The sequence below is a fragment of the Bidens hawaiensis genome, unplaced genomic scaffold (genome assembly GCF_021521415.1).
Source record: "Bidens hawaiensis isolate Kalapana, Puna unplaced genomic scaffold, B.hawaiensis_p1.1 tig00065086_1, whole genome shotgun sequence".
Taxonomy (NCBI): domain Eukaryota; kingdom Viridiplantae; phylum Streptophyta; class Magnoliopsida; order Asterales; family Asteraceae; genus Bidens; species Bidens hawaiensis.
The window spans coordinates 1-64,613 of NW_027506567.1; the positions used below are offsets into that span (position 1 = coordinate 1).

Consider the following 64,613-nt stretch of genomic DNA (forward strand, 5'->3'; position numbering starts at 1 on the left):
AACATAACAATCAAACTACAACTAGTTGATCAACTTAACGAACACCTATGAACATGATCTTTAAGTATGATATACGGGACATACCTAGGAAGATTATGGTGTAAAAACCCACTTCAAACAGCCCCGACAAAAACACAATAGAACATCCACCGGTTAAGCCTTAAACGAACTTATCGATCAATAACGAGTAAAACGTGCAGATTTTAGTATGCGAAGATGGATTTAATTATATAGGATAACCTTTGAAATAAATTATTAAATTTTTACCAGACTTTAGTAAATGTCTTAGGTTTATAAAAATATTTTTATTATATTTTTCTAGTGGACAAAAAATTCATAAAAATTCCTCCAACACAGAAAGGTATGTGCAGCTATTTCAGTGCGCAACAAAATGGTTTTATTTTTATAAAAATCATTACCCAGTCAAATTAAATGATTCCAATTAGGTTTGGTTCTTAACTCAAAATACTAACTTCCAGAAGTGGAACCAACCAATTTGGACCTGTCGAAAAAGGGTTATGACGTCGGGAAGACAGACCAGAATCCGTCATTCCGCATCAGCTTGACACTCGATTTTATAAATTCATAAAAACCATTCAAATCTCGTCCAAAAATTACGTATTATACCTTTCTGGAAACTAGACTCAAAGTAGAACATCATGGAATCAAGAATCGATCAAAAACAATGGATTATCATCATGTTACAGACCCTACAATAAACGTATACGAATCTGTCCGCAAACTGTTATCATCAAAACTCAACCTTAACGACCAATAAGCGCGTTAATATGATCAATTAAGGTGTAAAAGACATGGGGAATCATAAAACCGACCTTGAATTGAAGTTTTATGGCTTAAACCTGGCTGGAAAGAAGAAAAATCGAAGGGAATGAGGCTGCCAAAGCTCCGAACGGCTGAGTAGAGAGGCTAGGGTTTAGGTTTTATTTTTGTTTTATATAAATAAACATGTTACACTCTAGCCCTTCTAATTTAAGAGATATGGCAACTTGGAAGGAAAGATTAGATAACTTAACGTACCGGGAAGATGATAGGGTCAACGAAATATGCCGGATAACTCCAGCGAAGTATACATACTTTACATGATTTAAATCCTTAAACCGGAAATTAACGGGCGTTTCAAATCGAGTCACTGTTAACTCAGAATCATACACAAGAATCAAAGAAAAATGTTTGATAGATTTTCTTACCTTTCTCACGGGTTTTTGCATAATAGTTTAGATGAAGACATGAAAGGATGGGCACAACATGGTTAGATGGTATTTATTTCGAAAATCTTGGAAGATTTACGAAGATGAAGGTTCTTGAGTGTTTGTGAGTTTCAAGAGTGACTAATGATGTGTAATGAGTGCCTTTTAAACTTTCAAGAAACATCAATCTGTACCGAGAACACATACTAACCGAGAGCATATATGGACCCGAAACAGCTACTTGAGCCGAGAACTCACATTAGTGGAGTCCGTTGGGCCAAACAGACTGGCCCACTTATCAAAACCAGCAGTTGAAAAAGTTTCATGATCAAAAACAATCCCGATTTATGGTAAAATGATTTCTTAAAGACATTTGTTTCGACACAAGTAAATATGAGATAAAAGATAAAATTAAAAATAAAATAAAATTAGAGTGAAAACTAAACTAAAACAAAATTAATTTACCTATCTAGCCTTCAGAAGATTTAACATATTTTGGTATCAAATTTCAGTTTTTTTAAAAGCAAGCAACCCCTCTTTCAGAAAAGATAAGAACATGAAATCATATTGATTAACATACTTTCACAATAATCCATTTTCAATGTTATTGTGACATAGTGAAAAGGTTGATGGTAGGTAATTATCATGATTTTCATTGCGCCAGTGATACGATTAGAGTCAGTTAGGCATAAATATTATATGGACATCACTTATAGTCTTATGATGCCCCTCATCTCTTCTCAAAGCTTATTTGGCTTTCCCTAGAACACCCCGATTTGACTCCAACCCACTAGTGCTTGATCAAAGAATTTTCTCTATACAAAATAAATTTTTAAGCTTTAAGGTTGAGCGTTGGTGTTTAGTATTTACTTGTATGCCCCATCCCTGTAGTTCCCAGGTGCCCTTTTAAGCCTTCATGAAATAATTGAATGACAAAAAAAATTTTATTTTTAAGTCTTTTTTTTATGAGGTATATAATATTTTTGGCGATCAAGAAACTAACAGGCTCGTGTATGACTGGGTAATCACTTTTTTGCCTATCATTCAGAGGAGATGTATCTAGGGACATGCAAACATCTTCAAAATGACTCTCCATAATACGTTTAGCAAATTTAGTTTATATCACTTCAAACTTTTACTTATCATTGAAAGCTACCATATACATCAATGATTAATCAAAAGTCATTTTAGCCTAATAACTTCACACGTTAGGAACACAAACTCAATTTATCTATCAATTTTCAAAGGTTGGATCAATTCTCATTTGAAAATATTTTAAACTTTTTAAAAAACTTTAGCTGAATAATAATATCACTTCCCAGATGATAACTTAGAAGACAATTTTAGATTCAATCACCCCAGTCACTTTCAGTTTTCAGGTGAATGGCTATTCCATATGTCTACATGTAGACGATAGGACCAAACACATAATAATATATGTCCCTCAAACTTAGGTAGCCGACATAATTTTCAGTGAAAGAACTTAAAAACAAATAGTTAAATAAAAAACAATTTATATAATTTTTTTATATTGGGTCGCCCCAGTCACTTTCAGTCCTTAGGTTAATAGCTATCCCGCCCGTCAAAGATTGACAACGAGACCAAACATAGAAATTATGTCCCTTGAACTTGAGTAACCCACATAATTTTAAGCGACAGAACAAAACAGATTTTTTTTTTAATTTTTTAATTAGAACACACACACTCTTTTTGTATTTTTCTTTTTTCTCCCCCTAAATTTGCACATAAATTATAACAAGCGAAAAACAAAATTTATGTACAAATTTTAAACCTCAAAAAAATACTCAGACTTCAAAGCGTAACATCTTAAGAAACCCAAGCACATTGAATCTGGCTGTTCCGAACGGTTTCGTAAATAGGTCCGCCACATTATTATCAGTGTGGACCTGTTCAACATGAATTACCTTCCGGTCGTAATAGTCATGAATAAAATGAATTTTGACATCGATGTGCTTGGTTTTAGAGTGCTGAACTGGGTTTTTAACAATAGCAATTGCAGCATCATTATCACAGAAAATAGGAGTATCAAGAAATTCCAAAACATAGTCCAGCAATTGATGTTGCATGCATGTGACCTGAGAACAACAGGCAGCAGCAGCAACATATTCAGCCTCAGCAGTGCTTGTGGACACCGTTTGTTGTTTCTTGTATTGCCACGAGATGAGCCGGTCCCCCAAAAATTGACATCCAGCAGATGTTGATTTCCTGTCAATGTCATCACCTCCATAATTGCTATTAGCAAAATCATACAGATCAAATTCTGAATTCTTGGGATAACAAAGACCGAGCTTCGGTTGCCCTTTCAAATATCTAAAGATACGTTTAACAGCAATTAAATGAGAGAGTTTACGATTAGCCTAGAAACGAGCACATTGACAGACTGCGAACATGATGTCAGGGTGACTGGTGGTAATATAGATTAAGGACCCGATCATCGACCGATAGTACGTTTGATCTACTTGTTTCCCTTCAGAATCTGTTGAAAGAAGAGGTCTTTCAGGCATAGGAGTCCCACTCTTGGAATCCTGAAACTCAAATTTTGCCAACATATCCTCGACGTATTTCCCTTGATGTAGCAGAATGCCTGTCGAGCTTTGACAAACTAGCAAACCCAGAAATGTAGTCATCTCCCCCAACGAGCACATCTCAAACCTGTTCTTCATCACTTTCTCAAACTCAGAATAGAGAGCGGTGCAATTACGAAGATGATGTCATCCACATAAATCTAAACCAAGATCAGATCCTTCCAACAATCTTTATGAACAGTGTCTGATCAATGGTTCCAGGCTTATACCCGTGCTCCAAAAGATGAGCTGTCAACGTCGCATACCATGCTAGAGGAGCCTAATGAAGGCCTAGAGAGCCTTATCCAACTTATAGACATGCGACGGATGCTTAGAATCCACAAAACCCGGTAGCTGATCCACATAAATTTCCTTCTTCATTTCACCATATAGGAACGCTGTCTTGACATCCATCTGATAGACTGTGAATCCTATGTACGATGCATATGCCAAGAAGATCCGAATGGCCTCAAGACGAGCCACTAGATCGTACACCTTAGTATAGTCCAAACCCTCAACCTGAAGAAAACCATGAACCACAAGGCTTGCCTTGTTTCTAACAATGACCCCAGTATCATCCTGCTTGTTGCGAAAAACCAATCTTGTATCCAGCGAGTTCTTCACAGCGGGTAGCTCGACTAACCTCCAAACCTTGAGTTTTTCAAACTGATTGAGCTCCTCATGCATGGCGTCAACCCAGCTTAGTTCTTGCAGAGCCATGTCAACCGTCTTGGGTTCAATTTGTGAAATGAAGTAAGAACACAAGCAGTTGTTAATTGTTCCAGTCTGACTTTTGGTTGAGAAGCCAGCTTCAAGGGGACCAATAATACTGTCAATGAGGTGATCCGGTTGAATTCTTGATGGAATAGAGTGATCAGGAATAGAACAGTTGCTGGTAAATTGGTTGGATCTTCGAGGGCTTCAGTGAGAGGGTTCCTCCTTCCCGATGCTGCTCTACTGTGCGAGTACGAGGTACTGGCAGCATACTCGTTTGGAATGGCATCAGGGAATAGAGTACTACCGAATATCTGACGAATGAAACTCTCCCCCTCAACTGGTGAAATCTCTACTGTAGAGGGCTCTTTGGGGATACTGTCTCGGTGACAGTCTCTTCCAGATTCTCTGATGAAGGCTGAGTAGTGTCTAAATATTCAGACGGGTCCACACTCAGCATAGGAGACTCTTGAGGGTCAACAGGGACATCTTCTTCATCATCAACAACAGTAAAAATTCCTCACTTTGAGTTATCTGAATCGACTACTGGAAACACATTGAATGGCATGAACAATTTGTCATAGTCAAATAATCAGCAAGGCGCCACACGAGCATCTGTCTCATTTTCTTCTAGCCAGCGCACATTATATGATTCGATGATCTGTTTTGATGCCTTGTTGTAGACTCTGTAGGCAGTTCGACTAGCATAACTAACAAAGTAACAATCATCTGCCTTGGCTTCAAACTTCGGAGTCGACTCAAGATTTAATAAGGTGCACGAACAACCGAAGGCTCGAAAATGTGCGACTGTGGGCTTGTGACCATAAACAATTTCATAGGAAGTCTTCATCTGAGATTTGTTGATCAACACCCGATTTTGAACGTAACAAGCTATGTTGACCGCTTCTGTCTAGAAGAATAACGGTAACTTTGAATCACATAACATCGTTCTTGCAGCTTCGATCAAAGTACGGTATCGTCTTTCAGCAACACCATTTTTCTGCGGAGTACGAGCTGAGTTGTATTGACGAATAATTCCCTTGTCGGCACAAATATGATTCAATGTAGAGTTCTTAAACTCCGTGCCATTTTCACAATGAATCCCCTTGGGCTTCAAGTTCAATAGATTTTCCATAATCACCACAAACTTCTTAATCAATTCTGCAGTCTCACTTTTATTCGACAAAAAGAACACCCAAGTGAAGCGAGAGTAGTCGTCGGCGATGACCAAACAACGATTATTACGAGAGAGACTCAAGACATGACTAGACCAAACAAGTCCATGTGTAGCAACTGAAAGACGCTAGAAATTGTATTAATCAGCTTCGGCTTGTGTGCTTTTCGATGATGCTTGCCTAACGCACAAGCCACACACTTTTCGATAGTCACAAAATCTTTAACTGGTAAGCCACATACAATACTGTTTTTCGCAAGATGGTTTAAGGTTTTGATATTGGCATGACCAAGGCGACGATGCCTATGCATGGCATTATGTTCTGCCACTTTAGAAAACAAACATGTAATTTCATCAGGAACGTTATTGTTCATGTCGATCATGTAGGCATTATCTTTTCTATGAGATCTGACCATAACCCACTCCTCTTGTATGATGATACCAAGTTTCAGAATCCAACATTCCTTGTTGGTAAAGTGAGTAGAAAAACCCTTATCACAAATCTGTGACACGCTAAGTAGACTGTGCTTCAATTCCGGAACCTAGTTAACATTTTCGAACTTTAGAACCCCATTACTCATGGTACCCTTTTGAGTAATCTTCCCTTTCTCTCCTCCCGTAAAGGAAACATATCCACCGTTAAAGATTTGAATATCACTCAGCTGGGAAATGTCCCACGTCATGTGCCTGGAACAGCAACTATCAACAAACCAAGGTCTGATAATATTCCTCCGTAGTTGTTCCTGCACGATGTGCGAGATCAGTTAGTTTTGGGTACCTAGTCCATTGTACTTCTGAGTAAGCCTGACTTGGTCAACCGTGTTACGGGTTGCAATGACATATCGTCATGATTATCAAAAATCGAATCAGAAGACGTTAAGGACTTTTTTACCGGAGACTTGGGCAACCATTTGTATTTTGGTTTGAAAGTTTTGTGATTTACACAAGTGGTTGACTTAGTCTCTGGTTTGCGGATAGAAAACTCGGTAAGCATTGACCTTTTAAATGTTTTTGGTTCTGAGGCCCACTCCGGTCTTGGAACCGAAATCGAGTTTCCATTCCGCCTTCGAGTCACAATGGGCTTGGTCTGATGAGAACTTGACCTGTCAACCTTGTTTCTTCTCCAATTGCTGTCAAAGAGCCTTGCTTCATAATTCCTTGTTTTATAAGGTTCAAAGTTTTTGTAGGCATTCTGAGGCATGGTCCTCTGATGGCGTCTATAATAAGGAATATACGGGAGACGAGAGCAATTTCTAGCAATGGGACCAGGAATGCCACAGTTGAAACAAGTTTGCATTTTAACGTAAAAATTGTTGTGGCCGATTCCTGGTCTTGCTCTGTTGTGTGAGCTTGTTTTTCCCTCTTTGGACATAGCATTTGAGCTACCCCATTTATCATTGCAAAAACCTGTTTCTCTTACAAATTTAGGCGACAAATGTTTATTACGACTTTTAAGCTCATCAGATTTATTAAGTGACAGATCACTGCCTTTTGAAGTTTTAAAAGAAGTAGCAAAACAATTGTCTTTGCCCATAGTAACAGAGCCCACACACACATTAGTAACATCATTATTTAAAATAGGCAAAACAAGAAAATAAAAAGAAACAACAGAATCAAAGGGTGAGTCATCATCCTCATCGGCCCAATCCTTAACTATTACTTCATCTGCAAATGAGGTAGACAGACATAATAGAATCATTCAGATGCCGAGTCTGAACCAGCTGTACCCTTTTCGGTTGCAAGTGACTTACCATATTGTATATACTTTTCCTTTTCTTCTTCTTCCATGGTGAGAGGAAGACTAGTATAATTATCGTTATATGGAGGGGGAACCATGTTATATCCAATACTCACACCCTTATTTTCTTTCCATTTCAATTGATTTTCTATCATTGACTCAACAACAGCACTAGACACATCAAACTTTTTAAAGTTGAATTCAGCATTTTCGAATTTATTGGTTAGTTTTGCTCTTTCCAACTTCAATGCATCTAACTCAGCGGTTAGTTCAGCAATTTTCTTTCTAGCATCTAGATGGTGACAGCACTTTATGCTAAAATGCGATTGAAGTTTAGAAAAATCTTGTTGTTGTGCCTCTATTTTGTCTTTTAAAGCCTTTTCAATTTTCTTAAGTGTGAAATTTTCATACTTAACACCGTCCATTTCTCTAATTAGGTTGCTATTGTGAATTTTATACATACCTACTTTATCAATGCATGATTGAGAACATAATACAAAACTTACCTCAGAAGATTTGGTGGAGGAGAAGACCATGAAAGCATGCTAAAGATCGCTGACCTGCTCCTCAGCTTCGTTCTCCTCTTCTTCAGCATCCACCTCAGTAAATTTTGCAACTTGATCACTTATGTTCAGGGCTGCCATCTGATCCTCCCAGGAGAAGTTTTGAACCACCAAACCACGCTCACCCACACTCGAACTAGCCACATTCTCTCCTCTTCCACCATTCACTGGAACCATCGCCCTTTCTCTATTCCCTTCCTTAGCCGGATTGGTACACTCACGAGCAAAATAACCCGGCTCATGACAGTTGTAGCACCTCAAAGAACTCTTGTTGAATACCACCTTTTGGTTAGCAGGTACATTCCAATTGTTTCTACCTGTCCTTTTAGTGAACTTTTTGGCTCTGAAAACAGCCATGGCTATTTACCAAGAAATGTCCATCTCTTCCACATCATCAGGATGTATTTGATCTAGCTCAGCAGCCACAACGGGTTGCACCAGGTCTCCAGAAAGAAAGGCATTATAGCAGTTCATAAAACCTGCCATTAAAACTATGTTCTCCAGTGTCTCCTTAGAAATGACAGGAATCTGAATGGGAGACTGGCTGGAGGTAGTCATAGGAGTTTGTGATTTCGGTGCAAGAGCCGGTTGTGGAAAGAAAACAGGAGCAGCCGGTGTAGGTTGTGGAGTAGGCTGACTCTGTGGTGTCTTCAACATGGAGAAGGTCTGTTGACACTGCTGCGATTGAACTGGATGACTTTGAGACGTCTTGACCAATGAGAAACTGTCTTGTGAAACTAGAGCATTGTTGGAGGCAATGCCATAACCACTAGTATTGTAAGTATTCGCATGATTGATTGCACGCTGCTTGTTTTCCATATCACAAGCCTTGATAATTGCCATCACCTCGGGGAGCGTCAGTCTGGCCAGATCCTTGGTCTTCTTAACTGCTGCCACATTCAGATCCTAGTTCTGTGGCAGTGAGTTTACTAACTTGTCGTTAATCTCAGCAGAAGTAAGGCTTATATTAGCGGATCTCATCTCAGTGACCAATGAGATGAATCGGTGCAACTGCTTCAAGAGATTCTCCCAAGACATAGTTAAACATGTTGAACTGCTGTCTTAGGAGATCCTGCCTACTTCTCCTCATGTCTTGATTTCCTTCAAACACCTCAATAAGATCCTCCCAAAGTGCATTAGTAGAATCCAACTCTCTAAAGCACAAGGCAATTTCAGGCTAGAGTGCTATGGTTAAAGTAGCCAAAGCCTTCTCATCCTGCTCAACTATGTCAAAATCAGCATCTGTATACGACTCAACGGGCTTCGTCTCCACTTCATCAGACCCTTCTCTCTGATACGTAATAACCTGAGGACTTCTAATAATGCTCCTCCATAATTTTGCATCCCTTGCCTTCACATATTTCTCAAACCTGAACTTCCACTCAGGAAACCCTTCCGAAGTCAGTAGACGGGGTACGCGAGTGGTAGTCCCCATGATGGAGTCAAGTTCTTGATGAAGAGTGGCATTTGAGGGTATACAACCAGCAGATTGATCTATAATATTCTTAACTGAGAACTTGAGAACTGAAAACCGCAAGTGTCTTCTGAAAACACAGAAAGTTGACCGAAAACGTCGAAATCAACCCCAGAACTTAAAAATCTCCCGAAAACCTTGAAATTTTCCCAAAAGCCATAAAATCTTCCCGAAAACCCTGAAGTTTAACCGAGACCCTTGAGATCTTCCCTAAAGCCGTGAAATCAACCCGAAAACTGAAACAGATTTACCGAGAACTAAAAATAGTTCAAGATATGGTAATCTTAGAATGTTTAACTAAATCCCTAGAAAGATGGGATTCAAATCAAACACGAGATTTACCAAAATCTATTCCAAATAAAACTCCTCACCGGCCGAAGAGCACGAACAACAGTTCTTCAAGATCCAGAAAACTTCAACCAAACACACACCCGTAAATTACCGGTAGAATCCTTGATATCACCAAAATAACCGAGCCTAGAAAAGGTCTATAGGCTCTGATACCAATTGTTAATCCCGGGAAAGGATCTTTCAATGTGATATCAAATAACTCAATGATTAGGCGAAAACTAATCACCAAGCCGATTCTATGAAACCAAAACAAACACAAACAAACGCAAAGAATAAGCTTCAAAACACACGTATATTGATATGTCGGGTGCTTAAGCCCTTAACAAACTTACACGGGTGAAAGATGAACTTTAACGAACAACCCTACAATAGTAAATACATGTCCTATATATAGACTACCAACTAGGCCCAAAAACAAGCTAAAGCCCACCGAGATCAAATGATCTCGGTTTACATACGAAAGCCCAACTAAGCCCAATTTCACAAAGCATAAACAAGAAAATACGACCCAACATCAAGTATGTTTTAGTTAAAAGATTTAGTAACTGATGTTGATTTTCTATAGAGATTAATAGGATGACAAATTGGACCTCAATAAGTAGTAAAAACGCCAACCTTGCTGTAAATGAGTGTTCGGGTATAAACGGGTTTAAAAGGATAAGATAGACCCATGAAAAGGATGTATTGTGAAGTCGGGTTCGCACGACACTCTTCTGGAAAATAAAATGGGTTATAAAGAACCAGAAGGTAACAACAATGGTTTAAAGAAACGACAAAAACAAGAAACAAGCTTAATGCAAATCGTATCGAGATGAATGCGATTGCGATCCGTGGACCCATGTGATTGTGATTCCTAGACCCATGCGATTGTGATTTGTGGACCCATGTGATTGTGATCAATGGACCCATGCGATTGTGATCCGGTGGACCCATGCAATTGCGATGCGGGGGACCCATGCAATTGTGATCCGGGGGACCTATGCGATTGCGATCCTAGGTGGGTCTCGTGCGATTGTGAATCGGGTTACATGAGAATGCAATTATGAAAAACTTAAACCCGATTACTAAGTTAAACTAGTTCACTAAATTGGGTAGTGTGGATTAAATAAAAAGGTAGTCAATTAGTTCATAAAGCAACAGGATCTAGATGAGTTTCTAGCACCTTTCTCTGTTTTTGTTTTCAAGGTTGTGTACATACTCGATTTGATAAGTGTATGCTATATGAATGCTATATGATTATAGAAATGTTAAGGATATGATACTGGATATATTTGTATATGTATATATAAGGAAATGTATGTATGGTTGTATGGTTACGAAGGGTAGCAGACCCAATAAATATGTGAAAGGAGGGTGGCAGACTCTAAGGTAGTGTGGTAGTGTTCCGTATGCAGTAATGATAGGGGGAATGGAATTATACATTGCGTAGGAATGAAAAAAGTGGTGTTTAGTTGCTCAATGAATGGAATCATCCACTACGCATGGAATCTCATTCCATCAAAACCATTCATTCTCATCCCCCTTCTTTTTTTCATTCCATTCCCCCTTCACCCTACTTTCTCAACAACACCACCACTACCATCGCCACCACCAACACCGCCTCCGCCACCGCCGTCGCTGCCACCGCCGTCGCTGCCACCACCACTAGCGCCATCGCCGCCACTGCCGCCATCACCACCATCGTTGCCATAACCACCGCAACCATTGTCACCGTCTCCGTCTGGCATCATCGACACCACCACTCACGCTGCCTGAACACCACCACTGTTCACGCCACCCTACCATCGCCATAACAACCTATGCTACCACCTCTTGACCACTGCCACTGCCACCACCACAACCATCGGCAATGTCGCCTGACAGCCACCACCACCACCACTGTCACCATTGAATATTTTTTTTATTTTGGTAAAAAAAAACATTATTTTAAGATAGGTGTGTTTTTATTATTCCTATTTCATACATATAATTTTTTTGGATGCCAAACATCATAAAGTAATAATTCATTTCATTCCTATATGTTAACCAAACAAGACAAAGGAATGGCAATTATCCATTTCATTCCCTTTTCCATTCCATTACTTCTCTTATTCCATTCCCCCTTCATTTCATTACCTCCAACCAAACATATCCTAATAATATCAGTGAAAGGAGGGTAGCAGATACTAAAAATATCTGCGTAAGGAGGGTGGCAGACCCTAATAGTATCTGTGTTATAAAGGGGGTAGACCTTAATAATATCTGTGAGGTTATGGGAGGGGGGGGAAAGGCTCTTCAAAATGTAAAATTAATTATGTAATGTGAGTAAATAAAAGAAAGTATGAACAAATAAAAGTAAGAAAGTATGAATGTATGTATGTATGTATGTATATATGTATGTATGTATGTATGTATGTATGTATGTATGTATGTATGTATGTATGTATGTATGTATGTATGTATGTATGTATGTATGTATGTATGTGTGTGTGTGTATGTACGTATGTATGTACGTATGTACGTATGTATGTATGTACATATGTATGTATGTAAGTGCGTATGTGTGTATGTACGTACGTATGTATGTACATACGTATGTTTGTTCGTACGTATGTATGTATGTATGTATGCATGTATGTATGTATGTATGTTTGTATGCATGCATGCATGCATGTATGTATGTATGTATGTATGTATGTATGTATGTGTTTTGGTTAAAAATTAACAAAGGCAATTTCGTAATCAAATTAGTGAGTAAGGCGTGGTGCTTGGTTGAAATGAATGTAAAAATGAGGTGACACCAGGATTTATTGCGAGGAAAAAAACCCGTTATCCTGAGGATACCAAGAAAAAAACCCTTGGCGGTGAAAAGTATCACCACTAGTTTATTAATAATCAAAATCGGTTACCAATGGTGGGGCTAACTGGATTGTGATTACAATGTGCGAGTACTGCTAAGTCTCGAATGTTAAGAGTGTGTGAAATGATCCAAGTGTAGCTCTATTTATACACAAGAGTAGTTAACTAGAACTCCTAATTATCCGGGAATAGAGGACTTCTTCCAATTAGTCGTTATACTCCACGACCTTAATTGAGCATGTGGTGGTTGAAGTGGTTGAGGAGTAATCCGAGTCTTCAGCGAATCATGGGAACGTTATAAGACCTGGTAAACAACAGAAAATAGTAATCGACCTGTTAGTTATACAATATATTATGGATACCTTCTTCTTGATAGGATATTGTATCCTTGAGTTATCCTATACATATCGCATGCTGAGGATACTGAAAATCAGAGCCCTAACAATTGTCCCCAAAATTAATGGCTGTTAAAGTGGATTACTGCTGTTAATTTTTGAATTTTGAATATCGCCGCTTTGGTAGATCAGGCGCATATGTCAATCATCTGTAACCTTGTCAAGCCCTTGGTTATCTCTATATTTATCCAGGATAAATAATTTAAATCTCCATACGATCATTTTTACAGGCAATCTTTTTGCTTTCTTTATTCTTCATCGTCTATAATCATGAGTGTAAAACTCCGATCCTCCAGAATCGAAGATTTCGTTTCACAAAACCTTCTTGCAAGCTCCGTAAACGAAATATGTACTTTCAATAATACAGGTATCATGAACCTGCAAGCCAAAGGTGTTTCCCTACAGGAACAGTCTTCAGACCTTTCGACCCTTCAATTTTATCTGACCTTGTTTCCAAGACTTAGATCTGCTTCCCATATTAGCCTTTCAAAATCGGCTTCACTTACCCATTCCCGGCTTATACCACCTAGTACTTTAACAAGACCGGTCTTAGTTTTATCCAAATCATGCCCATGGTTTGGAGAATCTTATTCGTGCTAGAGAGGTTGATCACCGACCACGCCATAGATTTTACCCTTTCCGAGTTGGCCTTCGTTTATGATCTTCGAAGCCACGGCTCTTCTCGATACCTCCTAAAGACCAAGTCTGAACGAACCCCTCATGTTTTGAGGAACACTCAAAACAACGATCAATGGAATAAACAATTCTTTTTCGTCTGGAGGGATTCTCTTCCTCATTCTGAAAATCTTCCATATCTTTGGGTTACCAAAAGTAGGATACGTTATCCTATGGCAGTATGCTGACATGTCTTGAACTAATATATCTTGTCTTGTTTCTTTGCAGCTCTGAAGTTTTTTGAGATCGCTCCCCCCAGCCTACAGACCAAGGATAAAGTTGAATCCCTTTACCTCATAGACGAGGAATAAAGGACTTTCCACTTTCAGTTAAACTTTCAAGAACCAGCCCCCTCGGAGGAATCTGACATGTCTTTAATTCAATAGGTAAGTGTGCTGCCGCTTTTGGTTTTGAAGATATTGAGAATATGGTGTCAACCGTAGCTCCATCAAAAAAGAGGTCGCTTCCAGTTTCTTGCCTCGACCTGAGAGTAGCCGAGCAAAAAGCTCAAAGAAAGGAAGAACCATGAGACCACTGACTCCACTCCCATGCACGACATTGACTTTCACAAAGCCATGAACAAGACACAATAGGTATACTTCCCTCTTTTATGTATCCCTATATCCTGAGGATAATACATGCTGAAAATTTCTTATCTTGGTAGGGTCATGAGTTTCTCTCCTCCAGGTTTGCTTCCATGAGCCTAGAGCTCCATGAATCCCATACCCGGATTGCTAAATTGGTCAAGATTGGGACTTCTAAGACCAACCTTCTCGATTAGAAGACCAAAGAGCTTGAGGATACGAAGCATGAGCTCGTTCTAGCAAGAAAGGAACAGGTTCATCAGGAGGCGGATTGCATGGTGAGGATCCAAGAGGTCAAGGAAGGGGCGAACAGGTCGGTGGCTATCTCCATTTTTCAATCCCGGCTAAGAGTGGCTAAGGAGGCCAAAGATGCTGATAGTGATACCCCTTTCTAGGATGTAGCAGCATGGGAGAAGGTGCTAGCGGAGCTAAATGGAGAAAGTGTGGAGGAGCCTGGACCAAGTGTAGCAGAGAAGGTGGCTGAGGAGGCTGTGGAGTTCGCTTTTGGTGATGCTGTGAAGGTGGCTGGCGACGGTGAGCAATTGGGCAATGAAGGTAATAAAGACAAAGCCTGAGCCCAATTTTTAGAGCTTGTTTGTTTGTGTTTATAGTGGTTTGTTGATGGTTTGTGGTATGCTGAACAATTTGAACTTGTGTTTTGAAAAATTTATGCTTAGGCTAATAGAAAAGCAAGGGTGGAGGGATCTTGGTTTCAAGACGAAGCCCATGTTTTCTAGTACTTTGACAATTTCAATAATGCCTGGGTGGAAGGGTCTTCCATTTGTTGAGAATGATGCCCGGGTTTTATCTTTTTATTTTCCTGCAGTTATCGTTAGTAATAACATTATCCTTTGGCTTTTACATTGTGTGTTATTTGCCTGATTTTTTAGAAAAATTACCTTGATATATTTCAATCGTAACAACTCTAAAATGGTTTTAAATTTATCTATTCTTGTCTATCCACGGGTATACAACAACGTATGGTCCTGAATACGCGGGACCTTTGGGAATTCTTCAAGCTCTAGCAGATGGTACCAAATTACTTTTCAAAGAGAATCTTCTTCCATCTAGAGGAGATACTCGTTTATTTAGTATTGGACCATCTATAGTAGTCATATCAATTTTATTAAGTTATTTAGTAATTCCTTTTGGTTATCACCTTGTTCTAGCCGATCTCAGTATTGGTGTTTTTTTATGGATTGCTATTTCAAGTATTGCTCCTGTCAGCCTTCTTATGTCAGGATATGGCTCAAATAATAAATATTCTTTTTAGGTGGTCTTTGGGCTGCTGCTCAATCAATTAGTTATGAAATACCATTAACTCTATGTGTGTTATCAATATCTCTACGTGTGATTCGTTAAGACAAAAATCCCCCTATTTCTTTTCTTTCTAGGAAGGAAGTGTTATGAGTTGAATATATCTTTTCGTTTTTTTATTCATTATTCAAGGGTTGTTGAAGGAAACCAGATAGTTATATGAGTGAAAGAAACGACTTATAAATTTGCACATGATATATCTTAAGGATAATGTATCCAAAAAATACGTTTTCATATTTAAAAGTACAATATCTTAGGACAATGTATATGGAAAACATATCATAAAATTGATTGTATGTAGCAAAATATCCTAAGTATAACATATCCAGAAAATATATGTTTAGAATTTCTATAAGTGAGACTTAACACAATTAAGCCGAAAGACCATATTTCAAATAAAATGCAAAGGGAAAGTTAGGTATAAAAGTATTCCTTTGCAGCTGATATTAAGTTAACAAACTTACACACGATGTCCCCAAATGTTGATCTTTTTATGCACCATGCTTTTGGAATTTGCTAAGTTAAAAACAACTTACTAACATCTCTACACTTAGCGACCTGGCCGATCTCCGATCTCTCAAAACAAAGTTAGATAATTCTGGCGATACAGCCCATTTACTGGGGATAAAGCCTTTTTACTGGCGACAAGGCCTTTATTTGAGAGACATGAAAATGTCTAAACCTTAGATAAAACTGGGGAAAGTCCCAAATGTGAGCGACATGAAAATGTCGAAACCTTAGATAACATGAAAATGTTATAAACCTTAGTAACATATGTGTGGCACGTCTGCCACTTATCTTGAGGATCCGATCTATAGCCAACAACAACCGGATTATCAGCTAGTCTGGTCCGGCTGCCTCAAACTATAGTTGAACATCATGCACTCCAGACGGGGTGTTACCCAATTCGTTAGAAAGGTGAAGACCTTTAAACCTTAGAAGATATCAGGGATATCTTATTCATGTGGGAGGTGATCAGCCTCTAACTGTTGTCAAGATAACGTATACTTAGGATACATGCAAAATACTAAGCTCTTGATAAGGAGTGGGTGTTTGCCTGGCTAACACCCTCCGATGCTTAAGTCAATAAACTTGATAAAGAGATAATAAAGTTCAAATATGTAAGAATTTATAGATAGGTTAGGGAACATACCTTTATCCAAAAATGTTAAGGATACGAGCGTACCGGTTGAGGATACTAACAAAAATATGCCTTAAGATGGATAGTGTTCCAAGCTCTCGGTAAAGGAACACCTTCCATAGTGACCAATTTGTAGGCCCCTTTGTGTGCTTCTGCATCGATCAATTAAGGACCTTCTCACTTTGGAGCTTGCTTTCCATCTGCTGGGTTAGTGGTATTTTGGAATGCCTTTCTTAATACCATATCTCCCACTTGGAATCTTTGACTTCAAATGTTCTTGTTGTAGGACTTGGCTATTCTTTGTTGATAGGCTGCCATTCTGATTTTGGCAAGGTCTCTGAGTTCATCAAAAGTGTCTAGGTCTTCAGTAAGGCTTTGGTTGTTGGACTAAGTATCTTGGATGCTGGTTCTTGCTGTGGGATCACCATCTCTGTGGGGATAACAGCTTCCGCCCCAAACACCAAAGAGAAAGGTGTCTGACCCGTTTCATTTTTTGAAGCGGTCCTATCAACCCAAAGTACAAATGGCAGTTCTTCAGCTCACTTTCCCTTCTTGGACCCCAACTTTTTCTTCAAATTGTTGATGATGATCTTATTACTTGACTCTGCTTGACCGTTGGCTTGAGGGTGTACTGGTGTTGAAGTTACCATCTTGATTCCCCAACTTTCACAAAAGTTGGTTGTCATACTGACGATGAACTGTGAACCATTATCACAAATGATCTCCGCCAGGATACCAAATCTTGTCAGGATATTGTGCTTGATAAATGAGATCACATCCTTCTCCTTAACTTGGACAAACGCTTCGGCCTCAATCCACTTGGAGAAGTAACCCGTCATGGCCAGCATGAAGACTTTTCCACCAGGAGCCTTGAGCAGCTTTCCCACATTATTCATTCCCCATTTCATAAATGGCCATGGGGAAATGATAGGATGAAGTGGTTCAGCTGGCTGATGCAAGATGTTGTTGTGTCTTTGACAAGCATCACACTTTCTGGAGAAGTTTATTGCATCCTTCTTCATTGTTGGCCAGAAGTAACGTGTTCTAAGTATCTTGGATACTAAGGCTTTGCCCCCAGTATGGTTTCCGCAATCACTTTCATGTATGTCCTTGAGGACTTCTTGTACTTCATGATGTTCCAAGCACCTCAAGTATGGACCTGCAAGTGACTTTCTATACAAAATATTGTTTAGAATAATATACTGGGTTACCTTCATTCAAAAAGCTCTGGCATTTTCTCCTTCTGGGATCTCCTTATCCTAAAGATACCGTATTATGGGACGGGTCAAGGATACTAGATGGTCTTCAGGTTTTAAAGTCTCCATGACTTCATGGTTCTCTTTTGTTGCTGGAGTCAAGATATGCACGATAGGTATCCTGATCTCATTTGGTATCTTGAGAGCTGATGCTAAATTTGCTAACGCATCTACTTCAGCATTCTCTTCTCTTAGTACCTGTACTATGTCAAAAACGTCACGAAACACATAGCTAATTGCTTAACTATTTCTAAATATTTTGCTAAGTTTTCTGCATTTACTGCATAAGAGCCATTAAAATGGTTAGCTAATAATAAGGAATCAACATAAACCTGAAAATACCTGACCTTCATATCTTTAGCTAATTGTAAGCCTGCTATCAACGCTTCATACTCAGCCTCATTATTAGTGGCCTGAAATTCACAAGATATAGATAGAGGTATAATGTCCCCCTGTGACGATTTTAGCAGGATACCTAGACCTGTTCCTCTTATGTTAGAGGCTCCATCTGTATGCAAGGTCCAATTCTTCTTGATGTCTAATTTTTGAACCTCTTTTTCTACTTCTTTAAGGATATCCTGGCTAAAATCAGCCACAAAGTCGGCAAGTGTCTGAGATTTGATGGATGTCCTTAATTCATACAAAATATCGTATGCACTAAGTTTTACAGGCCACTTTGCCATCCTACCTTACATTTCAGGTTTTCTCAAAACAACCTTAATAGGATAGTTAGTTTTTACATGAATAGCATGAGTCTCAAAGTAATGTCTTAATTTGAAGCCATTATAAGTGCTAAAATTAACTTTTCAAGATAAGAATACCTGGATTCAGCATCTAGTAGACTTTTACTTACATAATATATTGGATGTTGTTGACCTTCATGATCTTTTACTAGGACAGCACTTATTGCACTCCCCGAAACAGCTAAGTACAAAGATAATGGTTCACCACCAACTGGTTTCATCAAAAGTGGTGCTGAGAATAAGTATTCCTTCAAGGACGCCAATGCCCTTTCTTGCTTCTCTCCCCATTCAAACTTCTGATTCTTCCTCAGGATATCATAGAAGTCTTTACACTTCTCTGAAGATCTTAAGATGAATCTGTTGAGAGATGCAATTCTTCCGTCCACCTTTGGACATCTTTGACATTTCTTAGCGATTTAATATCTAGGATGGCTTTGATCTGCTCATGGATGGCTTCTATTCCTCTTTTGGTGACCATCACCCTAGGAATTTTCCTGCTTTGACTCCAAAGTGACACTTGACAGGATTCAATTTCATGTTGTATTCATCCAGGATACCAAATGTTGTCGCCAAGTCTTTGAGATGATTCTCAGATCTTCTTGACTTTACCACCATGTCGTCTATGTAGGCTTCCATCGTGTCTCCCAGTTGGTCTTTAAACATCATGTTGACTAGCCTTTGGTATGTTGCACCTGTATTTTTTAGTCCAAAAGGCATTGCAATATAATAGTACATACCTGTGGGAGTCATGAAGGCTGTGTCTTCTTGATCTGAAGGCTCCATTTGAATTTGTTGAAATCTCGAGGATGCATCCATGAAGATTAGTATTTTGTGGCCAGCAGTTGCATCAACCATTGAATCAATGTGTGGGAGTGGAAATGGGTCTTTTGGACAGGCCTTATTCAGGTCTCTGAAGTCCACACACACTCTCCATTTCCCATTCTTCTTCTGGACTACAACTAGATTGGCCAACCATCTAGGATAGTGGACCTCTCTTATCATTTTGGTTTTGAGTAGCTTCTGCACTTCTTCTTTTAGGATAATGTTTCTTTCAGGAGCAAACTTCATTCGCTTTTGATGCACCGGCCTGAAAGATTTATCTATACCAAGTTTATGAGTAATTATAGATTTAAAGATACATGTCATATCCTCATGTTTCCAGGCGAAGGTAGAAGCTCGTTTTCTTTAGGAAGGATATCATTCCTTGTTCGATATCCTCAGGCATACCTGATCCTAACAATACTTTGATCTTGGTATCCTGAGGATCCAAGGATACTTCCTTCACATCCTGATCCCTGGCTTGCAGAACCTACCCTGGTTGCTTCTGTAATTGCTATGCTTGAGTAGGCTTTGTATTCCACTTCATTGATGATGCATAACAATCTTTTGCGTCTTGCTGATCGTTTTCAATCTTGATAACCCTCCAAGGACTTGGAAGTTTCACACATTGATGATAAGTTGAAGGTACTGCCTTCATGTCATGGATCCAGGGCCTGCCTAATATTACATTACAACAAGGTAATAAGTCACTAACATAAAATTTTTGTAGGGAGTTTATTCCCTCTATGTACACTGGAAGTTTGATTTCTCCAAACGTGTCCATGGTCTTGCCACTGAACCCTACGAGGACTAAGAATTTCGGGATAATATCAGTTTCAGGGATATCCATTTTCTTCAATGCATCCAGTTGGATGGTGTTCACAAAGCTACCTCCATCAACGAGTATCCTGCGCACAAAACAGTTAGCTATACATAAAGTATTTACCAAACCGTCATGGTTGGGATCCACAAGATCACATCAATCCTCCTCATCGAAGGATATGACTCTTTGGGTTGTCAACATGGAAGTACGGAGAGGTCTTTCCCTGTTGTCCATCTTTGTTTTCTTGGAACGCTTCTTGGCCGCTGATCCTCTCGAGATAAAGGAAACGACCTTGGCTACGGATGGTGGAGAAAGCGCCCTTTCAGGTATCTTGATAGGATCCTGACTGTGGTTCTTGTTTCTTCCAAATAGTTCCTTCAGGTATCCTTTGCTGAGAAGGTATCCTATTTCCTTCCGAAGTGCTATACAATCGTCAGTGCGATGTCCAAAGTCTTCATGGAATGCACACCACTTGGACTTATCTTTGCTAGATCCGGACTTTTCATTTTTCTTGGGCCATCTAGCCTTGTCACCTAAATCCTGCATGGCACATATCACACCACCAATATCAATGTTAAAACAATATTCGGAGATTTTAGGATACTCCTCATCGTCTTCGTCTTCGTTTTCTTCCACCGCGTTAATTATGGGACTATCTTGATTGGAATAAGGCTTTGGCCTGGAGAACTTCTATGGAGAATCCTGCATGACACATATCACACCACCAATACAATGTGGAGAACTTCTGTCGTGTGATGCTGGATCTCACGCCAGCATTGGCCGGTCGGGCCCGGTCCGCAACTGTCCTCCTCGGTGGTGGAATGTCGGCCATGATCCTATCCCTATCATCAGGGTCAACGGATGAAGAAGTGGACGAGGGTGAAATGGGACGATGTCTCTCACGAAACTCTCTCTCTGGCTCGGGAAATGCTTCAGTGTCGGGTGGTCCACGAGATCGAGTCTGTCGCATAAAAACTATAATGAGAAATAAGATTATCTAAACTATTCTAACAAATAAGTCAAATAAAACAAATATAATTACAAGTAGCACAAAAGGTAAGTCCTAACTCGGATTGCTCTCAAAACGCCTAAAACCGTGTCCCCGGCAACGGCGCCAAAAACTTGATGTGTGTCTAATAACCCTATAATAATGACCCTCACAACTAAGATTTAATATTAAAACGAAAATCCTAAAACCACACACAACCGGCAAGTGTACCGATCGCAAGTAGTATAGAACTAGGAAGTCCGAGTATCGAACACGTGGACACGTAAGACGCTAACGATTACTAACCCTAGACAAGACCTACCTTAGAATAATATTTAATTGATTTTTTATTTCTTTTAACTTAACTGAACTAACTAAACTGACTGGCAAAACTTACCAAAAATAGAAAACTTAATGACAAACTAACAGTGTTAACTTAGGATGGAGAAAAATGTCTACCTAGGTCTGAATCAAATTGTAGGCCTAACAAGCTAATGGATTGAATGACTTCAAGACACCGGTCCCTAAAGATGACACAACTAAGGATCGCTCGGGCTCACTAGATCACCTCTCGGTCTCACTCAACAAGCCTAAACTACTCAAAATCGCCTAAAACGACCAAACCGGGAAACAATTGCTAACGTGTTCTAATGAAGGATCACCTCTCGGTCTCACCAACACTAAACCCTAATGGAAATGAATACTACACAACCAAGGATAGAGGAACAATTCAACTTAAACTAAAATAGATCAACCCCTAGTCACTCAAAACACCTAAACCTGACTAGAAACGAACTCGCTCTCGCGCAATCCTTATTCTAGCATATAAAGGCAATGAGATGACCCTAACTTCCTATCACCTCTCGGTCTCAAAGAAGGTGTCTAACCGCTGTACTTATTCCAATAAATCAAGCAACAAAACCCTACAGTTGTTCCTACCGCAAACAAACCCTAAAAACCAAGTCTAGAATCAAACAATGCACCGATCAATCAATACAAAACTAATCAATCAACACACGGGGTTTATGCAATGAATCACCAAAATTTCCAGCCCTTAAACACAACCTATTTCATGTCTAAATCAAAGTTTACAATAACAATTCAAGTCTATCAATCAAACAATCCATAAAACCTATCAAACACTAACAAGAATCATCATTCCTAGGTAGAACTAGCAAGTTTAGCCAATAATCATCTTTGGACAGCAGCAAACACTCAATGAAATCACCATAAAACTCATCTCAAATATCAATTCAAACATTCAATGGTCAACAAATATCATAAACAAGTCAATATCTCAAGTAATTGCAAAACTACTAATCAATTAAACAAGTATATTCAAGTGTATGATCAATGAAAAATAGGTAAGGATATGGATGATTCCGGGGCTGCTCTTGGCTGTAACTACTGCTGTATAACCTTCCCGAGGCTTGCACTTGCTTCCTTCTTCCTTCCCTAGCCGCCACAAGTCCCAACTCCAAGCCAAAAAACGATTTTTTGTTCCTCCCTTGCTGCTGCCTACTGCTACGGTCGCTACCACTGTAGCAGCCCTAGGGTTTTTTTGTTTTTTTTATATTATAATAGTATTTGGGCCTCCATGATGCATACGGCCGGGCCTTGAGCTTTGTCTTGAACTTGTATGCGTAAAAGGCTCGTAGAATGCTCGAAAAGCTCGGTTTTTTCTTCTTTCTTTCACCTAAAACCTACAAGGTTATTAAACTTATGTAAAACCAATATAAAACGAGTTAAAACACATAAAATACAATAAATTACGTAGATAAAAGGTGCGGAAAATACGTGTGTTTTACAACACATCAGGGTAACTTCAGGATAAGGTGATGTCTGCATAGGGATATCATGCCCGACATGCACTTCAGAGGACACCATCGGAGATCCTAAAAAAAATATGCCGGCTAGCATGGTTGAACGAGGCTGCATGTTGATGGAGTTTGGCCTCGTTGGTCTGGGTAACTCCGAGGATACCAGAGGGTAAATTCCCTAGTATCCTGACTGCTGCTGAGACAGAGTCCTTGTTGGTTGTGCCCCCAAGGATCCGGGATTCTAAAGGATAGATGATCCTGGAGAATCAAAATCAAGGACCCTGGGCATGATTAGAGTAGCCTCCTACCCTGGTTTCTTCTTGATCCCTTCAATCTCCTTGAACAACCTTGAGTTGGTCTTTTCTTGCTACACCATGTGAGTTTTGACTTGTTTCATCAAAGCAAAAATGTCACTGTTAGAGATAACCGGATCTACCCGTGTAGAGGATCTCGGGTATGGTGGAAGTTCTTCTTTGGGTTGAGTGTTTTTCTTCGGGACTGGTGGATGACCAAGGTTGACACTTGAAACAGTGGTGACCACCGGAACAGAAACGGAACTGGTTTTTGGTTGTGAGGCCATAATGAAGGGATGAAAATGATTGAAAATGAAATAAATGGTTTTGAAGTATTGAAGCACCAATTGCCCCACGGTAGGCGCCAAATTTTTTTGGTAAAAAATTAACAAAGGCAATTTCATAACCAAATTAGTGAGTGAGGCGTGGTGCTTGGTTGAAATGAATGTAAAAATGAGGTGACACAAGGATTTGTTGCGAGGAAAAAACCCGTTATCCTGAGGATAACAAGAAAAAAAACCCTGGGCGGTGAAAACTATCACCACCAGTTTATTAATAATCAAAATCGGTTACAAATGGTGGAGCTAAATGGATCGTGAATACAATGTGCGAGTACTGCTAAGTCTCGAGTGTTAAGAGTGTGTGAAATGATCCGAGTGTAGCTCTATTTATGCACAAGAGTAGCTAACTAGAACTCCTAATTATCCGGGAATAGAGGACTTCTTCCAATTAGCCGTTATACTCCACAACCTTCATTGAGCACATGGTAGTTGAAGTGGTTAAGGAGTAATCTGAGTCTTCAGCGAATCATGGGACTTAATAAGACCTAGTAAACAACAGAAAATAGCAAACGACCCATTAGTTATACAATATATTAAGGATACATGTTTCTTGGAAGGATACTGTATCCTTGAGTTATCCTATATATATCGCATGCTGAAGATACCGAAAGTCTGAGCCCTAACAGTATGTATGTATGTATGTATGTATGTACGTACGTACGTATGTATGTGTGTGTGTGTGTATGTACGTATGTACATATGTGTGTGTATGTATGTATGTGTGTATGTATGTATGTTTGTGTGTATGTGTATGTTTGTGTGTGTGTATGTATGTGTGTGTGTATGTATGTATGTGTGTGTATGTATGTATGTGTGTATGTATGTATGAAAGGAAGGTAAACAAGTTAAGTATGTAATGTATCTCTAGATACGTATGTGTAAGTATGTAAATGCATGGTATATTGTTTGTTAAACTAGTACTCACTCAGCGTAGCTGACTTTTAATATGCACGCAGTCAAATAGAATGAGGTAGCTCGCTTGAGGAGCACACATGGCATTGAAGAGTAAAGGCTGGCATCGGAAGAAGAAGAAGAAGAAGGAGATTTATCATGTTTTATTATGTTTGAATTTGAAGACGTGTTTGAATTTTTTTTAAGTTGAGATTGTTTAATGAATGGTTGAAGTTTTATTGTTCCGCAAAAAATTTTAATTCACTCTTATATTTAGAAATGTGTTTATGAGTAAATACAGCGTCAAAGTAGGACACCTGGGTCCAAGGCCTTACAACATCTCGTTTGGAGAGGAGAATGAAGCATGTAACATCTTGGATCTAGCGTATCAATAAAATCATGAATTTAATTGTAATTAATTGTTTTTAATTTAGGTTATAATTTTATAACTTTCATTTTTGCTAAATAGCCCTTAAAAACTCTTAAAATCGCTTGAAATGGCTTCAAATGCATTTTGGGAACTACAAGGACTAAAATGTCAAAAATCAAAATCTGGTAAAAGACCCCCCTTCACGCGGCACGAAAGAGAAGTCTCTGATCCTACACGCGGCGCGTACGCCTAGTTCAGCCAATTTGGTTTTGATTCATGTTTAATGCTAAATCCTTCCCTAAACGACCCCAAATCTCAAAAATTGAGCTACAAATTATTTAATCTGCTATTGAAAAGTGTCTAGATTCATTCTTTGTGATTTGATCGATATATAAAGATCACAAGACCCGATTTTGTCATCAATATGTTATTAGTTTACCGAAACGAGTCGATTTCTTTTTCTACAAGTTGATATATAGACTATATAAACAAACCACACCTCCAAAGCCTAGAATGTTACATAATATTACTCTCTCAGCCATGACATCCATTAAACCAACGTTTACACCCTCGTTTTTGCTATATTACTCGAGGTTCACAAGTTGCAGTTTGACTTTGACAATTTTCTGACCTTTGACTTTGATTTTCCATCAATTCAAGCATTATCCGGATAAGTTGTTAAGTGATGAATTTTTCACTATTTCTCACTTGTCAATAACCCTCAATCAATTTCTGAGATTGAGGGGTATTGACGGGTCAATTCGATTCAAACTCGTTTAAGGGCACATTGGTCAATAACTTTGACCAATCAATTAGTCACACTTCTGGTGGGACCCGACTTTCGATCCAGAAGACTTTTATTTTTTTTTTTTTGGAGATTTTATGGCTACTGACAAAAACCCGACTTCGACTCGTTGTTCGGATTCTGGCCAGTACCAGCTCGATTAAACGTTAAATATCTCATAATCGGAGTTCTAGACACCCGTTTGGATCGATTCCAGTGACTATGTTCTATGTTTTAATCATAGTTTATTATCTTTAAGTTTTAGGTCTGTTCGGTTTATATCAGTCATCACGTTAAAGGACGGTTCGTTCGTTTAATCATGTTTTTATTCTTATTTCTTGCACACTCGCCGCCTAAGCAATAAGGTGAGATATCATTCCCCTTTTATTTTACTGTTTTCAAATGTTTAGGGGACATATGCGTATCTAATTCATATTTTTTATATCATATATATACACAAACTCGCAAACGTAAATATTATATGTATTTCAATTAAATGCTAATTGTTACTTGTTTAAGTGTTTATTTTATCGTATTCGAAGAGGTCCATCATAATATCACAGTAAGTATAATCATACGTCGTCTTAATAACCAAAGCCCGCTCACATGGCGATGGTCAACCGACAATCACATTTATATGCTAGTCTTAGTAGCCAAAGCTTATTCGCATGGTAATGGTCAACCGACAATCACATTTGTATGCTAGTCATAGTAGCCAATGCCCAATTCGCAAGGCAACGGTCAAGTGACACATTATTTGCTCACATTATTTTGTTTGTGCATTTAGCATTTATCATTTATTATATATATTAATATTAGTGTCAAAACTTGTGATTACCCACTCAACATGTGTTGTTGACATATCTCTTTTTATTTTCTCTGCATATGCATGTTACCAATTGATTTGAAGTTAAGGTAAAGAACACATAGAAACACCTTAGAAAATAAACAAAAGAATATTTGCACTATCTTTTAGTTTGGGATTATTTATTTGTTTGGAATTGTTATTGTCATATTTTGAAACTTGTGCACTTTATTTGAATTTGAAATAAATAAATTAATTAAATATTGTCAAATTTTATATTGTATGATAGTACTTTGTGAGCTGTGAACCACGGTTCGCACCCCAGCATTTCCACCTTAGGTTGGGTGTGACGAAGCGTTCTTTATAAGGAGGTGGGTACCTTCCCATTAAAAATCGTTTTGAGCGCTTAATGTAGTGGATGAGAGGAATAGTCCATAGTTAACGTGCTCAGGTAGCAGTAGTATCGGGATGGGTGACCTCCTAAGATGTCTCCACCTGGGTAATCAAAAGCAAATCCATGAGATGATGGTGATGCATCCCGACTAAAACGGACAATATTATAATGCGACGGTAGCTGAGCTGTTACAAATTAGGAGCTCGAGATAAGGGAAATTGTATCATAAAGTTGGGTAAACTGCATGTTGTCTATGAGGACGATTAAGTCCAATAAAACTTCAATGTAATAGATAACTTATGCTTCTTGGAATTTATTGGTCCATATAGCCGTTTAATAAATGTTGAGTATTAAACATAGTGAGCTTCACGAGATAACCATTTTATATAATCTTAAGTATGCACTATTGGTAAATAACAGTTCCAACTTTAAGTATGGTTGGTGGCGATCCTAATTAAAGGTGTATTTGTTTTTAATGGACCGCGAGTAATGGATGTTAACTCCGTTAGTGATTTGCTGACGTGGACCTTCTTCTCCGACTGCATCATGCTGAAAATCTGTTAGAAACCTGCAAATCGCCTGCATTCTCCCTAATATCGTTACACCGTCTCCCTCCCTCTTCAAAGCACATCGGAAATTAGAAAATGAAGCAGATTTCATCTTCTTCCATGGCTGATGCCTAGATACCAAACTCGATCTTGTTTTCAAAATTCGAAATCAATGTTACACGATAATAAACACAGGGCTTTCGTTAAGGGAATCAAAACGAGTCGAATGATGTGTCAATTACCTTAAATAGTGCATGATTGACGAGGGTGGACTTCGTCGGAGACAATGACGGCGGCACAACGATTAGGTTTTAAATGAGGGGAAAGAGAGAGAGAGAGAGAGAGACGGCGTAACGATATTAGGATGAATGGAGGCTAGTTGCAGGTTTCCGTCGTGATGTTGCTGAAGAAGAAGGTCCACATCAGCAAATCACTAACAGAGTTAACATCCGTTAGTCGCGGTCCGTTAAAAACAAATACCCCTTTAGTTGGGACCGTCACCAACCAAGTTTAAAATTGGGACTGTTATTTGCCAATAGGGGCGTAGTTGGGATTATGTAAAACAATATTCCTTTCCTTAAATCTATTTAAAATATAGCAAATTTAACTAATATATTAAAGCAATACATGTTCCACATGGCTTTCAAATATGTCATCCACATAGGATGCCAACTAATCAATTTTCATTTATACATATTCCATCTAATTAACTAATTTCTTAATTACCATTCATTCAATTTAATAATTTTTTATGTTAAATGATATAAAAATTAATGCATTTATTACTATTTAATATTTATTAATCTAATCTAATATAATCTAATCCAACTAATATATTAAAGCAATAAAACAATACATGTTTCACATGGCTTTCGAATATACCATCTACATAGAATGCCAACTAATCAATTTTCATTTATACATATTCCACCTAATTAACTAATTTTTTAGTCACCATTTATTCAATTTAATAATTATAATTGTTTTATATGTTTGATTTCACTTATAACTTGCATAAATATGTAAATATTTTTTTATTGACATTATATTATTTTTTCAGCTCGTGTAATGTGTGAGTTATTAACCAAGTTTAAAATATAGCAAACTGATCATCAAACAATAAGTTCAAATAGTAAGTTTATTGGGAAATAAGAAAAGCTTCACTGACATATTTAAGTTTATCTAACATGCCAAGTTTGTTTTTTAAGGAAAGTAACAACTTTTGTTCTTATACATAAATAGTTCTCCAATGCTTCTAGATACTAGAACAAGATATTCACCAAATCATGAAGAATATGATTTACCATAATGTTACTTCCTTTCTCTGTAAGATGGAGAGCATCCCAAAATATATATTTAGATCTTTTGGGGCATGTAGAGGCTAGTTTGTTGCATAAGTATGCGGTCTCTAACTCTCCAGTTCCACAACATCCTTTATCCGTAACATCGAAGCCTAGCAAAAGAAAGAATAGGAGAAAACGCTTTTTGAAAATTTGAGGTTGCAAACGAAATTCTGATGAAACATGAAAACCTTGAAAATAGGAACATTGCTTATAATATAAAAATTTATACCGTATTTATGAGGATTTTCAATAATATTTATCAGAGCTTTGTAATAATCAATAACAGCAACACGGGATTCGGGATAACTTGTTGCCCAAAACTGAAGCTGTTGTTTTAGAATGTTGTTGAACAATTGTGTTGCATTGTTCACGTTATCTCCACATCTCCTCTCGAGACCTCCAGCTAAGGTCCTCATGGTAGGCAAACAACCGACTGGCACTACGTTAAAGACAACTATCTTTCTTACACCAAGATTGTATATTTCCTTCAAATGGGTATAGCGAACATATGTTAGAATTAATCCGATTTTTGACAACTTTCACAAACAATTTAATATTATCTTAAAAGGATATGCATGTTTGATAAAACCAATCATTTGTTAGAATTTATTTTCGATCTAGCGAACCAAAGTCTGGTTAAGTAAATAGACTACAATTATAACATGTTTTAGAGTACCACATAGAATAAGTACCTTAATGAAATTCAAGAGTAGATTTACAATCATGTTAGCATAAGATGGAGCATCATATTGTAATCTTCTAATGGGAAAGGAAAGAAGCATATCGTTTGTGCCAGCAACTATCACAACTACGCTGTTGTTGATTATATTATTGGCAGCTTCTTCTTCAATTTTTGTCTTGAGCTTTCCAATATATTGTTTAAACATGTCCAGTTGAACCAACATTGGTATAGCAGACCAGTTGTTGTATGCCATAATAGGTGAAAATGTAAGCAAAGCTAAAATTAATGTAAATATACATAGCAATGGTATCAATTATTAACGCAAATAGTTAAATTAAAAACGAGGTATTCATGCATACCGATATCGTCGTTGTTAGTGGATCAAATCCACTGCCCCCGGAAGCAAAACTTACACCCGTTTGAAAATCTTTGTCTTGTAAGAAAGGGTCTAAAGATGCCGGAAGATAATCCTTCACTCCTAATGCCTCGGCTTCAAATATCACATAAGATAATTAACTACGGTTATTGTAAAGAAAAAGCAGTTCACTGAGTGAGAAATGTGCTTTTTACTAACTTATACATAGTTAATTACTATATGTAATTGTGATTGCTATTATATTATTTATCAAGTTTGTGTTCTACTATGTGAGTGTTATGCGAAGAACCAAATCATGCCCAAAATGAAGCTAAAATGAATTAGGGGCTTTTTTTAAAGCTGTGAAAGATATGAAATTGTAAAGGCAAATGGTGGGAAGGGTGGGAAATTGTACCACAAAGAAGGAGAGATTAACATTCAAGTTTTTATAATTAACCCTAACTCGCACACACGTGCACATGTGGCATGGGTAATAAACGCAATATGGCACTTTGATCTGTGATGAAATGAGTTTTAGCCTTAAATGTATCTTGATAAAAGGCAGAGTAAGTACATGGTTTATGGAAGCTAATCCCTGGTGACAAATTAAGCCTCTTCTATATGCATACAATGTGCTAGTTAATCGATGATCAGTATAACTAAAAGATGATTGGTATAACTAAAAGTGCAACATATAATGGAAATTCAACATAGACCACTAGACCAGTATGATACAACAACTTTTCCCAACAAGGGGTGATGTTCCATCAAGTATGCATATTAATACTGCACATTTACCCCCATTTACTGTACTTTTTAGGGGCACTATCGTTGGAAAATTACTTAAATCATTCATATTTGATAAATGCAGTTTTTTGACGTTCCGAATGAAAGAAGCAAAAAAGACTCAAAAACAAGGAAATTGGCACATGTCTGGAATCAAGCATGGCTACTCCTTCAAAGTTAAAAGTTGGATGGCTATGCATCCGTCAAAATATAAATCCTTAGAGTACACCCAAGTTAATAAGTCAAAAGTAGACAAGAATCATGGGTAGTAATGCACGACCATGCCACATGAAGGACAAGAAACACAGTTCAGGCTTAGCTATGCACGCCCATGCTATATCAAGACAAATGGCTAGAAGACAGCACAAGAGAAAAATGAAACGTAGTTACCGGGCAATTATATGAGCGGTTGTGCTTAGTGGTTGTGATGGGGTAAATGCGAAAAATATGCAAAAGAAGAAGATTCTTTCAGGACACCAGGCGGTGCATGCATAAGTACAAACATGGTCGTGCTAGGTCGCCAAATAGACCCTATAAGTATAGGGGCCTTGTTCATTCATCCATTAATCCCATTCCTTCAACTCAGCCACCGTTATTGTCAAAAAATTCTTTCATCCACCCTTTGGAGTCTAGGATTACTCCAAAACAACAAATAATAACCGCTAAAGATAGAGAAACACCCATTTCATTGCTTGTGAACAAACTATCATGGCCATTCTTCACTAAACTTCTTTTATTGCTAGTATGTTTGATAGGATCTTGGCGGCTTTGTTAGGTAACTGGAAACTCTTTCGATAGATAGGGAGGAAGTGTAGAAGCAGATCCAATCAAATTAAGCTTGATTTGCTAGATTTGCACCCAGGGCCGGCTCAACGAACGTGGATGCCTAAATCGAAATAACAACGAAGCCTAACACCACACCAATACTTTGAAATCATGACATATACTTACTACAAGATTTGAAATCATAACATATACTTTACTAACAACCAAGCCTAACACCAGTAGCGGATCCAGGATTTTTTCTCTGTGGGTTCACCTTTTTCGATTCTAACAACCAAACGTCAACTTTTTGGGCCAGGACGGATCGGGGAACATAAATTCATTGAAAATGAGGATTCAACCGTTGTTGAGTTTTCTTTTCAATAATTGTTCCATTACCCCAATATTTCAACAAATTCATTGTAATATTCGAAATTCAAAAACCCTAAAATATTAAATATTGAATTAATGTGTCAGAATTTAACAAGTTAATACGTCTTAAAAGCGAATAAATTATAAGACATGTAACGGAATGTTTGATTTAGATAAATATTGTAAACAGGGATTGTTTATTTGATTTTTAAAGCATGGGTTTTGTAGAATCATATTAAAAGATTTAATATGTTTAATAATTCATATCTAGGGATGCTAATTGAAACTTGAAATTGGAAGTCAACTTAAAATTTTCGCTAACGAAATCGTCATTCCTTTTATTTGGTAATGAGATTTCAATGCTATCAATTCTAAATAATTTATAGTAATAATGATAACAATAATAGTAAACACAATAAATATTAAATATCGTTGTGGTCATCTTCAATTGAGTTAATAAAAATTGTTGAAAGGGTATTTCATAAGAATTTAAGTTAGTCATGTATGGAAGTATGAGGTTTCATTTAACGTAAGTTAAAATGGAAAGGTAATATGTAATTCAACAAACAAATGAAAGTTCAAAAAGAACAAATATAAAAAAATTTGGATGGCCGTGTTTTACTTCCTAGATTACCGCTGTACGTGATCTCCGAATTCCTTTAAATCAATTGATTTTGAGTCAAAAGTCTACATGATATAGTTTCCAAAATTGTCACCACCAATTCCACCGCAAGAAAAGGGATTAAAAGATACTTATATTTCAAGCTTAGACCTTACCTACCAGCTAATAAAAACTGATCAACTCTATGGGAAAAATATTGTAGTCACCAAACCACCGTCGCACCACACCGCAACCACTAAAGTCAGCCCTCTATTCTAATGGTCGTTTCTACGCCGTCGTAACTGACATGACAACCGCTAACAGAATCGTTGAAAAACCGCCACCACCGCCATATTTGTCGACGGAGACAACCACCGCCGCTGCTATCTACCACGGGCGCCAGATGGAAACACAAGACCAACCACACCCGGATATCTTATTTACTCTAAAGGCCAGCGCCACCTGCCGGAATAGATTTGATTACTACACTGGAAAGACCGCAATGAATAATGAACTTTTATACCGGCTATAGGTTCACGTGAGAGTTATGGATGAGCTATACTTGTTGCTTTTATTTTGTCATCGATTAAGGTACGGATTCCGTGTTCCCCTTCTTTTAGCTTAATATTGTTCTCGTAGTGTACGGATTCTGTGGTATTGAAATTATTGAGTAAATATTGTTTTCATCGATCTCGTAGTGTATGGGTTTCGTGGACTTACATTGGTAGCATCATATCATGTCCTTGTTTTCGTCATATATCGTTTCTTGAGTTGTTAGTCGTATCATATTTTTGATCCATTTCATAGTATCGTGTCACTGTCATCCTTATTAAGTCGTTTCTTTATATATTGCAAATTGTTAGATTGTATTGTTAAATTGATAACTGAAATGAATAGAATATATTTTATTGCGATCATTATTGCATGTTCCAAATAGACCATTGTACATTGACTTTTGAGACATATTATATTGATACTGGCCATTGTTAGTATCTTTTATTTGACCTCAATACCCGAGCATTTATCCACATATGGGGACATAGGGCGTCAATCGAGACACCTTTTACGTGCTCTATTGTGGCGGAGCGATTAGCCCACAGCGTCTCTATATTATTCTGCGACGAGAGCACTTATTGATTTACTGATTATTGAGAGGCGTATGAATTGATCCTAGGTAAATTGTTACTGGAGTGAGATGGTTAGTGTGTGTGCCCACATTCCTATCTCACTTAATTATTGGTGCATTAGTCTACAGCTAATGTGCATATTGTTACTGTTATTGTTACTGGCTTGCATGGGTATTTCCATAGATAGATTGTTATTATACTGACTTATAACTGATCGTTCAGCGTATTGTTAATATTACTGGCTTACGTATTAATGTTACTGGCTTACGTACTTATTGGTTTCTCTTTTGATCATTCATTGTATCGTATTGTTCTTCATCGTTTATTGTTATTGCTATTGTTTCCTTCGTTACTGGGCAACTTTTGGCTCAGCCGTGTTTCTTTGTTTTGTGTTTTCTTTTATTTGTTACTGGTACTCATGAGAACCAGGGAAACATGTGATATGAGAAAAAGGCTAGACGTTGGAAAACGAGGGAACTTAATAAAATTTCTTTTGAGTTAAACAACTTTATTTTATTGTCATTTTATCGAGCACTTTAATTTGAATGTTTTTGGACCGTTGTGCGATTTTAAAATTAGGGTTAAGACTTTAATGGAAACGTTTTTAATGTCTATTATTATCGTATCGAGTGACACGCTAGCCCTAACCGGGACGGGGTGTTACATTCATATTCATAGGTTCACAACAAATTCAACAAATGAACTTCAAGTCCTTCTTGCTTCAAATGCAACAAGGGAAACGGGGGCCAAATTTGCATATTTTACTCCAAAGGGATAATCTGTATATTTTACTCCAACTAAAATTTTATAACATTAACTTTTTTTAGAAAAATGTCTTCAGTTATCGGGATCAAGAATTTTAAAGCTAGTAATATTGCACGGGCGAGGAATTTAATATACAGAGTAATTTAATATACAATTAACAGTGTTAATTCTCAAACTTGTTTCTACCCATGAGGAAATTATGCTTTTAGATTTTGGAAGCCAAAAAGAGTAATTGCAATAACAGTTGCAGTTAACAAGATTTGAACCAGTGAATCAGAAAACAAATATAGAAGCACAAAGGCTTAATTAACCACTCCACCAAATCCTCATTTTATGACTTTTGTTCATTTCAATTTTATTTATGGGTTCATTCATATTTTTCTTCTGTATTTTCTACTAAAAATTTAAATTCAGTAGGTTTTCGTGAACCCGGATGAATACATGTAGGTCCGCCCCTACCTAACACCGTACACCAATACATTATTTTAAATATATATTACCCATATATTTTAGATAGATCATGCATGAGGAGTTTAACCCTTTATTATTATTATTATTATTATTATTATTATTATTATTATTATTATTATCTTCACCGTACTAGAATGTTTGATAAATTCTTTACGGAGTATGCTTGATTGATTATTTTATGTTACTATATTTATTACTTTCATTATTATTATATTTATTATTTTTATTTTTTTTACTATTATTATTACTTTTGTATATGTATTTTCTATTATAACTGTTATTTACGTATTTGTTTACTCTTTACCTTCCTATTTACTATTCCCTCTAGCATATTTTGAGTTATTGTGTAAAAGTCAGTTTTTAGAGCTAAGGGTCTCACTTAAAGCAACCTCTTTATTCTTTTATTTAGAGGTTAGATTTGTCTATATCTCACCTTTCTTAGAGCTAAGGGCCTCCCTTTTGTAATTTACGGGATTTTTACTTGGTATGATTGATCGATTTATTGATTGATTTTTGGGTGATTTGCTAGAACACCAAATCGTCCTATTTTTTAAATACCAGTTTAAACTAGTAAACCGGTTTTAAGCCCAATATATTTTTGAAATTTTAGGCGGCCCATATTTTAAGGATGACTTTTAATTTAGCAGATAAAATTCAAACGGGTAAACTAATAAACAAAAATTCGTTGAACACTGTAAACCAGCAAATCGACAATTCGCTAAACATAGCAAATCTAAGGTTGGTTTCTTTTTATATTGTGTGATTTACTAATTTCTTATACAAAGTAATCGTAAGATTTAAATGATCCTCTCTTATGAGATGCAACTAAGTAATCTTGAAGCTTTGGTGAAGTCTTATCAAAATGAATTAAATATACAGAGTGAAGAGTGAAGTTAAAATAGCGCTTTTATTTTAAAAAGTAATTCTATACTTTTATTTATTTATTTATTTTTAAACTTTGTTTGAAAATCAAGTGTTTTTTATTTTTATTAATTATGAATTAAATTTTGGATTATTTTTTTATTATTGAATAACATACTTTTGTGTTATTTTTTAGTTGAAGTTGTATTTATATTAAATTGCAACCTAAACTATTTAGCCCGGTTGAATTTCCTGGTACAACCCGATTCAACTGATTATATCATTTTTGTATCAAATCTGGTGCTTGTTAAAACCCGGTTTTTAAAACAATTGTGTGCTCATAACTTGTGAGATAGAAAACCTATGGCGCACATCACAAGCCTACATTTTTGTTTCCTAACGGTGAAGTATAGGTGGGATATTTGTCGTAGGGTATTGGATTGGTTATAGGAGGAGCAATGACACTAATGGCATTACTTATCTACCGATTAATTCTGCACTGTTACCTTATTTCTATCATTAAGTACCCACAAATTCAAAAATTACTGGCAATACCTATCTACAAGTACCCTTGAATTTTTTGTTGTTTTTTATTTAAATTAAATTAAACACAAAATAAACATACGTTTGTTAAGTGGCAAAAGTCTATCACTCGGGTTTAAACATACACATAGGTGACTGCGATGTTACCACATTGGTTCGAAGCTTGCCATGAGGTGCCATGTCCCCTCTAAGAAACTTTACGAGATTAGAACGTGTATAGCGCTAGTGATACACGCTAGAATAGCGTATCCGTTTATTTGAATATATAATATATTATAATAGTTTTAGCCCCCGTGTTACGGGGTTTATTTAAGTTTTTATGTTTAATCATTTTGTTACTTTTTGTAAGAGTTCAGTTATTTTTTCACCGAGTTCTGTTTTGATTTAAGACATATATGCTAATTTGTTACGTTCATTACATTTTTTAACGTTTGTGCCTTTTCAATTAAGATAAGTAATTTACGTTTTTCGTTTCTAATATTGTGAATATATTTTATTGGATTTTAATTTAATTTTAACCTGGGTTTGTATTAGAGAGCATTAACATAAAAAAAGTAAATCATGCATGCTTTTATAAATCTAAGATAACATATTATGTTACTAAGCTGTTACAAGTAACAACCATTGTAGGCCTGAAATTAAGCTTGGCGTGGTGGAGGTGGTTGTATGATTGATGAAGATGACGACGGGTTAACTCGGATAGGGTTTCATAAGTAAAAGAGGAGGTAAAGGATGACCGTATTTGAACCGATGGCCGATTAACCAGTGTTCCTTCAGTGATTCAAGAGAAATCCAACAAAAAGGGGTAGCTAATGTATATGGCGAGGGTGGTTGATGCATGATAGGGGAGGTTGACTATGGTAGGTGGTAATCGGAAGTTCACTTGCGACGGAGAATATGTAGATGAGAGAAATGAAATTAGGTTTTGACGTTGAAAGAGTTTCACAAAAAAAAAATGAGATGTTATAATCCGTTTAAGAACTATCCGGATTTGGTGAGACCCATGGCCCACAAAAATTATTGTCTGGTGATTTGGTGAGACCCATGGCCCATGCAGGGCCGTCTCTGAGAATGCGTTGGATCTCGAGGGCCCTGTGCGAAAATAAAAAATGGGCCCACATTTAAAATGTTTTAAAAAAATAAACAAAAATATGCCACCTAATCAGTTTATTTGGTCTAAAATACAAGTGCGTTTTATTCTTTAAATTATCGAAAATTAAATAACCTTTTATTTTACAATTTTAATTGGGTTTTAAATTTAGATATGTTTTTTTATAAAAAATTATATATAAAACACATAAAAAAGAACTTAATATAAACAAAGAAATGAACATGAATATATCAAATAATACAAAAGGAAATTTTGGTGCAATCAAAGATATATAAATAAAATATATAAAAAAAGTTTAATATAACAAAGAAATTAACATATTAACATGAGTATTCCAAATAACAAAAACGTAAAAAAATTTGGTGGAATCTAAGGGAAACAAGCAAAAAAAAATTGTTGGGGATATAAGAGAAAAAAAGAAAATAGTTGGGATTCGAGCTCAAGGTGCCCACCTTGCGAATCGTGCAACTTACCATGTTAGCTGCGTAGGATTATTTACTTCAATGCATTTGCATTACTTAGAAGTTAGAATTAATGTTTGAAGTTGATTTTTTTTGGGCCCCTATAAATTTTTGGTCTTGTGCAGTGGCCTAACCATGGGCCAGCCTTTGTGCCATGTAGAATTGGTAGGCGACCAGGTAAAGTGTGCGCTATTATGCCGATAAAAAGGACAAGATCCGTGGCGATGTACATATTATTTCAGTATTACCTAGTATGTATTGAAACTTGTTTTTTATGGATCGTTTGTGTTGGTTACTTGATGAACGGTTATCATTACAAAATGACCGATCTTTTGTTTAATGTTTGCATGCCGGAGATATAGGGACCCAAAAATTAAAGTGTTGGAAGAAAACATGTCGGAGACGCAGAGAACCACGAGGTGGATGAAAGCTGAGAAGACGGGTTGAATGAGTTGTAATGCAATGTCCTGTACAGTTGTTTGATTCCAAGAGAGACACCATTTTATTATTCATTGTTTTTAGAAAAGTCGGTTATCATGGATGGATATAACCATTGATGATCCTTAGAACCACTCGTGAAGATGCGTGGCTTGGCTGGGTAAAAACACGGTTGCTACCAAAGGTTGAATTAGGTCGTCATGAAGTCACTTCATGGATGTCAACCTTATATCATACCGACTACTTGTGGCAAAGATCTCAAAAAAAAAAAAATAATAAAAAAAACAAAAAATAATAATAATACCTAAAAGGTCAGGTAGTGTTTTGCCATTGGAGAACCTTCCTGTTGGTTTTCCACCCTGAAAATCCATTCCATAAGGGAGGAAATTTCCTTTGCTCAAAGTATTGATATAATTATTATTTCCTTGATCAACAAATGAGTCTCCAAATGCTATCACAGCTGATACTGACACATTTTTCTGCAGAATTATTTTTCCCTCACTTCTGCATAAACAAACAGAAGCATATACACACAACATAATAGCCTTAACGCCAATAAGAAGCATTATAAAAGTTATGTAACAAAAGCAAGATAAAGATTTATATAACCAAAGATATAGAGGACTTTTATAGCTAATTGAATCTATGGACTATCTGTTATATAGAGATTCAATATGAATGCTAGAATAGAGTGCTTAACTTTGATATATTAATCTCTATGGACTACGTGTTATATAGAGATTCAATATGACAAAAGAATTGTCTTTTGAAGAAAATACATATTAATCATGGATGCTCTTTATTAGCTGTTTGTACTTGACTTTGATATTGCAATTGTGAGTCACTAGAATGTTTTGCGAGTGCTCTCTGTTAGCTCTAAGGCGAATGTTGTCATCAGTCAACCGAGTTTCACGCCACAGGTTTTGACGCCTCTCCCAAGATACAATAAAGCAACGTGTGTAGTATTGTTAAACGTCTCTTGCACGAATATCGAGATTAACTCTGATCCAGTACTGACCACAACAAGAAGTTCTTCTATACAAATGTTTGTTTCTAAAACAACAAATCATTTGTTTTTCTTAGATATAAAAGGGGAGTGTTTCGAAAACACTAGTGTGCATAAAAACTTGGATTGATGTCATCTCGAAAAACCAAATGACGGCTTCTACTTATAGGGTCATTGTATCCCATCCCAAGCATTAGAGCAACACCACCAATGCAACACGTACACATGTTTTTATTTTAAACCGCCTACTCAGTAGAGTTTTTTTTTACTAGACAGACGTAGTTGAAAAGATTATTTACTAATTTAGTGTTGTTTGAAAACTATTTACCAATGTTCTGTTTGTTTTTGCTTAAAGAGTCTGCAAGGGGCTTACGTCTGCGGACGCGTAGACATAATCTTTTGAAGACTTTTGTTTTTCTAGAAGAAAAAAAGTCTGAAAAATGATTTTATAGTCTTAAAAATAAACTATTATTCAACTTCTTCACATCAGCACCCGATGTCCAACACCAACACCACCCACCGTGCACCACCACCATCACCGTCCACCAGCACCACCACTGTCCGCCACCACCATCACCCACACCACCACCATCCACCGTCCACCACCCACCACCACTACCACCAACCACCGTCACCGTCCACTACCACCACCCACCGTCCAGCACCCACCACCACCACCACCACCCACTGATCGATGTCGAAAGGTCAATCAAAAATATTTATAAAAATTACCTTTACTAGCTAGGGCAAGTAAGGTGTCGAATCCATAGGGAATCAGTGGAAAGTGCATCAAGTTCAATACTAGTAACTAACTATGCTAGGTGGACAAACGATGTCAAGCAGACTAAATATTGACTTAGTTGTAAAACAATTAAAAGAAAAGTAACCAAACTCCAGGTTTCAGGTTGTGAAGCAACTATACCAATTGATTAAACTTATTTGGAAAACTTGTTTGCATACACCTATAATCAAAAGACTAGATATTTGACCTCGCTGATCGTCAGAACTTAATCCGAACAATTGGCTTGGTTGAATAATAACCTAACTGATTACCAGTTTTAAGGTTTGATAAATGTAAGTGATTTAATGGCTAGAGATAAACGGGTCAATGACTCTAAGAACCTAATCCTAAAAGTTGATGACCACAAACCAATTAACTGATAAAATCACAAAACATTCAATTACGAAAAACTGTTGAATGCACAAACAAAAATCCAATATAAAGATTCGAAATACCAAAAAGTCTTGCTTACAAACACAGCCCTACTCCCGGAGATAGTCACAAAAGCTTTAGCCTTGCATCTTCATCTTGAATAGCTTGATTATGGTGGAAAGATAAAACCATGGATGATTATGTTGATTGATAGGTGCTAAGATGGTGAAGAATGGCCCCAAAATCACTCAAATATGTTAGGGTATGAAGCATAGGCGGCATAGGGTTGAACTCGGCTTAAATATGGAAGAAAAAACCTAAAATCGCGTTTTTCCGACCAGGCGGCCGTAAGCTACGGTCACACCACCGTAGGCTACGGTGGGGACCGTAGCCTACGGTATTTACCTTCTACCTTACACTTGCAGCCCCACCGTAGGCTATGGTGGGTCACCGTAAGCTATGGTGGGCCTGTCACCGTAGGCTATGGTGGGCCTGTCACCCACCATAGTATTTTTCCTGTAACTTCTTCGTTTGAACTCCGATTTATTCCTCGTTTTCGGCCACGTCTTCGTCTTCAAATTCTCTATCAATCCATGCAATAAAACCTTCATTTCCATTCCATCTCCTATGCTCCAATTTAGCTCCTTTAAGCTCCGCACACCTGTAATCATAAACTCACACAAAGTAATTGTGTTTCTGGCATATAATAACACAAAACATGTGATATGATTCATTTAATGCACGATATTTCACCCACACATCACATTCCCACACTTATCCTTTTTCGTCCCGAAAAAGATGTACAATGAAATCAAAACCGGAAACTGTTTTTACTAAATAATTAACTTATATCAACATACAACCCAACAACTGCGAATGCCGATATTGCTATCCACCTAAACCCATGCCCTAATACTTACTGAGACAAATAAGGCGTGACAATTTCATTAGTTTATATGATTAAATGGAACCCACACATCACGGCCCTGAAGCCGCCTTACCATGCTTCATTATGGTTTTACCGAGCCAGACCACCCCAACTTGACTTAAACCTTAGAGTTAGATTATCAAAACTATGCATAACCATGTGTACCATTTTAAGCCCATATGTAATAGCTAAAACAATCATGGATATTTTATCGAACCAATACCTAAACATAAGCATCAAAGTCTACCAGAATGGCCATTAGATACGATTAAGGTACAATTATGTAACTAACTAGCAAATAGCTCCCACTACATGCTATACCTCGGTTATCAAGCAACACACTGAAGTCCATCTCCATAGGTGAGTATGCATTAATTCATCTATAGGTGATTTGTGTCTAATAACCCTATAAATATGACCCTCACAACTAAGCTTTAATATTGAAACGAAAATCCTAAAACCATACACAACCGGCAAGTGTACCGATCGCAAGTAGTATAGACTTAGGAAGTCCGAGTATCGAACACGTGGACACGTAAGACGCCAACGATCACTAACCCTAGACAAGATCTACCTTAGAATAATATTTAATTGATTTTTGATTTTTAATTACTTAACTGAACTAACAAGACTGATTGACAAAAGTTACCTAAAATAGAAATCTTAACGGAAAACTAACTGAGTTAACTTAGGATGGAGAAAACGTCTACCTAGGTCTGAATCAAATTGTAAGTCTAACAAGCTACTGGATTGGATGACTTCAAGACACCGGTCCCTAAAGATGACACGACTAAGGATCGCTCGGGCTCATTGGATTACCTCTCGGTCTCACTCAACAAGCCTAAACTACTCAAAATCGCCTAAAACGACCAAACCGGGAAATAATTGCTAACGTGTTCTAATGAAGGATCACCTCTCGGTCTTACCAACACTCGACCCAAATGGTAATGAATACTACACAATCAAGGATAGAGGAACAATTCAACTTAAACCAAAATAGATCAACTAGTCGCTCAAACTTCCTAAACCTGACAAGAAACGAACTCGCTCTCGCGCAATCCCTATTCTAGCATGCAAAGGCAATGAGACGACCCTACTTCCTATCACCTCTCAGTCTCAAGAAAGATTTTTAACCGCTGTACTTAAATCAATTAATCATGCAACAAAACCCTACGGTTGTTCCTACCGCAAACAAACCCTAAACACAAAGTCTAGAATCAAACAATGCACCGATCAATCAACACAAAACTAATTAACCGACACACGGGGTTCAAGCAATGAATAACCAAAATTTCCAGCCACTAAACATAACCTATTTCAAGTCCAAATCAAACTTTACAATTGCAATTCAATTCCATCCATCAAACAATCCATTAAACTCATCAAAACTCAACAATTTTCATCTTCCCTAGGTAGAACTAACAAGTTTAGCCGAACATAGTTTTTGGACAGCAGCTAATGATCAAATAAAACATCATAAAACTCCTACTAATCATCTCAAATATCATTCAACAATTAACAATACTCATAAACAATTAAATCTCTCAATTTAGCGAAACTTTAGTATCCAATTAAATAATTTACTATAAAACGATTACAATAAAGTGGCAGGCAAACGGGCAACAAGCTGCGCCGCAACCCCCTTTTGAACAGCAAAGCCAATCCTGCTAAAAACGAAGCTTTGAGACCTAGAAGCTGAAGAGGTTCCGTGTACGACGCGCTGAACCCTACTCAAAAATTTCACAGCCTCTGGAGCCAGAAAACCAAATGTATCAAAGGCAAATGGTAGAAAGACATGTTGATTATCTAAACAAGCTTTCTCGTGTTTAACAACTTTGCCCGATTCAGCCTTCAACGCAGCCTGACCCACAACAAACCCACGGTCCCTGAGCCCAACAAGAGGAGACACTCCTGTAAGATCCACACAAGCGTGTTTCCCCCCTGCCCACCCGAACACAAGAATATCAGCTGGTCGTAAAGTAGACCTCCCTTCAATAGGATCCGTGAGAAAGTTAACAGGGGCCTCCTTTTTAGCAGAAATCCCTGCCCGTTTAAGAACATCACACAGAACATCCCTAACCAGATCATGTCTGTATTTAAAGCCAGGCAATTCTTTGCAATGCACCGCATGGTCACCAAAAGAATCCAAACAGACCTTGCGACAAATTGGGCAAGGTTCATCCGTCGGGAACATAGGGATCATTAACCGGTACTTAAGGATAGCCCGATACTCCAAACCCGACATACGTTGGCCTAATCCTTCAATGGGGATAGCCGTTAGAAAATCCTGAGCCCGAGGAGCCCGAAGGCATTCAAACACCGCCTTTTGGCGAGGGGATAGATCAAACTTCACTTCTAAACTCTTGACGATTCCACTAAATAAGGCACTCGCCACAACATGTTGGGCTTTAGGGGGGGCGGTGTCCTTATTAGAGAACCCGCTAAGATCAAAATCTGGAAGTGAAGTACGTAAACGATCCATCGCACACCCATAATCAGAGTCCAACCTATGAATATCACAACCCCGAAGAATATGGTCTTGCAAACACCACGACTGTGCTCTCGAAGCCACAAAAGCATATGTAGATACATCCTCGGCCGAACAGAGACCCAACCCCCCATAACGGATCGGAAGTGACACCAACCTCCATTGGAGATCCCCAAAGAACGGACCTCCACAAACCACGATGTCCTCAATCGCCCTTCGAAGACCATTGTCAAATATAGAAACAGCTTCCCCCACATACATAGGTTGGCATGTTCTCAAACCGAACAAAAGCTTGGCGACTCCCATACATGAGCGAAGCAAAAGAAGCTCGCATTGAGGATCCCGAAGTTTTGGGAGACAGCTCATCAGTTCCACAGCGCTAGATGCCCTTTTCATAGCCAAACTGCTGATAAACCCCGCATCCTGGCTTACAGCACCACCAAGGAGTTTCACGCCAAGCACCGGCCTTCCAATCCCGCAAGGGAACAACCCCTCCTGTGTATTCACCCCATTGCATGTTGGCCAAAATAACTCTGTTTTCTTAACGTTTAATTCAAGACCCAAACGAGGCCCCTCAGACCTGATAATATCTAATGCTTTGGCTACCTCTCTAGTATCCCCGATAATCGTGCCATCATCCAAGTACCAAGCATGAAAGAGAAGCTTGCACCGATCTCTGATTTGGTGAACAAGCGGGTGCAAAGCTAAGGCAAAAAGGAGAGGCCCAAGAGGGTCCCCCTGTTGAACCCCAGTGGTGGATTTAATGAAAGTATCACCCACATATAACCTAGCCGACTGCCCATATAAAAAATCCACCCAAAGAGAAATGGAAGGACATCGACTCCGAACCTCATGTAGAAGGGTCGTCCTATCTACTAAGTTGAAGGCATTGGAGAAATCAACAGTAAGCATAGCCAATGACCCATCCGAATGAAACTGATTTAGAAACCTATTCGCGCTATGAAGCACGGCCTCTGCCCCACTGGGGACTCCCACCCCAAATTGAAAGTCACCGAGGTATTTAACCATCTCCTTCCCGACACCCCTCATAGCCACCTTAGAGACCAACCGCCTCCAAATGGCCCCAACGGCAATAGGTCTAATCCCATTGTCCGGTTTAAGCAACGGCGTAAGTGGGGCAGACGCAACAAACTCTGCCAACACCTTAGGACACCTTCCCCCAAAAAATAAATTAACCACTGCAGAGATAGCCTTGAGCAAACCATCCGCAATCGGAGACCCCTCTCCGCACAACGCATCTAAAATGTGTTGGGCTCGCAAACCGTCCCGCCCACACGAAGTCCCTTTAGGGAAAGACTTAATGCACCCAAGCACACTATCAACGTCCACGACAAGGGGAGACTCAGAAAGCAAGGAAGCAGGCATAATCGGAGGTGCCATGATGGGATGCTTAGACAACAAAGCGTTCAAAGTATCCTTACCGAAAGGTGCAACCCCTGAAGAGCATAATACCTTGACCGCAGCAGTGAAATGCCCGTCCGCAACTTTTCGCAAACATTGTTTAACATTGGCGCCCAACCCGGCGTTGTCAGACTCGGGTACAAACGCATCACCACCCGGGGCATCTCCTAGGGGTTGGTTAAAAAGCGATATAAGGAGCTCAAAGAAACCGTCACGGTCACCCCAAGCGGATAGCGACCGTTGAATAATTCGGCATTGCTCAGACTTTCTATTGCCAGACCTGCGTTGCTGACGATTAAAAGGTCTGAAAACTCGTAAGGTGCAACGTGGTAACAACAACAGTTTCACCCACGCCTCAACAGACTCTGGCATAGCCGCCACCTTACCCAGAGCACCCACTAAGGCTTGGGAAAAAGCCATACGACAACTATGAGGAATGTTTTTAACAGTCGTAATAGGAAGAGTGAAGACACGCTCAAGGAGAGCTACATCCACCTCCACCCTTCCCACCGCGACAACTTCCCTCCCAACATGTGGCTTCGCAATCCCCACTATATATTCCTCCACATCTCCCGTGACACACTTGTACCAGACCGACCCGTCATCATGATGGCACCCCCGACGGAGAGCATGTGACTCCATACACGCTCCACACATCCACCTACGCGAGACCTTTAAAGCCTCACCAACCGAAATAAACAAATCCAAATTTGTCGAGATCGCCTCCCGTAAGGTATCTTTCTTGTCATCCGATGACAAATGAAGCCGCTTAATATGTGCGGCCAATCGAACCCCCTTGGACCCCGGTAATCCATCCGGGCAACAGTGGAAGCCTCTAAACGGACACGGCCAAACAACCTGCTCAATAGCCCCGGTCATACCACCCCCGACCCACAAAACACCCCGGTAGCCAAGTACCACACCAAGAAAAATAATAATAAAAAAAACTCGAGTTGAGTTTGAGGAATGAACACCCGAACCAAAGAGGAAGGAGGAGAGCAACCACCCGTTGCCCTCCCCTCCTCAAAACACCAAAAACAAAGATTATTTCATTGAGGCGTCTCTCAATCAATTGCAAAAACTAGTAAACAATTGAACAAGTTAATCAAAGTAATGAACAATATGAAAAGATGAAGGATATATGATGAATTCCCGGCCGTTCCTTGCTGTGCAGACTGATGTCGAACCTTCCCGAGGCTTGGTTCTTGTGTCTTCTTCCTTCCCTAGCCGCTACACGATCAAACCCTAGCTCCAAAAAACTTTTTCACTTTTTTTCTTCTTCCTCCTGCTGCGATCGGAACCCCTGTAGCAGCTTAGGGTTTTTTATTTTTTTATATAATATAATATAATATGGTCTTGGGCCTCCATGATGCATACGGGTCGGGCCTTGAGTTGTTTACTTGAAAACGTATGCGTAAAATGCTCGAAAAGTCCCGGTTTCTTCCTTTCTTTTACCCAAAACCTACAAGATTAATAAATGTATGTAAAACCTTTCTAAAATGAGTTAAAACATATAAAATATAATATAATACGTAGATAAAACGTGCAGAAAATACGAGTGTTTTACAACACATCAATAGGGCTTACATATGAAGTGTCCCGTGTGGTCCGTTTCTTAATAGTAATGAGATACGAGCACGGGGACCCATATGACTAACAACGTGGATGATCAAGTTAGTAGTGTAATTTTACTTTAAAAGCACGTAATGATCATGTTTAATGACTTATATTTGCCAGATAAACTGCGGGTTTGCTCTTTGAGCTCTTTTAATATTCATAAATCCACTTAGGAGATATGAATACCCAGATGATATACCGTATAAAGACCCATGGTCTCCGAACCCCAGAGCATCCCATCAATACAGGATTTAAGGTTATAAAACCATACACCTATGAAGCGTTAACCACTTAAACTAGAAGTTTTTCTTTATGTTTATATCACAAGCCACCTAGCATACTCTAACGTTAAGCCTATCCAAGCATCGTTCAATAGTCTATTCATATTTTAAAATTTTCTTTTGGTGATCAAATCTAACAAAAGGCTTGAGTAAGGCCCGACCTTTCATGCCAGTCCTTACACAGGCTTAGCTAAACAAACAAAACCCGAAAATGTTTCCCACTAAAATCAAGCAATTAGAGGTTCAATTGAGTCAACAACCAAACCGTCCTTTCATTCTTAAAGGCTGAGTCTATCGACACATCCCAAAATTAAGTGTGTTAATGTTCTTTTATTATTATTATTATTATTATTATTATTATTATTATTATTATTATTATTAAATTTTTTTATATTTATATAAATTTTTACAACAGTTCCAGTTTTTCTATCATTTTCCATTGTTTTTGCAAAAAAAAAATTAAATTTGGGACATTTTTAACATTTTCCACCTTTCAACTCCAATCCTGCATCCCCATACTTAAACTTTACATTGTCCCCAATGTAATTTACTGTTAAAAACTGAGTGTTGTACATGAGAACTTAAAAATTTTAACAACCAAAATAAAGGAAAAAGACACATGCACCTTATTCGAATCTCTCTTGTCAAACGGGTCCTGCTGATAAGTACTTTTGCAAACTTGACCCGAACTCCTTGAACTTTGATGTGACAATATATGCTCCACCGAATCATAACTAGACCACCATGAGCTTCCCCACACTTAGGGTTTAGTATGACTGCTAAACATAAACAAAAAGTAAAATGCAAAAAGAAAAACAAAATAAAATAAAAGGTTGGGTTGCCTCCAGGTCAGCGCAAATTTTTGTTAAGGTCTTCGGCCGGACCATTACCTCATTTCACGATTATGCTGGTTGCATCGATCATTTACCTGCTGAGTTTCCTACAAATCTCGGTAGTTAACACGCCTCGACTCTACTTCCTCCTTCATGTTCAACATGTCCGATAAACCAAAACGAGGCGGTGTGAATGCATTTTTACCTTCAGAATTTCCAACATATGCTCGGTAGCGAACACGTCGAGCCCACACACTCTTTCTTATCTTCAAAACAACAAATATTGATCGTGGCCGAACCGAGCATTTTCCGACCGAGTTTCCCGTGTATGCTCGGTAGTTAAGGTGTTGTGTCCACACCTTCTTCTTTGTAGTTGAAACGTATGTAGAATCAATATGGGCCCACTTCTTGCTATTCTACCCACTATCCTTCACCTTTACCTTTTTCTTCCTCGATTCTAAACCATCATCCCTAACTTTGTGAATTTGTGTAATATGTAATGAGGGATGGTCACGATAACCTGGAACTGTTTTTGTCTCTGATTTCTCGAAAGGTGTTTTATCTTCAGTTTGGTCCATACTTTCAATTATATACTTCAACCATTCTAGATCCTCACCCTCAACATCCTCACCAGCAGCCTTAACCACAATATTCATTGGCTCATAAGTAATTGACGGAGTTGGTGTGGTATTATTCTCAACAACCTCCTCCTCAAATTCATTCTCTGAAAGATCAAAAGCCTCTTCTTCTAGGTAATTTCCTTTATCATTAGCCGCCATTTCACTGTCTCGTTTAATTTGGGCCAAGTCATCAATTAGTTGGCTCATCAATTCATCTTGAGCAGCATTAGCCTTTTCATGAACTTCAATCCTCCGATTAAGGTCCCTCAGCAGAGTCAACACCTCAGAATCTTGATTATTATATTGAGGAATTTCTTCGTACGTTGGCTGAGGGTGCTCATCAGAATAGTAGTCATACTCCTCTTCATAACTTACAAACGTTGGTGTCTCGGGCCCATCAATATCATATGCATCTGACTCATAATATTCCTGTTAATTCGGTGGAGGTGGTGAATAATTCTGGTACTGCCAGTTGCGACCCTGCCAGTTGAGATTCCTTTGGGTATAATTATCTAACTCATAGTTTTCTGAAGGTGGTTCAAAATATGAATGTGGATTGTACGAGTCATCATCTTCCCCGACCTTATATCCTTCATGTAGGTCATAGACCCAAGTCCACGTCATCCTGAGTTACCTACACACATGAACCACAAGAATACCAGGCATAAAATCAAACAAATAAAAGCAAAAATAAAAAGTAAAACAAACACTAAACTAGCACTTTGCGCGTTGATTATCCCGGCAACGGCGTCATTTTGATTGATGTCGAAAGGTCAATCAAAAACATTTATAAAAATTACATTTACTAGATAGGGCAGGTAAGGTGTCGAATCTACAAGGAATCAGTGGAAAGTGTTAATCAAGTTCAATACTTAGTAACTAACTATAATAGGTGGACAAACGATGTCAAGCAGATTAAATATTGACTTAGTTGTAAAACAATTAAAAGGAAAAATAACCAAACTCCAGGTTTCAGGTTGTGAAGCAACTATACCAATTGATTAAACTTATTTGGAAAACTCGTTTGCTTACACCTATAATCAAAAGACTAGATATTTGACCTCGTTGATCGTCGGAACTTAATCCGAACATTTGGCTTGGTTGAATAATAACCTAATTGATTACCAGTTTTAATGTTTGATAAATGTAAGTGATTTAATGGCTAGAGATAAATGAGTAAATGACTCTAACAACTAATCCTAAAAGTTGATGACCACAAACCAATTAACTGATAAAATCACAAAACATTCAATTATGAAAAACTGTTGAATGCACAAACAAAAATCCAATATTAAGATTCGAAATACCAAAAAGTCTTGCTTACAAACATAGGCCTGCTCCCGGAGATGATCACAGAAGCTTTAGCCTTGCATCTTCATCTTGAATAGCTTGATTATGGTGGAAAGATGAAACCATGGATGATTATGGTGATTGATAGGTGTTAAGATGGTGAAGAATGGCCCCCAAATAGCCCAAATATGTTAATTATGTGCTTTCAAAAGTTACTACCAGGCTCTGTTAATAATATTGATATATTACAAAAAATTTGGTGTTGGATGTTAATATAAGTAACCTTCGACAGGCGAAGGCTGTTTCAGTTGATTTGCTTCGGCATACTTATAAACAGTAAATGGAATAATATGTGCAATTTATGCAAAAAAGTATATTATTTTGGATGAAATATGAAGCGGGAAATTTACGTCATATTTAATTTTTTAACAGATAGCATTGTGGCTGTTAATCTGGTGGAAGCTGGTATGTGTCACGGTGATGCTCTCCAAGATGTTCTTTTCAGGGGTGTGTTTGTTTGCTTTCTTGGGCTTTCTGCTATATGGAGGAAGGTACTTTATGATTTCATATAATATTTATTAAATTTAGTATAATTTTATTTACTTGGTTACTATTTTAAAAATTTTATTGCAGGTTTAGAATCAAATAGATGTAGTATCAGATTGTAAAAGCGGGTTTATTATTGTTTAGAGAAGATTGAGGATAGAGTGGGTAAAGGTAAATTTGATCTACCGTTAAAATTTTAATTTTTTAGTTCCTTTTCGACTAATCGTTGATATTATTTGTTGTAATTTGACTTTTTTGTTTGTTTTTTTTAATTTACCTTAATTTAGTAATTTGTGGAAAGGTATGATCCTATGACTTCAAATAAAGTAATATTAAAAGCTATTGTAAATGCTGGAGGAAGATCTTTTGAAGCTCAAGTTTCTATAGCTTGATGGATTGGATATTGGTCCGATTCTATACTCTCCGGCTTCCATCATTGCCACGCTTAAGGAACGAGTTGTTGCCGAATGGCCCATAGGTTAAGCAGATTTAGGTCTCTTTTGTGTCTACTGCTTATGTTATCTTCGTTATGTATTCATGTTTATCGCTTAAAATTGATGCATATGTTTTTGATAAGTTATAATTCAATAATGAATATTAATTGTGAATATTGTGCCAAATGTTTTCCTTTAGTCTTTATTAATAAAGTAAACCATTGCCTTTTGTGTTTACATGCTTCAGCCTGATCTTTGACTTCTATACGTGGTTTTTGCTTAGCAATTTGTACATGCTAAATCATTGTGATGTTTCAGCAAAATGTTAGACCGGTATCTTGTGGTGTTGCTTATTCGATTAACTTTTGCTTTAGGATAAGATTGCAGGCCTATTTTTTTTAAGTTTGTGTGTGTTCTTTTATTTAACAAACAAATGAACATGAGAAAAAAAAATTTCGTCCATGTACATGTTTTTTTTATTTGTTCATTTATCTTCATGAATGTCTGTTTATGTTCATTCATTTGCTTAATGAACGAACATTAAAATATATAATTGGTCAATTATATGGTTGTTAATCGTGTTGGTGTTCTTAGTTGAAGTTAAATGAGCGAACATGAACATACTCCTGTTGGTGTTCGTTTGGTTCGTTTATAGACTATTATAGACGAATATTGATTTCTAAGTGATAAGTAACTTTACATAGTTCCCCCTCAGTCAAATTATATATATATATATATATATATATATATATATATATATCCTGGTTGTTACTGATGATATTTTAAAGTAGGTGACATTTATTTTTGTAATTAGTGTTTGTAGACTTAAATCGTGATGTAAAATATCTATTATGCAGGTCCATATTGAATTTTTAATTTGTAATATATATTTTCTTTTATGCAATTTATGAAGTGACATATCTAAAATGCAGAGGGATCCACTAATTGAATATGAAAACTAAAAGGAAGTATAGGAAGCTATATCTTCAATGGATGGAGGTGAACTACTGACTCAAAGTGCTTCTGGTATATTAATTTAAGGCATTTTAGGTATTTTACGATTCAGGTTTTGAATTTTTTTCTGCGATTGTACCAAAATCCTATTGCGGTTATCACCTGTAATCGCATAATGTATACGTGTAGATTTCCCCCCTTTTTTGAATTACCCAGAAATATTATATTATGTTCGTAGTTTTTAATTGCATGTTATACGATTAAATTTCAAAAAGTTGTGATCCTCAAGCTTGAGATTCCTTCATTTTTTTAATGTAGTTTCATGATTAAAATTCATATAGCTGGATCTTTGTAACATCTCATACTTTTCATATATGTATTCGTTTATGTTTAAACCGATTCTAGAACGTAATTCGGAACTTTATTATTGATAAAATCATGTATTTAAATGTATTCATGGAGGCTGATGTGCGTCGGATGACCCTCACAACGAAGCTTTAATTAAAACGAAAATCCTAACCACACACAAACGGCAAGTGTACCGATCGCAAGTAGTATAGACTTAGGAAGTCCGAGTATCGAACACGTGGACACGTCAGAACGCTAAAGATCACTAACCCTAGACAAGACCTACCTTATAATAATAATTATATTGATTTTTGATTTTTAAATACTTAACTGAACTAACTAGACGAACTAACAAAAGTTACCTAAAATAGAAAACTTAACGGAAAACTAACTGTGTTAACTTAGGATGGAGAAAACGTCTACCTAGGTCTGAATCAAATTGTAGGCCTAACAAGCTAATGGATTGAATGATATCTAGACACCGGTCTCTAAAGATGACACGACTAAGGATCGCTCGGGCTCACTAGATCACCTCTCGGTCTCACTCAACAAGCCTAAACTACTCAAAATCGCCTAAAACGACCAAACCGGGAAACAATTGCTAACGTGTTCTAATGAAGGATCACCTCTCGGTCTCACCAACACTCGACCCTAATGGTAATGAATACTACACAACCAAGGATAGAGGAACAATTCAACTTAAACTAAAATAGATCAACTAGTCGCTCAAACACCTAAACCTGACAAGAAACGAACTAGCTCTCGCGCAATCCTTATTCTAGCATGCAAAGGCAATGAGACAACCCTAACTTCCTATCACCTCTCGGTCTCAAAGAAGGTGTCTAACCGCTGTACTTAATCCAATAAATCATGCAACAAAACCCTACGGTGGTACCTACCGCAAACAAACCCTAAACACAAAGTCTAGAATCAAACAATGCACCGATCAATCAATACAAAACTAATTAATCAACACACGGGGTTTATGCAATAAATCACCAAAATTTCCAGCCCTTAAACACAACCTATTTCATGTCTAAATCAAACTTTACAATAACAATTCAAGTCTATCAATCAAACAATCCATAAAACCTATCAAAACCTAACAAGAATCATCATTCATAGGTAGAACTAACAAGATTAGCCGAGCATAATTTTTGGACAGCAGCAAACACTTAATAAAATCATCATAAAACTCATACCAACCATCTTAACAATCGTCCAACAATCAATCCTAATCATAAAAAATTCAATCTCTCAAGTAATTGCAAAACAATTCAACAATTAAGCAAGAAACTAAAAGTGTATGAACAATGAAAAAGAGGTAAGGATATGAGGTGTTCCGGGGCTGCTCTCGACTGTAAAAAAAACAGTGGTGAATGATACCGAGGCTTGATTCTTGCTTGTTCTTCCTTCCCTAGCCGTCACACGATCAAAACCCTAGCACACAAAAGCTTTTTCTTTCTTTTTTCTTGCTGGAAATTCCGATCAGCAGCTGTTGTGCTGCTGTTAGCTGCTGTCGTGCTGCTGTTGGCTGTTGTTGTGCTGCTGTTGATGCTGTTGTTGTGCTGCTGTTGATTCTGTTGTTGTGCTGCTGTTGATTGTTGTTGTGCTGTTGTTGATTCTGTTGTTGTGCTGCTATTGATTCCGATCAGCAGCTCCTTTGGCTGATTAGGGTTTTATTTTTTTATATAATATAATATAATATGGTCTTGGGCCTCCATGATGCATACGGGTCGGGCCTTGAGCTTTGTCTTGAACTTGTATGCGTAAAAGGCTCGTAAAAAGCTCGAAAAGTCCCGGTTTCTTCCTTTCTTTTACCCAAAACCTACAAGATTAATAAATGTATGTAAAACCTATCTAAAACGAGTAAAAACATATAAAATATAATATATTACGTAGATAAAAGGTGCGGAAAATACGTGTGTTTTACAACACATCAGAGGCGTTTTCATTTTATACCCTTTGTGTTGTTTATACTTGCCATTTCTTACTTAAAAATTCTTAAAATATCAAAAAATAGCATTTTTGAAGCACAAGGAGTAAATCTGCCAAAAAACAAAGTTCCCCACACCTTGACTATGCCACGTCGTGCGACCAAGGGAGGTGTAGTGGCCGCGGGGCGAGGCCACAGGTCTGCACAGCTCATTTTTGTTATTTTAACTCCATGTTTGTATTTTAGTGCAAAGTCGGTTATTTTTGGACCAAATATCATGTTTTAAGCCCCAAGAAAACTAATCTAGACTTGATACTTGCCCACATTCAATAAACCCTTCAACAAGAATGAATTTTGATGAGTTTACAGTTGATTTAATCATTAACACGATATTCGGTTACTTAATCGAGCTTATTAACTAAAATTGACTTATACTTACCTATTCTATATAAACATGTAACATTCGTTAATTTTCTAACCCGAAAACCCGACCCATTTCAAATTTTTGGATTTTTGTTTTCATGTATTTATATATAGATGTATATTTTATATGCACGAGATTCGTTTGACGTTCGTCGTTTTCCGACTCGGTTTATCATTCAATGTATTTTTGTTCATCTACTATTAATATATTATTCCTTATATTTAATGATCAACGTTCTTTCATTTATTACTATGTTCAATTTGTTTATGAAATCCCGAGTTTTATCGTTAATCAAACTTTACAGGCCAAATGTGTAATATCCAAAAATCTTAATTTTAAAGCATAAATCATATTAATCTTAAAGTTCATGGTTAAAAAGGAAAATACAAATATTAAAGCAATTTGAATGAAAGTTAATAGTTCAAGGGATGATTTAGTAACATTTTTAAAATATAATATATTTACCCAACCCCCTCAAAGCCCGTTTTTCCTGCCATCGAAAAACGATTCCGGCCACACCTAAAATGCCCTAAAATATCAATCTTTGACCAATTAATTATTATAACAACCTCAATCGTTGATTTTAAACCGAAGCCTATCTTTAATTACAATATTACGTATTACAACTGAAGATTATTCCGATAACATTCGCCTGATTTTTGGCCAAAGGGAATAAGCACCATTAACGAGCTTATGCTCCAGTTAGTAGTATAAATAGGACACTCACATCAAACTAAACTCGTTCACACCTCTCAAGCACTCTCATTTTTCTTTATTCTGTCGTAATAGAGCTTGAAGCTTTGGGTTTATGGAGAACTCCCAATTCCGACGAACCAAGGTCTTTAACAGGTAATTATAATATGCAAATGACCAATTTTCAACAACTGATCAAAACCCCTAAGCTTAAGTGATCGTACATGGGACCGATTTCTCCAATTGAAAACCTAGGGTTTCAATTGGAGAAGATGAATCTATGTTTTGTATATATATATATATTTATATATATATAATTGTTTTCCATGTCTTAACGAATGTCTTAACTGGTCCAGTGGCTGAGCTTGTGTCTTGTTAAACTCAAGTCCCGGGTTCGAAACCCGGGTCAACCGTTTTATTGTTTACATTAACAATAATAAATCCTTTAAACTTAGAGTATATTTAAATAATAAAACCATACCTCTAACAAATATTATCTCTGGATCAACTGGTTAGTACCTTAAGCTCGTAACATAGAGACCCGGGTTAGACCCCAATTTTTTTAATATCAAGTTTTATTAATCAACTATTCTTATTAATTAGTTTTAATTAATTAAAAATCATAATAAAATTATAAAAACCATTTTAAAATGAATACAAATTATATAAATTATAAATATAAAATATAATTTCACCATTTTACACTTAAAAACCAAATTTTCGTTTTCATAATCATAATTTAAAAATCACTCATTAATTTTAACGTAAACCTTAATTTGTAAAAATCATTTTTGTTAAACCATTAATTCTAATTTCGATTTATAAACATTAGTTCAAATCTCTCGAACGTATAAACTTTATGCCTTCACCATTAAAATAATTATAACCAAATAATCACCAAGTTGCCATTAAAATATAAATATTAACATAATAATCAAAAACTATAAAGTTAATAAATTATTAACTAACTCTCAATATAAGTTTATACAATAAATGACCCTGTAAGATTATCTATTAACTCTCGTATTCCTTTATCATAGTTAATGCGGATCGCTCATTCTGGTTTTCGTGATGCATTTGGTTCTTTTGTCCCCTTCAATCTTTTCGATGCATTCGGATTACCTTTTTACCTCAACTCACAAGGTGAGTTTATCACAACCCCTTTTTAAACGTTTTCATATTTTGGGGTAGCATATGTATCTGTTACAAATTCTAGTATTACGATTTCGATTACAAACTACAACTCACTATATGGACTTGTGTGTTACTTGATTACTTGCTCGAATTTTACTTACACGTGGTAGCCTCAATAAGTATGATCATACGCTCCCCTTTGCACTCAGGTCCATTGTATAGAGTGGAAAAGGGACTCATTATCCGAGTACGTTCGTTATTACCAACTGGAAAGGACCTTACTTGCGCGATTACCCGAGTACGTTGATTGATACCAACTGGAAAGGACTTTACTTGCTCGTTTATCACTTGTCCATGAATTGTATGATTTTTACGTAGTATATCAAACCGTGGAAATCTCACAGGCTATGCTCATAGCTGACTTTATTTTATACATATGTTATAGGTGTAGAGATACGAGGATGAAAGTTAGAAGGAACATAGCTTGCATATAGGATATTCAAAGAACAACTTATGATTTTGTTTATTTATTACAACTTGTATTATTTGATAAACTTGTGTTACATAAAGATTTAAATGAAATAATGTTATTATGGTCACCTAATAGTCTCACGTGTGTTTGAGCAATCAGTACGTCACACTCAGGCGTTTTCGCTTTAGCCGGGGTGTTACAAAACAAGACATAAATCATCTACCAAATATTTCCCTAAACCCTAATAATACCTCTCTCAGTCGTCACCCTCATTATACAACCAGTTTCTCATCCGTTTATGCTATATTACTCAAAGTTATAAGTGTTTGGTTTGACTTTCAAGTATTCTCAACCTTTGAATTCGCTTTCTCATTGATTCAAGTATTTTTCTAGTAAGTTGTTTACTGTAAGTTATTTATTATTACTCACTTGTCATTAACCCTCAATCAATTTCATGGGTAATTTAACTCCAACCCATTTAAGGGCATATTGGTCAACAACCTTGACCAATCATTTTCTATCACTTCTGGTCGGAACCGACTTTCGATCTAGAAGACTTTTATTTTTGTTTGGAGGTTTTAAGGCTACTAACCAAAACCTGACTTCTAACTCGCTGTTTGGATTCAGGTCAGTATAAGTTCGCTTAAACGTTAATTATCTTATATCCATAGTTCCAGACATCCGTTTAGAACGATTCCAGCGACTATGTTTTCAGTTTTAACTATAGTTATTCTTCTCAAAGTTTCAGGTCTGTTCGGTTTATCTCATTCGACGCGTTAAAGAACGATTCGCTTATTTTATTATCTTTTATTCTTATTTCTTGCACACTCGCCTAAGCAATGAGGTGAGATATTATTCCCAATGTTGTAAAAGTAGGTTTCCAAGGCCGAGTACTCCCCAAGTACTCGCTACAAGGTATGTCGCCAAGGCGAGTTTCTTTAAGTCCGCCTAATTACTAAGAATCGATCAAATGTGGTCAACCTCAGTCAAAATCGCATCTTTTCGATGAACTTGGACCGATTTTGACTTTAAAAAATAAAACATTATTCATATTTATATAACATTAAAGAGCAAATATCATTTTTTTAATTAATGATTAACAATTTTAGAATAATTTTTATTTCAAAATGTATTTCTGTGATTTATATTGATATTCACCTATTTTGTTATAAATATTAGTAAACTTATGATGGTTGGCATATATATAATATCCAAAAATGAATTTTCTTTATATTTACCATGTCCGAGTACTCTCCGAGTACTTCGAGTACACCCAACTCCCAAGTCGGCCGCCTAGGGTCCCCTAGCAACTTTTGCAACCTTGATTATTCCCCTTTTATTTTACTGTTTTCAAATGTTTTGGGGACATGTGCGTATCCAATTAATATTTTTATATCATATATATACACAAACTCACAAACTTAAATATTGTGTGTATGTCAATTAAATGTTAATTGCTACTTGTTTAAGTGTTTATTTTATCGCATTCAGAGAGGTCCGTTATAATCTCATTATAGTATGATCATACGTCGTCTTAGTAGCCAAAACCTGATTCGCATGGCGATGGTCAACCGTCACTCACATTTGTATGCTAGTCAAGTAGCCAATGCCCGATTCACATGGCAACGACCAACTGACACAACTATTTGCTCATGGTTTGATTGATTTATACTTACATTATTTTGTTTGCTCATTTATCATATATCACTTTTATATATATATATATATATATATATATTAGTGTCAAAATTGGTGATCATCTCACTCAACATGTGTTGTTGACAAATCTATGTTTATTTTGTACGCATATGCAGGTTGTCAGTCAATTTAAAGCTAAGGTGAAGAACACATAGAGAGACTTTAGATATTAAAAAGAAAGAATATTAAAACTTTATTTTGTTTTGGATTATTATTGTCATGTTTGGAACTTGTGCACATATTTGAAATTTGAAATAAATAAATTAAATAGATATTGACATATTTCATATTGTATGATAGTACCTTGTGAGTTGTGAACCACGGTTCGCACCCCAACATTTCCGCCATAGGTTTGGGTGTGATAGATTGGTATTAGAGCCGAAGGTTACAAGATAGATGGTTAGAAATGTCCTAGAAATATGCTTAGTACCCTATAAGTGCCTACTTGATTTCATTATATGCTTATAATAATAATAATAATAATAATAATAATAATAATAATAATAATTAATAATAATAATAATTATTAATTATTATTATTATTATTATATTATTATGTGTTTACAACTTACTTAAATTATTTATTTATTTTATATTTAATTATTGTGCATGTAAGTCCCGAATCTGGATCACTACAATTATGATATCAACAATCTAGGTGTTGGTGCGGAATTCCAACAATGGATGATTCAAGAACTCAAACACAACACCAAGAATTTGCTTCAAAACACACGTTAATATTAACGTCGAGTGCTTAAGCACTATTAATACAATACTTGTCTATGATACTAGACGGCCAAAGAAACAAGTGAACGAAAAACCCCTAACCCTATACAAAGACATCTATATATATAGGGAACTAACCACTCAAGCCCAATACTAACCAAAAGCCCACCGAGATCCAAATGGATCTCGGTTTACATACACAGCCCAAACAAAACAAACAAACTAAGTACAAACCAAATAACTAGGCCCAACAATCTCCCCCTTGGTTTGTAGCTTGGTTCTCAATCTGAGATATGAAATAGGAAAACAAACAACTGTTTATATTTCCAGTCTGACTTCTGGTGGACACGTCCATTTCAAGAGGACCTATGACGTTCTCAACTGGATGATCTTTCTGAATTCTTGTAGGAAGTAATTGATCGGAAACATCACTGGTAGAATTCAAGTTTGACAAAGTCACGTCAATGTCAGCAAGGGGGTTCTTCCATCTGAAGGTCGCTGTACTATGTGAGTACGAAGTGCTGGCGACATATTCATTTGGAATGACATCGGGAAATAGTGTGCTCCTGAAAATCTGACGAATAGGACTCTCCCCCCTCAACTGTCGCGGTATCTTCAGATGAACTTTGCGAATATTCATTTTTTGGAACTGCTTTCGGCTGAGAAACAAATGCGGGTTTGTCGTCATTGACTGGTTCTGGGACATCATCATCCAGGAGTGGAGAGATGTGGGATACTGCATGTGAATCATCTTTCTCAGCATCCACTGTAGTGCTGCCTGAAGGGTCTGTGTTGATGACCAGAAACACAATGAACGATTTGAAGAGTTCATTATAATCGAATAGCTAGTCCGGACCAACACGAGCATCAGTCTCGTTTTCTTCCAACCAACGACATCATAAGATTCTAGAATCTTTTTGGTAGACTTGTTGTAGACCCTCTAAGCAATATGGCCCTCATACCCAACAAAGTAGCAATCATCAGCTTTGGCCCCATATTTCGGAGTAGACTCGAGGTTCAGTAGAGTGCATGGGCAACTAAAAGCCTTGAAGTGCGCGACAGTAGGCTTATGTCCATAGACAATCTCATAAGGAGTCTTCATTGTGATTTGTTGATTATCACCCGATTCTGAACATAACAGGCCGTATTAATAGCTTCTGCCCAGAAAAATAATGGCAGCTTAGAATCACACAGCATGGTCCTTGCCGCCTCGATAAGAGTCCTGCTTCTCCTTTCAGCCACACCATTCTGTTGTAGAGTCCGAGCTGAACTGTACTGATGAGGCACTCCCCTCTCAAAACAAAAATGATTCAAGGATGCATTCTTGAATTCCGTAAAATTGTCACAACGAATTCCTTTCAGCTTCAAATTCAACTGATTTTCCATAAGCACCACGAATCTCTTGATCAGCTCTACAGTTTCACTCTTATTGGACAAGAAAAACACCCAAGTAAAACGTGAGTAACCATTAGTGATAACCAAACAATAAGAACTGCGAGAGAGACTTAAAACTTGAATCGGACCAAAAAGACCCATATGCAATAGCTGAAGAACTGAGGAGATGGTGTTGATCAGTTTTGACTTGTGAGATTTACAATGATGCTTGCCCAGAGCACAAGCCACACACTTTTCAATGGTAACTAAATCCTTAACGGGTAATCCACGTACCAAATCATTTTTAGCAAGTCGGTTAGATTTTTCATATCTGCATGACCAAGACAACGATGCCAAAGCATTGCATTATGCTCAGACACTTTTGAGAACAAACAGGTTATTTCATTAGTAACGTTTTTGTTCATGTCGATCACGTAAGCATTATCCTTTCTTTGTGATCGAACAAGAATCCAGTCTTCTGGTATAATAATACCCGGTTTCAAAATCAAACACTCCTTTTTAGTAAAATGAGTTGTAAAACCCTTTATCACAGATTTGTGACACGCTCAATAAACTATGCTTCAGTTATGGGAAAAAATTTACGTTTCAAATTTTAGAACACCATTACTTACAGTACCCTTCTGTGTAATCTTTCCCTTTTCTCCACCCGCAAAAGACACATACCCACCATTAAAAGTTTGAATGTCGTGTAGCTGGGAAATGTCTCCTGTTATGTGCCTGGAACAGCCACTATCAACATACCAAGGTCTGATGATATTCCTCCATAGCTACTCCTGCACAAAGTGCGGAATTCGTTAGATTTTGGCACCCAGTCCATTGTCACATAGGGTACACTTGATTCATCTACACTAGTTACGGGCTGCCATGACATATCTTCTTTACCGGAGACTTAGGCATCCATTTTTTTTTACCATTGTAAGATTACTGTTGTTTGTACGAATGGATGGTTAGTATCTGGTTTGCGTGTAGAGGGAACAAACGAATTTGTTCTCTCCGACAGGCCGAAGTTTAGAAATCGAGTTAATTTTTGAAGTAGAAACATGGTTTCCAGCCTTTTCTGAGACATGTTAGGCTTGGTCTGATGAGGACTAAACCTGCCAGATTTTTTTCGGTTCCAATCACCATCAGAGGAATTGGCCGTATGATGCCTAAATCTTTGCCTGTATGAATTGTGAGGCATATAGGGCATATTCCTCTGATAAAATCCATAACATGGAACATATGGACGATGTGGACAATTTCTGGCAATATGACCGGGAGTGCCACAGTTAAAACATGTTTTTTGTTTTATGTAAAAATCATTTTGGGCAACTCCTTGTCTAGACTGGTTGTGTGGACCAGTTTGTTTAAAGTCGCGAGTGCCATGTTTCACATTGTGAAACATATCACCTTGTTTGTCATTAGAGCATCCCTCTTTAACAAATTTTGGTGGTAAATACTTGTTGAATTTTTTGGGTTTTTCAATTTTATTTGAAACCACATTATCAGAATTTAAAGTTTCAACTGAATCAACCACACAAGAATCGTCGCTCTTTAAAACAGAGCCCACACAAATAGTCGGAATAACAGAATTCAAAGCAGGTAGTTTTAAAGTAACATCAGAATTAAAGTCTTTATTAAACGAAACACAAGCTTCATCATCCTCATCAGTCCAATCGTCAACAATTACTTTCTCTACACATGAAGTAAACACATTAGTATCGTTCACTTCCTGAGGTGGATGCACTCACATGATCAGATACGTCATTCTTATCATGTTTACCGTACTTCATGTCCTGTACCTTTTCTTCCTGTTCTTTGGTGACAGGAAGTTGAACATAGTTGTCATTGTAAGGTGGGGGTACCTGGTTGTACCCTAATCCCTCACCATCCTTTTCCTTCCACCATAATTGATTATCAATCATTGAATTTACTACTTTACTGGAACCCTCGAATTTTTTAAAATCAAGTTCAGCTCTTTCAAACTTAGCATTTAAGTTCAAAATTTCCAATTTGGAGGCTTCCAGTTTAGCAGTTAATTCAGAAATTTCTTGCTTGGCATCTAGGTGGTGACAACACTTTATACTGAATTCGGACTTAAGCTTAGAGAGATCCTTTTTATATGCTTCTATTTTATCTAAGAAGGATTTTTCATTTTTCTTAAGTTTAAAGTTTTCTGATTTTACTCTTTCCATGTCTCTGATCAAGTTATCATTATGAAGTTCATATAAGTTGATTTTATCAACACAATCTAGAGAACATGGTTGAAAGCTTACCTCAGATGAGCTGGAGGGAGTGAATGCCATGAATGCAAATTGAAGTTCCTTGACTTGCTCCTCAGCAGCGTTTTCCTCTTCAATGTCTTCAACATTTGCAAAATTTGCGGTCTGATTTCCAATGTTGAGAGCAGCCATCTAATCCTCCCAAGAGAACTGTTGAGCAATCAATCCCCTTTCACCATTTCCCAAACTCTCACCAACATCTCCCTTAGCATTACCCACTGGAACCAGCGCCCTTTCTGTGTTTCCTTCCTTTGCTGGGTTAGTACATTCATGAGCAAAATGACCCGGCTCGTGATGGTTATAGCATCTCAGAGTTTTCTTGTTAAAACCCACCTTCTGATTATTAGGCATGTTCCAATTGCTTCTACCAGTCCTCTTAGTGAATTTCTTGGCACGAAACACTGCCATGGCGATTTGCCAAGCAATATCCATTTCCTCAACATCATCAGGGTGAATCTGATCGAGTTCAGCAGCCACAACAGGCTGAACCAAGTCTCCAGCTAGAAATGCATTATAGTAGTTCATGAACCCTGCCATTAGAGCTATGTTCTCCTGAGTCTCTTTCAGAATAGAGGGAAGCTGGCATGAGTTCTGACCTTGAGCAGCGCCAGCAGATGAAGGTTGTACAGACTTGGTGAAGAAAATTGGAGCTTGTTGAGGCGGAGTAGAGGAAGACTGGCCTTGAGTGGACTTAAACATCTGAAAGTTTCCTTAGGTTGGAGGTTGCTGAGTGGCCTTGAACATAGAGAAACTATCTTGAGAAATAAGAGCATTGTTGGAGGCAACGTTGTAACCAGCTGCACTGTAAGAATTCACATGGTTTATTTCACGTTGCTTGTCGTCCATATCACATGCCTTGATAGTAGCCATCATCTCAGAGATAGACATTCTGTTGAGATCTTTAGTCTCCTTGATAACAGCAACATTCATATCCCAACTCTTTGGCAATGAGTTTACCAGTTTGTTGTTTATCTCTGAAGTTGCTACATAAATACTCGCAGATCTCATTTCAGTCACTAAAGATATGAACCTTTGGAGTTGAGTTTCCAATGACTCCTCCAGAACATGGTTAAACATGTTGAACTTTTGTCGCAGCAAGTCTTGGCGACTTCTTTTCATATCTTCGTTTCCCTCATACACCTCGATTAATGCCTCCCATAGTTCCTTAGCAGATTGAAGTTCTCCAAAACCAATGGCAATCTCAGGTGAAAGTTCCATGGTTAAAGTTGATAGGGACTTTTCATCCTCTTCAACTTTGGCAAAATCATCATCATCATACTGTGCAACCGGCTTCACAACAACCTCAGTTGAATTCTCACGTTGATACATGATGATTTGGGGTCCTCTAACAATGCTTCTCCAAATCTTAGCATCTTTCATTTTAACATACTTCTCGAATCGAAATTTCCACTCACTGAACCCCTCATGAGACACTAGACGAGGTACACGAGTTGTTGTCCCCATTATGGAATCCAGTTCTTGATGAAGTATAGCATTTGATGACGCATTGTTGTTGGTTAACTGTTCCATTTTATTTTAATTTGAGATTAAATTTAGTCCAGGAAGTTTTATAGTCCTAGTCCAAGTGTCAGGTCCAAATAAAATTGACCGAGAACTAATGGCAGCCGAGAAAAGATACTGAGA

General features: G+C 37.4%; 1 protein-coding gene across 1 annotated transcript; it reads right to left on the bottom strand.

Annotated features, from left to right (window-relative positions):
- Positions 1-28,894: 28,894 nt before the first annotated feature.
- On the bottom strand, positions 28,895-38,876 carry LOC143618193 (GDSL esterase/lipase At5g42170-like). The gene is made up of 5 exons (XM_077090494.1): positions 38,615-38,876; positions 30,016-30,147; positions 29,668-29,891; positions 29,205-29,460; positions 28,895-29,085 (listed from the first exon to the last, which is right to left on the bottom strand). The coding sequence occupies exons 1-5, from the start codon at positions 38,874-38,876 to the stop codon at positions 28,895-28,897; spliced, it is 1,065 nt and encodes a 354-aa protein (XP_076946609.1).
- Between the last annotated feature and the right edge of the window lie 25,737 nt (positions 38,877-64,613).

Bases quoted from the DNA above. Each gene is read 5' to 3' on its own strand.
- LOC143618193 (XM_077090494.1), bottom strand. From the start codon at position 38,876: ATGCTTCTTATTGGCGTTAAGGCTATTATGTTGTGTGTATATGCTTCT. The intron at 30,148-38,614 runs GTATTATTATTA...TGATATTTGAAG, and splicing joins AACACTACCTGACCTTTTAG to CCGAGGCATTAGGAGTGAAG. The intron at 29,892-30,015 runs TATGCATGAATA...ACAACAACTGGT, and splicing joins ACTAACAACGACGATATCGG to CTGCTATACCAATGTTGGTT.